Source organism: Carya illinoinensis, chromosome 10, assembly GCF_018687715.1.
Source record: "Carya illinoinensis cultivar Pawnee chromosome 10, C.illinoinensisPawnee_v1, whole genome shotgun sequence".
Classification (NCBI taxonomy): Eukaryota; Viridiplantae; Streptophyta; class Magnoliopsida; order Fagales; family Juglandaceae; genus Carya; species Carya illinoinensis.
In genome coordinates this window covers 3,858,351-3,928,212 of record NC_056761.1, presented here as the reverse complement: position 1 = coordinate 3,928,212, position 69,862 = coordinate 3,858,351, and the positions used below count along the sequence as shown (strand labels likewise).

The following is a 69,862-nucleotide window of genomic DNA, read 5'->3' as shown; positions in this document are numbered from 1 at the left end:
GCCCACACTCCTTGGAAGGAGGAAACATAATTAAGGGTCTTAAAACGACTCATTACTGATGCAGACAATTTATTACTAATGAGCAGTGGGTCTATACACTCGCACTAATTCTCAAAGAACCCTGCCTATATGCCTTTGAACGACACATAACTGATGTAAACTATTTGTAAATGGCATAGGACCCATACACTGAAGCGAACATTCAGAGTTCCTTGCCTATGTGCTAGACGAAATCTGGTCCTATATCTTCAACATGATACAAAAATTTCAAAAACTTACGCAAAAATAACTGAAATGTTCAGAAGTTCAATTTCACGTGCATAACTATAAACTCAACGGTTGAGTCATCTATGAAAAATTGCAATATCAAACACATTACAGATGGGAAAATTCTAGTACGGGGCTCCGTGACTCCGGCAAATCAACTTTAGTACCGAAACTCATTATTGCAATTCAAAGTAGTACTTTAACTCCATCGGTACTTTGTAAGAGAAAAAAAAAGTGGAATATAGAGTTTCTAATTACTTCCAGCAAGGCAGGAAATATTAACAGCTAATTCGGAAAAGAGAGGAATATTAGGAAAAATATTCATGATTAATACAAAACGAGAAAGATCCATTTCGGAAAACACTAATTACCAAATGACCAAAATGAACGGCAAATAGAGAAGAGACAAAGAAAAGGCAGAAGAGACCTGAGATGAGATCTACCCCAAGGCTGGTCATAAGCCCTTCTGTATCTGTTCAGTATCTCAGTCTCTGAGTACTTCACCCCATATTTCTCCCCGATCTTCCTATAAATCTAACAACAAGCAAAACAGAGAAAAAGATACAGAGGTCAAATCAACACGGCAAAACTCACTAATTTTACTCCAGAAAAACCACAAACTATATTCCACAACAACACCAACCAGAATTAAAAAGGAGAAACTGACAGAACCCAGAAACCCATTGATGCAATTCAGATTTACATTCACTCACAAGTTCACAACCAAGAAATCCAATTCTTGAAAACTTTCATCACAGAAATCCCGCAATGTAAAAAAACCACTCAGATACACAGAATTGCAACACGCGCAATGATGCACTGACATACCCCCGAGCCCACAATTCCTATAGATGCACCGGAACGCACATAAATATTACCTAAATATATACATGTTTCTGTGTGTGCGCGCGCGCGGGAGAGAGATACCTGAGCCATTGGCTGAGAAGGAAGAAGAAGTGTGCCAGCGGCGTCAACCAACAAGGCCTTGTGAGTGATCTCACCGTACAAAGACCTCCGATAATCCTCATAGTCTTTGAGTCCAGAAATGTCCAACCCCACGGACCTCGACTCCGCCGGAGCAACCGCGGTGGACCAACACATTGCCCCATATTTCCCAAAGTGGCCCGTAGATCGACATGACCCAGAAGAGAGAAGTCTGGGGAGCTTCGTTCTCGTTGCAATCAGAGCCATTTTCTAAGTCACATTTGAGGTTTTTCGTTCATTTCACGGCTGCTTGTGTTACTAAAAGAATTAATTGCAGTAGGAGTGGCTGGTGTTTTATGGCTCTAATTTGAGCTTCAGATCTAATTTCAGTTGACAATTATTTCATCAGTCGGACGCTGATTGGTGAGGACTGAGGAGGATGGCCGATGGCTCTGCCACAAATTATGTAGACCCTGAAAGTGGGAAGTGTCTTTAATATTTTATATTCAAATAGTTAATTCTATAAAATTATATAAAACATAGGATGAAAAAAATAAAATTTAAGAACAATATTGATCTTACTAACATCAAAACAATTAATATTATTTTCATCTTCAATTTTTCATTTTTTTTTATACATTAGTTAACCGTTTAGATACAAAAATCACTTAAAATTAGGCAAGTTAATTAATGTGAATAATATGATAAAAATCCAGAATAACTGCATTCTTCTTTAATTTATGTTTCAAATGATTATTTAATATTAGAATTAAGGTTTTTTTTTTTATTATCATTGTTACAAATATAAAAATATATTTATAAGTGATATAAGATTGCATTCGCCATTTTCTCATATGTATATGTTAGGAATTATGATTTTTGTCACTTATGACTTCATATATTATTTGAGATTTTTATTTACGGATAGTGAGATCTCATTTTTTAGTCATTACTATCTAATGAACATAGAGTTTTATATAATAAGTAATGCTACGTATTGTAGAGTGTGCTAAATGTGAATACCATAAAATCATTTTAGAAAAAGGCGAAATTTATTATTAAAAATTAATTTTTTATATAAGTTATTTATTTATTTATTTTAAAGAAATTGTATGATTCTTATATATTTCATAACTGTAAATATCATTTCTTTTATATTGTATTAGAAAAAAAATAGCATAAAATTATTGAAAAATACTTTGTATAATTAAAAAAGTACGTTGTAAATTTAAAAAAATTAAAAAACCAATTGTTATTTTTTTTTAATTTTAAGTTGTGAAAGTAATTATCAGTGAATGGATTTATTTTTTATTTTTTAAATATTTTTAAATATATAAAAAAATAATTAAAATAAAAAATAAGAAATATATATTTACACTATCGGTCAACTTTGTCAATTAGAAACCTCGATCCGAGTAGCATTGTCCTTAGAATAAAGTGAAGCGGCTGATTTGGCAACGACTCCTACAGACAGACAATAACAAGGGAAGAGAACCAACTTCAAGGGATACCGATTCACCGAATACCGGATGCGTACGAAACTGCTGATGCGGCAGACAATGAAGCCGGTTAAAACCTCGTCAGCAAAGTCCCCCTCCACAAACCATATCGAAAAGTGGGACCCTGCTCTACGAATCCAACGCTCCGTGGACCCACTATCCCTTTCTTCCCTTCAAGAATCATCGCCGGTGGACCCACACATTACATTTAATAATTATTGTTTTTTATTTTATTTTATTTATTATTTTGGCCTTATGTGTGGTTCGAATACGTTTGATGATGAAAACAAATAGACAATTTTTCTTTTGTTTATTGGTTGGAAAAATCAAATCATAAATATAATTGCATATTAATATGTGTATTAATTTAATATAATTAGTTAAAAAATAAATTTTATTAAAAATAATATTAATTTAAATTTTAAATATAAAAAAATCAATATTAATATATAAATTAATGTTCGATTTTATTTGTAAATAGTAAAATTTTCTAATTGATTATTTTCATTTATTTATACTTATATGATTTGGTCGGACGGTGACAGAAAGCTCCAATGCATAAACTCCAATTTTTGAGAATTAAAAATAAAAATACCACTTAAAACCATGGGCGAGTTTGAAGCTCACTTGGATTTAGAGAGATAAAATAATTTTAAATAAAAAATTGAATTATTTATTATATTTTTTACAAAAATTTTTAAAAAAATTATAATGAAAAAATAAGATGAAATAAATCTAAACGAACTCTTAATTAATACAGTATAGGGGCGGATAAGATAAATCATTAATGTTATTAATGAAAAGGATTTCTTTCCCAATGATTCAATCATCTTATCATTCGTTTCTTTACTTCAAGGTTTCTAAAGATGATTTAGGAAACTTGAAAGGTTTTGTAGTTTACAAAATGAACCAATAGGATTGGTATTGGCTTAATCAAATTTCAATATAATGTAAAATTTTGCTAAGATGTTTGAGAAACGTTTTATATTGACTTAGCCATAGATCAACCAAAATGAACTTTTGCTACAGTTGTCTAACAAATATGTAAGGAATTATAGCTTTAGGCAGAACAATTGTAACTGTTATTTTCTCTCTTTTTCGCAATAGTCACCTTTAATGTGGGATGAAAAAATAATTTAATCAGTCTTATACCTAATTCAATGTGGGATAAAATTAATCGAAGTTAGCTAAAGCCACTTGAATGGTTTTTTAACTCAAATTTGACTAAGATGCACAAACGGCAAACCAATGCTAATGCCCTTAGAAATGTGACAAAATCACCTAATTATAACATGTATCTTGCTTTATTGACCATATATACCACTTGAGATTTTAGTTGTTTATTTTCTTGTTTTGGCCATATAATTCTAAACATCTCTGATTGAGATATGCATTGTTTGAGAGTGAATCCCATTTAATAATTAGAAAACTCTACGATTAGTCGATCCATTAAAAGCCAATTATGTGTATGTAACCAAGGCCAGGTGGCAGGCCCTGCAACTCGGCTCGTTTGTCTAAACTACCCGTTCCGCTAGTGGATGGGTGGACAACCCACTTGCCTCGAGTGCGGGTGAGTTCCTAACTCAGAAAAAAAAGCATATACGACTAGGTTAACTCACATGCCGACCCATATACTCTTAAAAAAAACCCTAGCTATAAATAAACTCTTAAAAAAAAATTCTAACCCTAATACATGAAATTTAGATATTATTTTTTTTAATAATGGCTTTCGTAATTGCTACATGGCTAAAGGCAAAACCTTAGAAACATCCTATAATAATTTAAGATCCACATGTGTCACACATTCTTTCTGAAAAAGAGTAGTCGATTATTAAAAAAAAATTCTACTACGTATAGTCACTTATGCGTACTTTTTGTATACTTCACTGATGTGATTAGTTAAAACAATTATTTTATATTAAAAAAATGATGGAATCAATCATATTAATAGAATACATGAAAAATATGCAAAAATAATTACAAATAAAATTTTTGTAATTTACAAATATCAATTAGCTTTTAGCCTTTTGCTACATGGAACTTAATTAGAAGCTGGAACACCGATGTTGGCTATGCATGCGAATGGTATATCATTCTGTGAGTTATAATTTGTGCTGGCCTCGATCGAACATTAGTTCCTTCAAGTTGCGCGCCTCTATAGCGTTTTAATTAATTTGCAGTCAAGTTGATGAGAAGCTGGTTTACCTAGCTATTAGCCACGTGCATGCGTGGATGGAATGAATTAGGGCTGTACAGAAAACCGAGAAACCGATCGAGAACCGATCAGACCGGCCGCCGGAGCAGGGAACCGGCCGAAACCGTCAGAGAACCGGTCGGCCGGCGGTAAGAATTAAGCCAAACCGACGTCGGCCGGTTCGGTTCACGGTTCGACCCAGTGAAAAACCGCTGAACCGGCCGACCTCAGCTATCCTTATTTTTTTTCAAATATGTTTAAATGAAACGACGCCGTTTCACTTCACTTAAGTGAAACGGCGTCGTTTTGATGACGCAGATACAAAAAAAAAAAGAAACCCAAACGACATCGTTTAGTTTAGGGTTAGCCACACTCCTCCTTCTCTTTTCTTCTTCGCGCCGTCGCCGTCACCTCTCTCTCTCTCTCTCTCTCTCTCTCTCTCTCTCTCTCTCTCTCTCTCTCTCTCTCTCTCTCTCTCTCTCTCTCTCTCTCTCTCATCAAACCACAACCTCGCACGTGGCATGAGCCAGAGCCACCACCTCCTCCTCGCCGTTGAAGTCCCACTGCACTTGGAAAGTGGAAACCGACTGCGGCGTCGCTGAAAACAGCCTCCATCGCCACCGAAGACACCGACGAACCGACCGGAGTGATGCCGAGACCGATGTAGACGGTTTTCTCCCCTTTAAACGGCCGGTTTTGGTCGAGATTCATCCACTTTTGATGATGTCGGTTCGGTTTTCACCCCTAGAATGAATTACCTTTGTATTTGTTGCAGTTAAAGATAGAGTGTTATATTCTTAGACAAATAGAGATTAAAATATCTGTTTTTACATAGTCTCAAAAGGTTTTGTCATTAATTAGAGAGTTTATAGAAGTTAAAACAATATCCGTCACAAAGACATTTGTTACGGGAAAGCTCTAAATAGATGAGTAATTTGGTTTATAATCGGAATTTTTTTTCTGTATTTATTAGTCACAGATGTAACTTCGATTTTATTGAATGAAATGAAGTCTATTTCACATTTTAAAAAAAAAAAAAAAGGGATAGAGAACTATATAATATGACCTATATTATAATTATAACACATCGAACACAATTATCATCCTATATATCAACAACTCCAACTTGTTAGATCAAGATCAGTATATACGCAACTTCAGCCGAAGACTAGTACGTGTATGTGAAATTTGGCTTCTGATAATTTGGATTGGCTTTATCCTGAGTCAAAATTTGCGTGCATTGTCTCATTTCCGAAAACAAAATACGTCCAACCTCGTGGAATTTACCTCAACAAGGGCACATGAAGATAGATAACCTTTCAAGAAATCTCTCGTCAACTAATTATTATTAACAAGCTAGCTTAGAAATAAAATACAAAAAACCCAAAAACTGAAAACCGGACACCTTTCCCCTTTGAAACTGATATTACATGATATGCAGTATTATTGTCTTAACATTCAACGCGCCACTGGATAAGCAGCTCCAAAAATTAGCTAGGTTTCGTCCATCTTCTGTTAGACTAGAATTTCTCACAATTTTTCCATATCCATCAACTCCCCATGTTGTTTCCCAAGAGTTCTGTACTAGCCAATAATTCTTTTATTGTTCTTCGTCTCGACCAAATCCTATTATTAAAATCCCATGTTTGCCACGAATTAAGTCGTTCTTTGCTAAGATCTTTTGGCCCTTCGTAATTACTCTATATATACACAATAAAAGAAGAAAGTGAGAAGTCAACACATCATGCATTGGCATTGTTATAAACATTAAGTTAGTTACATGCACTTACTCCCTTGAGCCCAATAAATTCTGCATGGACGTCAATGGCAGCAGCTATTGGTTGTCTCTTTACTTCTTTAAGAAGCTCTGATTCATTTAAATGATCTATTCGTATGAAGCGAGTAAGATATACCGCATTTTCCTTATAGAGGAAGAAAAAACATACGTTAATTTTTAATACATGTAAATATCTATGAATGGAAAATGAAAATAAACAACAAAATAAATGTTATAATATTCCCATATTAATTACCTCTTTTTCAGTTTTAGGTCTACAAGGACATTTACATCCTTTCATAGGATAATCTATCTCCCTTCTGATTCCATTTTTCAGAACCCGTTTAAAAGCCTTTTTATAATGATGCATATAAGGTTGTTGTTCACATGGTAGACAACAATCCACAAGTTCTTGGACAGAAAGTTGGGGTAAATCTTCTTGTGGATACTTAATTTTAAAGGCAATGGCGATGGCATCTGCAGCTACAATTGCCCAACAAGAATCATCTGCAATAAATAAATACTATTAATCTTAAAAAACATTAATGACATGATTATAGCACTGAGTTTTGTTGTTTGTTGTAACAGATATATATTACAAGTCTTATATATAAATCTTTTTTCTTTCTCATTTTTGGGCCTAGCGTTGAATCATATTAAACCAACAAAGAAAATGCAACTTCGATCAAATAAAATGAACGAATTTTTTAATTTCTTTTATCAAAAATGTACGTTGATAATAAAGTAGTATAAATGATCTGGTATCACTTACGGATTGATTGTATCTTTACGGGATGCAACACATGATGCACCATCATGTTGACTACGCCAATCCCAGCAATATAAATTGGATTGTAAATCCTCCTAATATGTTTAATGAAGGAGCATGCAGATCATAATTACAAACTCACTCAGCTAGCTGTTAGCATTTAAAAAATAAAATAAAAGTCAAAAAGATCAAAAAGGAAAGCTTGTTACGTACCATAAATTCAGCTGAACCGAAATAAATCCAACCTGAAAAAAAAAAAAAAAAAAAAAAGGCTAAAAGAATAAATATATATATATATATATATATCTTTGTAAATCATGTCTACTATTAAAATGTAGAATGCTTGCAGGGCTCTCTCCCTCCATTCTCTATCTTATACGTTTCTCTTTCTCTGCAAATACACACCTAAAAACTTTCCAATCACAATATTAATTCTGGGAATAAAAATACACATTAACACAATATTGCATTCCATTCAGTCTGCCAAATATGCAAACATATATATCAATATTCAATTTGCATGAATGATCATGAAATAGCTCAACCAAATCTGATGGATTCCGCATCGTGATCATGCATGTCTTTCGATATATCCATTTAAGCTATTTGCGCGCAGGTGCATGGGACATATCTCAAAATCTGTCTGTGTGTGTGTGTATAAGTGTAGCTTAAGACATAAATTCAAGGCCATTTCAAAATGCATCTACCACAAACATCAAATAAAGCAGGATGCATACAGATCATATGCATTGAGAGAGAGAGAGAGAGAGAGAGAGAGAGAGAGAGAGAGAGAGAGAGAGAGAGAGAGAGAGAGAGAGAGAGAGAGAGAGAGAGCGCTACCCTATTTGTGTAGGAAACTTAGAAGAAGCTGGAGCTAGGAACCAAAAGATGGTATATAAAGCAATCGGTCAAACCAATATTCACCAACACATGAAGAAAATCCGTATGTTCAATTCAATCTTTCTGTTTTCTGTGCAATTCAACCTTTCTGTTTTCTTTACAGTGCAAATTAAGGACAATCATAAAGTTCAAGAGAAAGCTGCCATGCTGCATGCATGAGAAATGCATGCAGTCTCTGGGTGGTGATTCTCTGGCAACGGCAGGCATGCAAGGGCAGGTCATGCACGTTTTGTGCAGGTATCGGTCTAGGAGAAAATTGAGTTTATAAATACCACAGTTTTTTTTATTAAAGTTAATATGATAGTTATCTATAGATTATATCTATGTAAATTTGGGGTTATAATTCACACTGGAGAATTTGTTTTCTTCATTTTGATTTTGTTATCTTTGTAACACCGTTTAGAGTACTGTAATTTTTATTTATTTATTTAAGTAAATGATTTATGAAGTTACTTAAAATATATATAATATATATATTGATATGTAATGATAAGATTTAAAATAAAAAGGATCATTACTCTTTCCAATCCTAAAGATGCACTCACACTCGGATGAGACCTTTTTCGGAGTTCCAGCTGCCGAGTTACTGGATTAGCGTCCGTGAATTCAGAACTTTCTTTAATTATTATTTATTTTTATTGAGTGCTGATTGCTAAGTAAACCCAATATTAGCATTAAAAAAAAAAAGTAAACTCAATATTGACTTGGTTCAATATTATAAGATATGTCTATCATGATCTAATTTTATAATTTAAAGTAATCCAATTTAATACCAATTTAAAGTAATACAAATTAAATAATATCAATTTAAAAGATAAACTATATTTACAGTTTTATATTACAAATTTCACACATTTTCTTTGAAAAGAGAAGATAAACAAGAAACCCACGTGAAAAAAAATTATTTTTTAAATGTAGATTCTATTTTTTTCAAAAGAAGTGCGTGAGAATTGCAAATCCTTATATTATCCAGCATGGCTATTATAAATTTACTTGTAAGATCAATAAAACATTTTTAAAGGATAAATGATATTTGTATTCTTAGAGTGTGCAAGTTTTGTATATTTAAAAAAAATTGAATAAATATAAGATCTACATAAAAAAATTAATTTTTTAATAATAGACTCCCCTCTTCTTCCAAGAGAGTGTAGTGTGCATGCACTTGAAGGCCCTAAGACTAAAATTGTATCTAGCCTTACTCTTTATAGAAAACGAGTTTATAACCCATACAATGCGCAAATCGTTGCATATGTTGTGCATGAGGGAGAGAGATATAGAGAGATATGGGGTTTTATAGTGGAGAAATTCAAAACGGTTTATAGGGTAATTTATTTTGATGAAACAATATAAAAGTTAAATTAGTGTCTTTGGGTGTAGTCTAGAATTGGTTTATATATTTATATGTAAAAAAAGAAATGAAACTTAAAAGTTTCAATAGTTCGTAATGAAACATTGCTTTTCAAATGATTACCGCTTCATAAACATAACACTTCAAGATTCCATTTTTTATTCCAACTATTGCCAACAATAGCCTACTTTTCTTCTAGGTAGAATGCCATGTCGGAGTCATATGAAATAATATAAAGATTGATGAAACAATATAAAGGTTGAAATAGTGCCTTTGGGTGGAGTCTTGAATCGGTTTATATCTTTATATGTAAGAAAAGAAATGAAACTTAAAAGTTACAATAGTTTATAATGAAACATTGTTTTTAAAATGATTACCGCTTCATAAATATAACACTTTAAGATTCTATTTTTTATTCTAATTATTGCCAACAATAGCCTACTTTTATGGGTAAAATGCCATGTCAGAGTCATGTGACTCCGCTTCTATATGTAAGTAATAGATGTTACAATAAAGAAAAAAGAATATTATTATTGATATTCGATGAAATAGTTTGTGCTTCAAATACATTTTCATTTTTAATTTGTTTTCAAATATACAGACTGATTTACAAATACTTTTAATGATGAAAACAGAAACCACCAAGGTGGTAGCTCCGTTGATATAAGCTAGTATTTTATATCTTCAAGGTTATGAGTTCGAGTCAGGATATAGGTTGAAACTATTTGTGATGGTAAAACTTTACTTTTAGGCCATGGGCTGGGTTTTGTATCAATTGGATATTTAGGGATGTTGTGGTGATGGGCTTGCCATTGGGACAGTAGCTATGGCTCAAACCGGACATTTCACAGCGGGGATGAGCTCTTATAGTCACTCCCGGGAGAGTTGTTATGCTGGTCACCCCCGCCTCCCATTTTGCTTAAAATAAATAAATAATGAAAACAAAAACATATAGATAACAATTATTTAGTCCATTTTTTTCCTGATTCTTGGTTATTTTCAATATATTTATTTATTTGTAATAAGCTCAAACAAAAAGCTCTAGTACGTACACACCAATTTTTTTCGGCTGAGTTTGGATATTGAGATGATCTCACAAATCATTTGAATTGATATGTGAATAGTAATATTTTGTAGTTCTCATTGAGATGTATTTGAATATAAATAGATTGAAATTTGAATATATGAAATAGATTGAGATAAGTTTAACTTTTTTATGGAAAGTTGAAAATATCACTCTAATAACCAAACATAGCATAAGAATGCTAGCTAAAACTGTGGCCGAGTTTGACTTTAACACAGCATGGGGGTGATGGCAGGTGAGACAAATCATGGGTTTCATGTTATTAATGAGAAGGATTTCTTTTCCCAATGGTTTAATGCATGTTACTAATTATTTAAGAGTTTTGCTATTTACAAGCGAATTTGCGTACCGATCTGCGTATCAATTCTGCGGCTTTCATATTTAAAATTCAAATCGGTATTATTTTCATTAAAATCTGACTTTTTGACCAATCACGGTGGATAGGTGTGCGTATTAATGCGCAGAATCGCTTATAACCAGATTTTTCCATTGTTTAAAGATGATTTAGGAAACTTGAGAGGTATTGTAACTTACAAAAGAAGCCAAATTAGAATGGTGATATGCATATTGCTTTATTGACCATACAGACCACTTGAGATGGTACCTATTTCTTTTTAATCCTAAACCTCTATGATTGAGGGTGTGCATTGCTTGTAAGTGGATCCCCATTTAATAATTATAAACTTCAATAGTTAGTTGATCCATCGAAAGCAAACTATGTGCATATAACATTAGGCAACAATCCCATTTTAGTAGATTCGGGCTACAAAAATCATTATTATTTATGAATTTTCTTTCCCCTTTTATTTTTACATATATTTTTCAACTTTTTCTTTAAAAAATGATTTTTTCTCTCTCTCCCTGATAGACAGTGACTTGAAAAGAAGAAAAGGAGGGAGCTCATTAACTGACCTCATAAGAGAGAAACCATACGTAGCAGCTATCCAAGTGTAAGATTTAAAACAGTTCTGCAAACAATATTAAAGCAACTAAGCAACATCAAGGCAGTGTCACTGATACTTCATAAAGACTAGTACACTACAAGAAATATGACCTTTTGTAGCATTTTTTATTTTGTTGCAATTAAAATCGTTGCAATAGGTAGCTTTTTACAGCGAAATTAAACTTGTTGCAAAGTTTTCACATCAATATACAATTTAAAACTGGGGTATATTAATTTTGTTTTTTTGCAGCGATTTATTACTTAAAAGCAGCGAAAATATGCTTTGCAATGGAAAAGACTTTGTTACAGCGGATAATCTCGTTGCTATTGGGTGCGAGCGGCAAATCACTTGAGCACTTTAATTTTTCCCCCCGAAAATATATACCCTCTGTTACTGAGTGCCCCTTCTCCTCCATTTCAACGTTCTTACCATTTCCCCTACCTTCAATGCCTAGTCACCCACATTGAGAATCACGACTTCAGTTACCTTCCTCGTCGACTACGTCCCAAACCCTAGATTTGAATTTTGAAATGTTCATTTTCCTTCCACAGAATTTACGTTCGTAGTTTCCTCCCCATACGAGCTTTGTTTGTGGGTGATTACTATCAAAGTGAGTTTCACACCAATTTCTACCTTGAAGTTGAAGTTGATGTTGTTGAGCCCGACTCTTGGGTTACCCCATTCCGTCACCACAGGTATCTCTGCAATGAAATTTGTCTCTCTCTCTCTCTCTCTCTCTCTCTCTCTCTCTCTCTCTCTCTCTCCCTCTTCATCCGCGCTCGTTGCTTTGCAAATATGGTAGCTTTTTGTTTGTAGACTATCAATAGATGTTTGAATCTAAAAGCATCTCATTTCTTGCACGATTTATATATATATCTGCATTTTGGCTGAGTGTTGATGTGGGTATACGGATGTTCATAATTTTTGGGTGATAGTTTTAATTTGTGTGTCCTCCGATTGACTGATTTTTCATTGAAATCCCTTCTTGGTCTCTTTATCCATCGAGAATGCAACTGATATTGTATATAAAAAAACGCCCTTTACCCCCACAACAGACTGCATGTCTATCTCTGCATTGTGAAAAAAGTTATGGCCTTGTTCCATAAAATGGCGTTTAAAGAAATTAACCATCAAAATCCCTAAATTCATGTCATAAGTGCTCACCTACCTGAATTATCATACCAAATGATTTACTCTAATTTATTGGTTAGGCTACCACTAAATGGAAGGTAAATGATAATTATAATATGAAATGAAGACTACTGTCTGTAGTACTGCTAACTAAGTCGATGAACAGCTCTTGATTGATAGCAGACCAATTTCTTTAGAAATGTCAAAATGATATAGAATGAGGCAATATAATTGATAGACTAGGAAAGAGGAATAAACTCTAACACACACACACATAAACTGGTATTTAATTTTTCCTTATTTAATAACAAATTAAGAAGGTAGGAAACGGAGTTCTACCCTAGAACTTTTGAAGGAAATTTCGATGTAGCATCGTATATACTGGCTTCATTAGTCATCTGACTTTAAGGCCACAAATTTTGAAGGAATCCTTGGGATGAGGGGTTGTCATAATATACCAAGATTATTTTGTGATCTTCTCTCTCCCAACTTCTAATTAGTATTATTATTTTCCTTATTTTCAGCTTCATGACTCTCAGTATTATGGTTGTGGTCTGCAGCAATATCAAGTTTCTTTCCTAATTTCGCAGCTAACAAAAGTCACTACTACTACTACTGCAGACTCATCATGTACAACGAGACGCACAATCGTTTATAACTTCAAAAAATGAGATATTTATTTATAATTTCTAATTATAATCTCAATTTCATTTTCAAGGTCAAATATTGCCAACGTTTCAAAGCAAATGGCAATATATTAATAGTCAATGTCGGTTTCATTTTCTCAACTGTTTTTTATTTTCTTTCTAAATGTCAACCATAGAAAACAATGTATATTATATATTGTTTATCAGGAGACACAAAAGTCAAACAAATTCAGCAATAAATTACTACATTAAACCCATGGAGTACTGAAGCAATGTGAATATATATATATATATAGAAGTTAGTAGTCATGTTACTTGTTGTAATATCATATTCAACAATTTCAATGGGTTATTTTGAATTACGTATATTGCCTTAATTCTCTCCTAAATTCCCAATACCATGTTCATGAGGAACTTAATTACAAACTAATTATATTTATGATCATGCTAATTATAATATTGTGCCTTCCTTAGTTTTTTTAACTCCTCACTTTCTAACTTCATCTCTTTTTTGGTTGTAATACCTTGAGTCTTGATATTGTCATAAACATGTCCCATATAAGTTAAAAGAGTCTTACTTTTTTCAGTTATAAATTAAGGTAGATATTTTTCAAAACTTGTCCCAGGGCTTTTAAGTCTGGTAATGTATCAATTGCTGCTGTTTTTGATTGTTTAGTTGGTTACTTTGATAACTTGCATAAGCCAATAACATTGGTTAAGGGTTTAGTTGCTTCAATGTTGCTTTTGAAATATCTAACTAATGATCCCAAAAATATAGATATCTACCAAATGTTTGCTGTATGGTTGAGTGATTATTTTTTTAGGTAATTGTGGAAAAAGAAACTTATTTTGGTTGCTGCATCAATTGCAATTTATCTTGATGGCTATGTTTGCATAATGGTCCTACATCCTCCTGGTGAAGACCCGAATGGCTATGAGCTTGCAAGTGAATTCAAGACACTAGTTCATACGGAATGTCATAAACACTTCAAACTAAAGCTCTCTTGCTTTCTTTTTTTAAATCTGGTAAATCTAAGATTGGAAGTCTTTGCTTTGAGTAGTTTTGGTTCAAGGAAGGTTGTGGTACTATGTTCATATTCTAAAGCAGTTGTTGAATTGTAGATTAAATTGTAAAATGTTTTATATTATTTATTTGTAAGTGCAAAATACTATTAAGCTTTGCTTGTGGGCATCGATGAGTGTGTGAATATACTGATGGTAGGTTGGTTTGGATAGATTGAAGTATAAAAATAAAACTTTATTATGATTCAATAAACTAATGTCTTTGATAGTGGTTCAATGAACTAATATCTCTATTATAACTTACAAGCACAAAAGACTTTGAAGTAACTATTATATTAAGCTTTAGTAGATTACATGTATACATATTATGTACCTGACAGGAAAGTGGTGTGAGGCGTAGTTATATGCACGAAGAAAGCTCCATGTTTATTAATATATGAAAAAAAAATTACTTTATTGTAGAAACGAAGCCTCCTCTCTTCTTTAGTTTTGGTTTTTTCATAGGAGATAGAGAGAAGTTTTAGATAAAAAGAAAAGAAAAAAAGAGTTGGTGTTTATTCTTAAACAGTTGTTAGTTGAAATAGTGTGCAAGTGGATTTGGATGAATGTATAAATGTCAAGTAGATTATATGCAAGTGTAAAAAAATTACTACAGTTTCAACAGTAATTTTTTTTTTTAATTTTGTAATTGAGTATTTGCAACGACTAAAAATCATTAGAAATAGTCAAAAACTCGTTGCAATTGTTTTATTCCAGCGATTTTAGTCATTGGAAAAAATGTTAAATACAACAAAGGAAATAAGCGCTGCTTCTGATGGCGGGTTTTTGCAACGCTTTTCTAGCCTTTTGCATCGATTTAAGTCTTTGAAAAAAATGTTAAATACAATAAAAGAAGGAAGCGCTGCTTCTGATATGGGGTATTTACAGCACTTTTTGGATCTTTTGCAGCGATTTTAGTTCTTGCAAAAAACGTTAAATGTAACAAATGTAGCAAGCACTGCTTTTGATATGGGGTGTTTGCAGTGTTTTTTTATCTTTTGCAGCGATTTTAGTTCTTGAAAAAAATATTACATGCAACGAAGGAAGCAAGCGTTGCTTTTGATATGTGGTATTTGCAGCGCTATTAAGAACTTTTGCAAGGATTAAATCACTAGAATTGCTCAAAAGCAGCGATCGTAATGGAAATTTCATACCCCATCTCTAGCGTGCTATTTTATTATTTACAACGAAAATATATCGCTAAAATTGATATTATTTGCAACGTTTTTTCGATATCGTTGCAATTGATCAAAAAAGAAAGAATTATAGTGTCGAACGTGTAAGGAACTAAAAAATGCTGCAATTGAGGTATTGCAGCGTTTTATACTAGTATTTCCAAAGATTTTGGACGTACAACGCTTCCATTTGCCTCATAATTAACTACCTATTTCCCACAATCTCCTTGAGCTCCACAAGCATGTCACTTGTGAGAAACCTTCTCAACCTAAATAACCTGAAAATAACACTCAAACGTTATAGACTGCATGAAAATCTTATAAAGAACCGCATCCACCACCAAGTCAATGTTGAAATGAAAGAATACCAACCATCCGCAATATGACCTTCCCAAAACCACTCTTTCCCACGGTTGCCTAAGCCAGCGGGACGCAAATAAAAAGCAGCATATAAGGAATAGGCGATTTGGAAAAGCAGCAGCAGAAATGACAGGTCAAGATCAATTTTTCAATATAAGAAATACTAAATTCTCAATATCCAAACATATAAAATGAAAGCAACAGCCGATATTTTGCTAAAGAATAGGCTATAGCGTAGTTAAAAAATTGCAAACATATTTTATAATTCCTAAGCAAATAAAATTAGCTTACCAATTGTTTGTTATCACAGTATTTTTCAAAAATAAACCCACAAACAGTACATTAAACTAAAACTAAATGCATGATTTTAAAGGAAAAAAATGAAAAAGAGCAATAACTGGTTGTACAAGATCATCAAAAGGATCATAGGACGAGAAGCGCTTAAATACGAAGTTAAGGGATAAATATATTCTCCAGTAAGAATGTGAAGGACTAGCCCGGGACAAGTACCGTAAGAAGGGATGGATACAGGCATTAGAAAGAACCACAGAAGAAAATTGAGTGATACATATTAGGGATTCAAGGACGAGGAGACGCCATGTATTAGGTTGTATTCCTAGGATGAAAAAAGTACTATTGAGGGCTGAAACCATTCAAGAGGTTAAAGAGGTACTATATAGAGGATCGAGATTGCAAAAAGCAACGCTGCCGCTAACAATTTTTCTTTTATAACTTCTATTTGCTAAAAAAATAAAATGACTGTTTTACAATTACAACACCAGGTTATTTACCTCTAAAATAGGTGAAGATTTCCATGTGAAATCCTCTCTGAATTCATGTGAAATGTAAATATCCTCTTTGGAAGTGGATTAATTTTTTTTTTTATTACAGAAACTAGGGTTCCGTAAGCATCCCAACTAATCCTAAGGGTGCACAGGTTCTTGGCAAATATTTTGCCGTAAGTACATCTCGGGAAATTCAAGGGGAGAATTCCCCAGTTTGATGGTCCCGAACAATTGTTTACACCCAAGATAATTCGAGCCTTAGACTTGGAGGGAGCATAACACCAAGACCAAGGCTTTTACCACTTGAGCCAATCCCTAGGGTTTCGTTAAAAAGAAACAAAACAACAACCCCTTAATAGAGTCACAAATCCATGAAGGCTTAATTGAATTAATCTCCCTTGAAGGTAATGCATTTACCTTGTTCATCCTCAGTAGGTTTCAGCCTGAAAGACAACACCGACTCCCCAAATACATCCAAACGCACTACAGCTTGATAGGTCTTAGTCTTGCCTCCATTAGCGAGGTCCTTGGCCTCAAAGGTGATAAAAAACCTGACTATATCAAGAACCATAGACATTGTTTTTAAAACCTTCACAAGCTTCAGCTTTGCACTTGTATCCTACACAACAGTGTCATCATATATAAGAAATTACTAGTATGGGGCATAACAAATAACTGACTATATCAGCACATTGGAAGGAAACCATCCATGAACTTTAGGAATAGACTTCTATCTCCTCCATGCTCTATGCATGCGGCACATTACAGCGCAAACGCTTATTCTAAAGAAAATCCCAATATAGCTTATGCATCATAAGCAGAAAAAACCAAGACTAAAAAAAAAATGTTCGGTTCAGGCCGATGCAAATTGAATTGGTAAAAAACCGAACCAATTTTAGTGAACTTTTGAAAAATTTATTGAGCCGCTTCAATAGACTAATTTTAGCCAATTTTAGACTGATTTTAACGAATTTAAAACTAAATTTATTTTTAAACCATCTAACAACCAAGTTTTTTTTTTTAACTTCTAGTTCAAAAATATGATAGAATTAAACATATATTAACTTTTTCATCATTGTATTCAATAAGAATCGCAGAAAAACTGAAAAAAAAAAAAAAAAAAAAAAAAAAAAAAAAAAAAAAAAGATATGTAGTTCTTTATTTTCTTTAGTTGAACAAAAAAATTAGGAGATAGATGAGTATTTTGTTTTAAATTTGTGGTTGTGCATAAAACACAGCATTTGTCATGTTTCACACCCCCTAGTGAAAAATTAGCAATTTAACTAGTTTTGTATAGAAAAACTTCCGAGGATGCGGTGCAAAGGACCGGGGTTTATTTTGCAGGGATGGGTCCAAAGGACCCTGCCTTGGAGAGGTTCCCGACATTAAAAAAATAAAAAATAAAAAAAACTTCATGGTCTTTATCTTCTTTGAATATGAGGTAAAAAAAGGTCGACAATTAAGGCTAAATACATAAATTACATATTTATTAAAATTATTTAGATTGATTTCATATTTTTATTGAAAGTAGTCCACGAATTTAAGTTTTATACACGATATGAAATGCTTGAATTACATTATATATAATTTTTAATACTTTTTATCAGTATTGAAAAACTCTATTCAAAATTTTCGTTAATCGCCTGATTCAAACTCAATTTCTGGAATCGCTCGATTGATTTGAATCGGTCCTATCCCCATTTCGATTTTTCGAGCCTTTGAAAAAACCGAAATATGGAAGAGCCTTAATCGTATATAATCTTCTTATAGACTTATTTTCAAATGAGTTTTGGGTCACCGCTGTGGTTTTTATTTAATTATCTCCATCTAATGAATAAAACAAAGAGGAAAGAGCGAAACAATGAAGAAATACGGTATACCAATGCAGCATCTCAGAAATATAGAATAAAAAAATTGAACCTCGAATCGACGGTGGTATTCATCAATTGCAAGCTGCGAATATTTTTGGAACAAGATGTATTCGTCCTCGAGGTTTAAGTTGCATGGTTGGATCATGTGAAAAGCGCAGACGTCAGGCATGGAAGGAACATCAAATCCCTAAAATAACGAACGTGAAGGAATTAACTGAGTTAAAGCAGACAAGGTCATGGAAGAACTGAATGAATTCTACTTACGTCGCTCTTCACAACTTCATTCTTGTAGAAGACGAATTCCTCGTCAGTGATTTCATGCTGTTCATCAAATCTGCCACACCTTCCTGCCGAACCCATTGATCTATTGGTGAAGAGAGATCAGAGAAACCGTAGCCGGCCGCCGGACTCACGCAACGAACAAACCTCTTTTATTTGTTGAAGACGTCCTTGCGTTCTCAGGAAAATATATAATTCGAAAAAATTTCATACTAATACGTGCACTCCTTCGATTTAATTTTAATTGGTTAGTTAGAAAATAGATTTATTAAAATTAATTTCAATTTAAATTTTGAATTTACTTATAGTAACAAAACTCAATTCACTTTTACACGTAACAAAACTTATTTCTCACACTGGGAAGATGCTTTTCGGCCCAAGTAGTCATCGTCCTTCTCCTAAAAATATTTAAAATAGAATAATACTACATACGGTCATTTATTCATATTTTTTATACAATCTACTGATATAATTGATTAGATTAATTTTTTTAATACAAAACTAATCATATCATTAGAGTGTACAAAAAAGTACGTAAAATTGACTACACATAAAATTTTTATTTAAGATAATATTTGATCATGCATTCTCTCCAACTTTTAACACTTTTTTTTTTTAAATGTTTCATAGTGTTTGTAAAAACAGAACACCTTACCAGTGATTCCAAAGCAATAATGGTTTTTTTTTTTAAATTGACTTCAATTCAATTAATCATAAATTAAAGAAGTTACAGCTGTGATCAATAAATTCAGGTACAAGTCCCGATTACAAGCCAATTACTCATCGGTTATAAGCTCCCCCGCACACATTTTTCATTATGCCGGACAATATCTAAAAATTTCAAAAACTCTCTAATTATACAGCCATTTTGATTTTCGAGATTCTGTAAAAATTGAGGTGTCCATATCGACTTGTTTATGAGAAAACAACTCATTTCTCCCCCACTCTTCAAAGGAGAAGAGGGATTTTCTACCCTCATCCTCCAAAGAAGGATAAGGACTCACTACCCTCCTCTTCTAAATGAGAAAAGTGAATTGCCTATTTCAATTTATTCTCATTTAAATCTAACAGACATAACAAAAAGTAAAACAACCCTGATAAACCCTAATTGAAAAAGAAAAAAGAAAAAAGCATTGTGCTCGCCACAGGCACATCCACTGATTGCGTGCCGGACTCACTACCAACGTCGTATGCCCAGCCACCATCTGCACATTTCATGCAAATCCTAAGAGCCCACCAAGGGACCATGTTTCAGCCCACATGTCATGCGGGCAGCTCCGCACACAGCAATAATGGGTTTTGGAGATGAGTAGTGATAGGGTTATACTATTCACACAATATATGTACAATTTTAAATATAATAATATTTTTTATTAAATTTAAATTCATCAAATCAAAAGTAAAAGTTAAAATAATATTATTTTATTACACAGTTATAAACAAATTGTCACCCAGTAACAAGTCTATCATTTCTCTTACAGGTAGACATGCCCCCATATAAATGGGAATCCATACTATAAGAATCTAGAATTTAGTGTAATTACTAAAAAATAATAAGTCCTGCTTTCCACCCACAAAATTGAGTTCCCCAAAATATTATTAGGAAAAAAGAGATAAGAGAGAAGAGCACAATATTCTGATTGGTTTACCTAACGTAAAGGTAGATATGTGCATTTGTGCAAGCTCTCTATTAATTAAAAAAAAAAGTGAGTTGAATGGTTGATATTTAAAATGTGAGTTGTTTTATTTGAGTCTTATACCTGTTCAATTTTTTCTTTTTTTGTAAATAAGTTCGTAGAACTTATACACCCAAAAACTATACAAATTATTTTAGAGGAATTTTTCTAAATACACTCTTAGAGTGTGCAAGTATCGAGCACTCGCTTTTAAAAAAAAGATCCACTATTTAAAAACTGATTTTTCTATATAGATTTCATATTTATACACTTATTTCAAAAAAATTGCGCGAGGCTTCCATTGCCAAATATTACAAATAGAGTTTTGCTACTCATCATTAGGGGTGTAACCGGTCCGGTTCGGTCCGGTTTTATACAAAATCTAGGACCGAACCGGTAGGCACCGGTTTTGCATTTTTCAAAACCGATTACGCACCGATTTTTCTCCTAAACCGGTATTCCGGTTTTACAGGTTTCCGGTCCAGTTTGATCCGGTTTTCCGGTTTTAATAAAATACAAATTTTTTATAAAAATTCTGTTTAAAAGAAAAAACTGATTTAAAAAATTCTGTTTACCATTTACAAAAATTTGCTTTGCAAAAAAAAATCTGTTATGTAAAAAAATTCTGCTATCAAAAATCTGGTTTATAAAAAAAAAAATCTGCTATGTAAAAAATTCTGATATAAAAAATCTGCTTTATAAAAAAAATCTGTTATATAAACAAAATTCGCTATATAAAAAACTGCTATGAAACAAAAACTAAAATAAGAAATCTAGTGTAAAAAAAAAAATCTGCTATAATCCTATATTAGACTATTAGTATTAGTATATATATTAGTATTAGTTATAGCTATATAATATATTAGACAATATAATAGTATTAATATTAGACTATTAGTATAGCTATATGTTAGTGTTAGTTTTGATGATTTAGTATAACTATTAGTATGAGTATAACTATAATCTATATTAGAATATTAGTATTAGTATATATGTGATTATTTTTTATGTGATTAAAAATTATATATAATATAAAATATATTATATATAATATTAATATATAAATAGTACCGGTCCGGTCCGGTCCAAAACTAACCGAAACCGAAACCGGCCCGGTTCCGACCGGTTTTTCATTTATGAAAACCGGTTCCGGACCGAACCGTTCCAAAACCAGCACAACTGGTCCGGGCCGGTTTTCCGGTTTGCCCGTTTTTTTTTACACCCCTACTCATCATCTTCACATACCACGCTTATTTAATAGAATATTTCTACTCATCATCCAGACATTACATATTTGATAAAATAAAATAATAAAAAATTATATTTAGTGTGAGGATGATGATATAATTTTTCTTATTGATATAATTTCTCATTAAAAAAAATTTAGATAAAACGTTTAAGGTCAAGTCTATACAACAAATTAGGGAAGCATAATGTCTATTATTTACTTTGAGAGAGATGCTTAGAGACACACAACATTTTTAACAAATTTTTATAAAACTATTTATTATTTGGAGCTATTCAAAATTCAAATAAACGAAGAGGTGAACAGCAATCAGAAAAACCCAAGCCGGTCCTAGACTCGCGCACAAATAAGCCCTCCTTTTTTTTAATGTATTTTTGCTCGAATAAACCCTCTTTTATTTGATTTGTTGGAGATGTCCTTGCGTCCTCCAAAAAGTATATAATAAGAAAAAGAAAAATGCTAACTACAAGCGAGAGGGGTAGTCGCCGCGTAGTTGGGTCGTATGTGTACTTAATGAAACGGTGCGTATCGTGTTTCACTATCAATACGGCTATGCAATCAACGATTAACACAACTCCATTGAAAGCATTTCGCCCAAACACTTCGCCCTTTCATCTCCCCTCCCATTTTCTCCATCTACCTTGCAAATTCTTTGATCTTCTCAATCAACCTAACCTTTACTTCCTTTATCTTCTTCCTCCTCTTTTATTCTATGGTGGTTCTCCTTTCCTGCGTGTAAAATCTGTTTCCCCTCCTCAGTTTAAGCTAACATTACCACTTTGTTCCCCCTCCGAATTTTGGGTTGATGGTTTTGGATTTGATGGTGGGGGTGTAGATGAAGGTCTCTGGATAGGAAAGGCGGAGGGAGAGGAGGCCATGTGCTGTGATTGGATCCATTACAGCTTTGTTACCCTCAAACCCTAGTTAATTAGCTCAAGCTTACAAAACTCAAGCAAATAGAGAGAGCAACAGGGTTGTGTTGCTGGTTTTCACTCTACGTCTAGCTTGGTGATATCTAGATTTTTTTTTTTTTGGAGTTTCCAAGAATCAAATAATACTAACCTTCAACCAGAAAAGAGAACAAGAAATAAAGGCTTTTACCCACCAAATTTTCAGCTGAATCAGCCATCTTCCCTCTCTTTACCCACTCTTTGAAGCTTTGTTTCTCATTTCAAGGGGCTGTTCTATGATGCTTAAAGTAGTTGGGTAAGAGTTTGGGAGAGAAAATGAAGAATCAGAAAAAGGGTAAAGAAGACCGTGAAATGGCTTTTTTTTTTTTTTTAAATAAATAGTAGCTGCCACGTCAACCCCGACTACACGGCGTTTATCATCGACGACTGTGTATAGAATTGCTGAAGAAGAAAAAAATGTGTTTGCATTTGCTCTTGAGGTGGCTTGCTGGAGGCCACGTCAGCTATTATTCAAAAATAAAAATAAAAACATAAAATTATTCAAGAAGATGAATATTGGAAGAAATAAAAAACTCTATGAAAAATCTATCATTTTCTTTTCTTTTAATATTTGCTATTCATCATTATATATATCACACAGTACACACACTACATTTATTTTTATTTTTTTAATATTTTTTTATTTTATTCATATTAAATAGAGGGCTGTACAAAATATCGAAAAACCGACCGAGATCGACTCAGACCGGCCGTCGAAGATCGGAACCAGCGTAGAACTGATCGAGACACGGTAGAATTTCTTCAAAATCAATGTCCAGCGGTTCGGATGGTTTTACTGTATTTTTTTTAATTATACATATATAAAACAACATTGTTTCACTTAAACTTAAGTTAAACGGTGTCATTTTAAGACTCAGTATTTGAAAAAAATATAAAAGGAATGGTGCCGTTTTAACTCTATGGTTCGCACGACGCATGCTCCTTTTCTTCCTCCTCATTTCTTTTTTCACTTTCAGTTTCACAGTTCTCAAGTTTTGCCGCCCCCCCCCTCTCTCTCTCTCTCTCTCTCTCTCTCTCTCTCTCTCTCTCTCTCTCTCTCTCTCTCTCTCTCTCTCTCTCTCTCTCTCATGGTGCACGCGGCCACCAAAGACGCCGACGAACCGACCGGAGTTACGCTGAGATTGATGACGACGGTTTCCACCCCTTTCACCAACCGATTTTGGTCGAGATTTACATCATTTCAGGATATCGATACGTTTCGATTGGACAAAAACTGAATCAATACGTCGGTTTTCACTTCTAAAATTTAAACTAATTAAATTCTTCTATTCATCAGCTATATATCACATATTTATAAAGAGAAAAAAATAAAAAAAAAATTATATATGATATATAGAGTAGAGATGATAAGTAAAATTTTTTCAACCATAATATATGAAATTCAGATATTATTATTTTTTAATAATAGCCAATAATGGCTTTCGTAATTGCCACATGGCTAAGGGCAAAACCTTAGAAACGTCCTATAATAATTTACGATTCACACACGTCAAGCTCTCTCTTTTTTTAAAAAGTAGAATTTATTATTAATTTAAAATGAAAAATCTTCTAATAAAAATAATTTTAAAAAAAATTAATAAAAATAATTACACATAAAATTTTTATAATTTACCAATATCAATTGTCTTTCAAGTTTCAGCTACCGAGTTTCCCGGCATTAGCGACCGTGAATTGAGAATTTCGTCAACTATTTCGTGCTTCAGCAGGTGCATACATATAGACCACTCCCTCAACAATTTTTTAACAATTCAACCATATCTTTTTAAGAGAATTTTTTAATCTTTAGATTAATTACTAAATTCCTAAAGTACTAAAATTAATTATTTTTAAGATGAAATCCAGGCATCACTTTAGCGATCACTTGGGGTGGCACTGGCAGTCCTTGAAAAAGGTTATAATAATCACATAAACAATTAATGTATGTGATCGATTTTATGTGATTACGCTGTGTATTATTACTTTTTTGTTTTTTTAAAAGGATAATATTACTCATCATTTTAATTTTTATTATCTTTTTATCATCTTATGATGTGATATTAGATAATTAAAAACTATTTATTATATTTTACTTGTGAATTTATTATCTAATATCATGTCATGAGATAATGAGATAGTGATGAAAATTAAGATGATGAAAAGATTTTTTCTTTTTAAAATATTAACTATAGCATGACCGCTAGAAATTTTGGATATTATTATTATTATTATTATTTTCTTTGAATATTGATTATTACATATTTTATTATGAAATGACTTATTTACATAATTATCATTATATTACGTTGAAATTATGTTATGTTAAAATAGATATATGGTAGACTCAACGAAAAATTCTATCCACCATCCAAGTAATCACCCTTCCCCATTTTCTCCTTATGCGGCATCCAATAATTGGATGTGATATTAAGTAATCAAGGATAAATAGTTTTCTAATCATTTTATGCCACATTAGAAGAGGTGAGAGATTGATGAAAAAAATTATGATATATAGCACTTCTCTTTTATGAAAATGGTTGCGTTCAGGTTAAACAAAATCGAGTTAATCATTAACAGATTTCGACGATCGTGTTGTATCATTTATTATTTATATGAGTCATGTTAAAATTTTAAAATTCAACACACTTAAAACTGATTCCATATAATTGAATACTTATAACTTAACACAATCACCATTCACAAACAAGTGATGCAGATCCTAGATTTGGAACTAGGTTTCCAAGTTTATTTCAGGTATGTGGGTTGCGACATGTGGGCCTTTTTCCTGTCCACCAACCTCTATAACACCTAAGAGCATTTACATTCGATGTCTCAAAAGTACCAGATTTTTCATAATTTAAGATTTATTATGAAGTTTTGATCAAAATACCCCCACATCCAGATCCCTATTTTAGGAAAAAGGTTTAGGGAATAAACAGTAACTATTCATTCTTTAAATCATTTTTATCAATATTTTATTTTAATATACAAAATAAATAATTTTTCAGTCATCTACACTTTCTCTCATACTCATATTTATTATAGTTTTAAATAATAATTTTAAAAATGATTTAATTAATTATGAAAAATATAAAAAAATTGATTTTAAAAATATTATCATATACACAAAAAAATAATTTAAATTTTTGTTTAAAATATTCACTAGAGTAATAGTTCAAAACATAAGAAAAAATATTGAGTAATTAAATTTGTAAATGGAAGTGAGAGAAAAAAGTGATAAAGAAATAATAGATAAATATTGTTTTAATAGAATAGAGAAAGGATAGGGAATGAGATGTAGGAGGTTTTTGAAAGATGAGTAAAATTTAGGAAAAAATTTTAAGAAATGTAATTTTTAGCTAAATTATAAGAAATTTTATGGAGAATGGGATGTGAATGCTCTAAGTTCCATCCCTTTTATGCCTTCTGGCCGCTCAATCTATTAGACATTAACGAGTCATTAATTATCCCACAACGTACAGGCCTGCCTTACTTTGTGAAAGTAACAATTTTCCAAGGAAAATAACATCCATAAGTCAAATATTTATTAATAATAGTGAGTTGAGATGATAGAGTAAGTTTTGTAAAGCCCACTTAAGATGAGTTTAGATATATTTAGATGTTAAGATGAATTTATATATATTTTTAAGAAGTTGAAAAGGATTGTGAGTCACGCGTCTATAGATGCATTGAGTTGAAAAATATTGTTAGTCCCACTTCCCTAATTGAATTAATCTCCTTTCAAGGTAATGCATTTACCTTGTTCATCCTCAGTAGGCTTCAGCCTGAAAGACAACACCGACTCCCCCAAATACATCCAAACGCACTACAGCTTGATAGGTCTTAATCTTGCCTCCATCAGCGAGGTCCTTGGCCTCAAAGGTGATAAAATACCTGACTATATCAAGAACCATAGACATTGTTTTTAAAACCTTCACAAGCTCCAGCTTTGCACTTGTATCCTACACAACAGTGTCATCATATAAGAAATTACTAGTATAGGGCATAACAAATAACTGACTAAGCACATTGGAAGGAAACCATCCATGAACTTTAGGAATAGGCTTCTATCTCCTCCATGCTCTATGCATGCACATCACAGTGCAAAGGCTTATTCTAAAGAAAATCCCAATAGAGCTTATGCATCATAAGCAGAAAATACCAAGACTAAAAAAAATGTTCGGTTCAGGCCGAATCGTTAAAAATCCGAACCAATTTTAGTTAACTTTTAAAAAATTTGCTAAACCGCTTCAATAGCTAGACCAATTTTAGACTGATTTTAACGGATTTAAAACTAAATTTATTTTTAAACTACCTAACAACCAAGTTTTTTTTAACTTCTTGTACAGAAATATGATAGAATTAAACTTATATTATCTTTTTCATCATTATATTCAATAAGAATAGCATAAAAACTGAAAAAAAAAAAAAAAAAAAAAAAAAACTTGTAGTTCGTTATTTTCTTTAGTTGAACAAAAACATTGATGGTCTTTTAAATGTGTTTGTGCATAAAATACAGCATTTTTCATGTTCTAATAACTTAACGGTCTTTATCTTCTTCATATATGAGGTAAAAAAAATGAGAATACATAAATTAAGGTTAAATACATAAATTAGATATTTATTGAAACTATTTAGATTGATTTCATATTTTTATTGAAAATAGTCCATGAATTTAAGTTTTATACACGATATAAAATGCTTGAATTACATTATATATAATTTTTAATACTTTTTATCAGTATTGAAAAAATCTATTCAAAATTGTCGTTAATCGCCTGATTCAAACTCAATTTGTGGAATCGCTCGATTGATTTGAATCGGTCCTATCCCCATTTCGGTTTTTCGAGCCTTTGTAAAAACCGAAACATGGAAGAGCCTTAATCCTATATAATATTCTTATAGACTTATTTTCAAATGAGTTTTGGGTCACCGCTGTGGTTTTTATTTAATTATCTCCATATAATAAATAAAACAAAGAGGAAAGAGCGAAACAATGAAGAAATACGGTATACCCAATGCAATCATCTCAGAAATATAGAATAAAAAATTGAACCTCGAATCGACGGTGGTATTTATCAATTGCAAGCTGCGAATATTTTTGGAACAAGATGTACTCGCTCTCGCGGTTTAAGTTGCATGGTTGGATCATGTGAAAAGCGGAGACGTCAGGCATGGAAGGAACATCAAATCCCTAAAATAACGAACGTGACGAGGAGATGAAGGAATTAACTGAGTTAAAGCAGACAACTAGGTCATAGAAGAACTGAATGAATTCTACTTACGTCGCTCTTCACAACTTCATTCTTGTAGAAGACGAATTCCTCGTCAGTGACTACATGCTCTTCATTAAATCTGCCACACTTTTCTACCGAACCCATTGATCTATTGGTGAAGAGCGATCAGAGAAACACTAGCCGGCCGCTGGAGTCGCGCAACGAACAAGCCTCTTTTATTTGTTGAAGACGTTCTTGCGTTCTCAGGAAAAATATATGGTTCACACTCGGAAGTTACCTTTTCGGGAGCCCCTAGCCCAAGTAGTCATCGTCCTCCCTAAAAATAATATCTGATCATATATTGGGCTTTTTGGACTTTATTTTAGTTTGCACCCTACATTGAGCCCAATTAGGGAATTTCTATTTTGGGCTTCACATAGCCTACCCCTTGATGGGTCGAGCCCAATGTTTGGGCTTGCTTATTTTTAGTGTAGGCTCTAATAGTTATTTGATCATAAGCCGTTATGCATTCTCTCCAACTTCAACATTTTTTTTTATTTTTTAAATGTTTCATAGTGTTTGTAAAAACACAACACGTTACCAGTGATTCCAAAGCAATAATGGGTTTTGGAGACGAGTAGTGATAGGGTTATACTATTTACACAATTTATGTACAATTTTAAATATAATAATATTTTTTATTAAATTTAAAATCATCAAATCAAAAGTAAAAGTTAAAATAATATTATTTTATTACACAGTTGTAAACAAATTATTATACAGTAACAAGTCTATCATTTCTCTTGCAGGTAGACATGTCCCCCCCCCCGCCCCCCCCCCCCCCCCCCAAATATTATATAAATGGAACAAGTCTATCATTTCTCTTGCAGGTAGACATGTCCCCCCCCCGCCCCCCCCCCCCCCCCCAAATATTATATAAATGGGAATCCATTATATATATACATGTGATATAAGGAAACAAATAGAAATCTTGTTATTGTTATAATTTATCATTAAAAAAAGACTTAGATGAAAGGGTTACAGGTCAAGTCTATAAAGATTAGGGTAATGTCTATTATTTTACTATGAGAGAGACGCGTAAAGAAAACATTTTTTACAATTTTTTATAAAACTATCTGTTATTTCGAGCTATTCAAAATTCAAATAAACGAACAGGTGAATCCCACAAGAGTCAAAGACCTTTTTTTTTTTTTTTTGAACTGTTATTTTGTTGGAAGAAAGGAGCAGGCCAGGGCGCGACCCACAATACACGGCAAGAATCATGATGATCTTGAAAAACTCCAAACGTGTGAAGATATCCATTCCTTGCTTTTTGAAGTGAATAGGATTACCAATCTTTCCTTCAAGTACTGGGGACTGGGGAGGGACCATTTCTGATTTCTCCCCTTAAATCACCCAAAATTACCTTCAAATCAAACAACATCATTCATTTTCTCCCGAGTTATTATATATATATATATAATCATTTTATATATATATTTTTTATATATTTAATTAATATAATTAATTAAAATAATTATTTTATATTAAAAAATAACACAGTAAATCGCATTGCTGAAATATATAAAAAAATACAAATATAATTGTATATAGAGTTTTTATTCTCTTCCACAGTACATCATAACAATATTTCTTCTTCAATTTCTGCCAACATTTTATTTGTTTTTTTTCCCTTTTTTTTATTTATTTATATAAAGTTCATATATTTTATTTTTAAAATATAATGGTTATAAATTTCATATTCAAATAAATATATTTGACTCTTAGAGAACATACTTTTGCGTTTGTCAAAGTATAATTGTGGATTATACAAATTGGTCACACTCCACGTATAAATGTTTTTTTGGAGTACTCAATAATTTTTTAAAATTTATTTATACACAAGAATTTACTTTGAAACTTTCGTAGCTCATAATATAAAAGAATAATTAAATTAGATTAGCAAGTCAACTAAATTAAATATGGACTTGAATTAAAATACCCACTTGTACTCATTATTTAATATAAGAAATTGTTTAATAAATATAATTTAATCGGGGGTTGACCTACTGATCACGATGATGATTCTTTTTAGGTCCAACGATGATAGGACGATTAATTAATTCTGAGATTGGTAAGAAATTATGATATGCTATCAATTGGTTCATCCAAATCCCAACAAATTTGTCTGTAATCATGAATAACGTGGTTCCCAACTAGGTCTGAGCAAGCAACCTGGAAAAGCTTACTCCTGTTATAAAACTTGATTTTCCCATGAACGCACATATTTTATTGCTGATTTTTCCTCTTTGGTAATACATATTTTATCTCCACTTTCAGTGTGCATAATTTCTCCATGATAAATTATAATAACCACTTAAGATCTAATTTTATTTTATTAATTATAGTAATTAATGAGTTCTGTCACTTTTTTATATATTTTATACATTTTAGTCACTTTTGTATATATTTTATATATTTTACTAATGTGATTAATCAAAATAATTATTTTATATTAATCACATGAGTGAAATATGTAATGAATACGTAAAAGTAACTATACATAAAATTTTAAATTAAATATATATATTAAGAATTATTCTATTCGATGGCCTTACATTGCATACATGCTGAGTAAAAAAAACTTTTTATTTTTTATTTTTTATTTTATTTTTCTCTCAACAGGTACGTGATATAAATCTGCTGAATAGAATTTTTCATATATTAAAACTTGACCTAATCTTCTAAATTAATCATGTAGATTCCAAAAGCGTATCTGAAAGTAGAGCCAAATCTTATCTATATATATTAAAAGTAATAACGGATCTGGTGGGTTCATTGCATGAAGCAAATTAGCTGACTCATTCCTCATTTAAATAGGCTGATATAATTGGTTGGACCTGCTCACTGACATTATTTATCAGCCCTAACTTTTGTTTTTCCTCCCTTTCTTTTCTATTGAAGTTTGCTTTCATTTTTTTACTTGTAGCTGATATATAATTTAAGAGTAATGTTATATGCAATTATTTTTATATTTTTTTTATATATTTTATTAATATAATTAGTTGAATTAATTTTTTTTAATACATAATTAATCCTATTAGTAAAATATATAAATAAAAAATATATAAAAGTGACTGTAAATAAAATTTTTAATATTCAAGATTCTAACAATTCAGTTAATATTTTTTAGAGTTTTGTTACGTATAGTCATTTTTATATATTTTTTATATATTCTATTAATGTAATTAGTTAAAGTAATTTTTTATATTTAAAAAAAATGACGCAAACAATCACATTAATAGAGTGTGCAAAAGTGACTGCATGTAAAATTTTTATGTTTTGTATGTAGAACAAATTTATGGATTGTGTTGTTTAAAAATTTGAAAAAGTTGTAATAATTAGATGAGATGAGGAGAGATGATTTGTAAAAATAAACCAGGCCTAAGAGTTATTCTATTATCAAATTTGTGTATAGAGCGTACCGATTACATAACTTAAATGATAAGATTTGATCAGATTTAAATTTTAAGGTTTATCTTCTAAATTAAATTATGCTATGTAAATATTTTATTAGATATGTTCTATACATCAATTTGAAAATTTTAAAAATAGAATTTCTTTTTATATTGATAATGATATAACAAGCACGAGTTATCTTCTAAAATCATTATAAAAGAAGCAAATGATCATCAAGGCAGACAAATGTGTATTACTCTTTGTTTGATGAGTATATTTAAGAGTTTTTTTTCAATAAATGGGATCAATTCGGTTCGACTTTCACATCTTATTGGCATTGTTTGCTTGATCACTCGAGAATTAATAGGCCCACCATATCTATTATGTAGTCACATGTTAAATATTCTTGAGCACGTCAGTTTTGTCATCATCTTCTTGGTTTCGATTTAATAATACTATATGTCATTAAAAGTCAAATACTAAACATATCGATTTATTGAAATATTTAATTATTTTGTAGGTCAGGAATAAGTTCGGTAAATCTCTGGGTCAAATCGTTAATCGAAACGTAGAATGTTCGTGGTATGAACTTTCAAGCCCAAAGTCGTAAAAGAAAAGAATAATGTTACTTTATATCTTCATTTTGTTTTTTTATTTTGATTATTTATGTATTTAAATTTTTTATTTTTTTATTTTTACTTACTGATTAAGAAAGTGATTATTAATTTATTAATTTTTTTAAAATATTTAAAAGTATTAAAAAATATGAATAAAAAATTTAAAAGAAATTAAAAATGTGAATTTTACCTGAAAAACACACCGAGCTGTCAGCACTTATAAGAAAAATAATTTTTTGTATTTCTTAAATTTAAAGCCGATATGAATGAAAAAAAAAAAAGGAGAAGATTTGAAATTATAAATAACTATAGAAGATAATGACCAAAATAAAAATAATAATTATTATACATGATCATGGTGAGTGCCCACTTTGGAAGATAATGATGTACCTCAAATGAAATCAGGGGTTTTCTTTTTTCGAAAAAAGAATTGAGAAAGAAGAAGAGGGGGACCATGAATTGATAAAAAGCCCCAAGACAGGGAGGGGATCAGGAGAGGGACCATTACCATATATGCATGCGAAAGAGCCAATGCTAATCATGATTAAATATCAGTGTATTTCGACATGTCAAAAATATAAATGTGACAAGCCATGTGCATATGGTGACCAAAGTTGCATCATGCAACTTTTGTATAACCTTGTTCATCTTTCATTATATCAAACCCCCACAATCCATCCATTCACGTACGCTTTCGGTACTCCTATTTTGTTTTTATTTTTCTAGTGACTTCTGTTATTGGAATCTCTAAGAAATATTACTCGATGGGACATATATTATACATTTAAGAACAATCGAAAATAGCAAAGATGTAGCTCTCATATTCTATCTCCCCCGACTTCTCTATTCTCTATTTCCTTTTTTCAATTTTTTGGAATTTCTACAGACCTCACCATCGTTTAACAATCCAGAGATCATTAAGGGGCAAGGCAATATAGAGAGAGGGGTCTTGTTTGCTATTTTATAACTTTGTGCATGCATGAGAATGGGACGATCTCAAGTACTACAGCTAGCTCGCTCGCTCTCGAGTCTTATGGGCATATATAATTATGAGATGATTAGACTAGCAAGCTGAAGTTTAGCTTATTAAACCCCACTTTTACATATCTCGTTTCTTTTCTTTTCTTTTTTTTCTTTTTTTAAAGGAAAGGAACAATTATAATAAAACGACAGGATCCCGGGAATGAAATATGGGATGGGTCCAAGAGAAGCCAAATGTTAAAGAGACAATGGTAGGCTCAAGTGATCATGGAATTGTTGAGAAGGGGGAACATGTAAGGTTCCTATACAGTGGACAAACTCTGTTGAAAAATCTAAGTATTGCAGGCTGCTATGCTACTCTTGTTGGAACAATTGCCTATGCTTGCTCTATACCTCTTACATCCTTCCCAATCTATCCATCCATTTTAACTACTATTTACTCTCTTGGTCCATCATCTGTTTGCTTTTGGATGTGTCACCTTCAGTAAAAGAGTTTTTGTCTTGACCTATAATTAACATTTCGTTTGCAATTATACAACTTAGGATTCTCAAGTTAAAATTCAAGCTCTCGACTTTGATATTATCTCGACCAAATAGTCTTTTGAATACTGTATTTTTTTTATTACATAAAACATCATAGGTATGATAAAAGTCCTATACACGCTTGAATTAAAGCTTTCACAAGATTACCCATGAACAATTTTGAAACACCCAAATACTGGATACAAGTTACAACATCAAATTTCAAATGCTTACCTTTCAAACACGTGACCCCCACAACTTTCCCAAGCTGCCAATGGCATTAAGATCATCTCAAGAGCTCAACCCTTCATATCATAACTAGAATCAGTCATGTGAATTGTTGTGCATAATTTACTTCATTTACAAAACATTACATTCAACCATACACGACTTGTGACATGCAAGAAGAATTACATAACTTGTGACCAAATTAATCAGTGCACTCCATATTAAATCCATCAAGTGGGACATGTGATCAGTCGATAAAACATGAAATTAATAATATGGTCATAGACAGGGCTGTACAGCCAAAGATTTGATGTGAAAATAATATATCCCAAACACAAGAAAGCTGATGGAGGTGAGCAGCAGGGCATCTTCCATCACAGCTATCAATATATGTATAATAGTGGGTTTATATGGCCCCCACAAAATAAGCTTCTATGATCTAGCAAGTGTGAATTATGTGTGACAGGTTGTACAATATATTAAAGTGTGTCAGGGAATCTTTGCTATGAAATAAAAACAACGGGACCAGTTTTCATGTAATAATGGTACACATTGTGGTGATACACTCCTAGCAACTGGCCCTCCTCTTTTTCTCTTTTATCATTCAATATATACACACGTACGTGTGTATATATATATACACACATATACATTTATGAATTTGGGATTTTAGATTTGTGGCCACTTCAAATTAGGTTTGGATACTTATGAGGTTTATCTCATATATTCTATGAATTGTAAAAAAAAATTAATGAAAAAATAATAATAAATATTGAATAGTAGTACAAAATAGTAAAATATTCAATATATACATACATATATATATACACATACATTTATGAATTTGAAATTTTAGATTTATGGCTAATATAGATTGCATTTGGATACTAAAATGATTTCAAATATTCTATAAATAGTACGAAAAAAATAATAATAAAATATTAAATAATAGTACAAAATAGTAAAATATTCAATATATACATACACACATACATTTGTGAACTTGGGATTTTAGATTTGTGGCCAATTTAATAGTTCTTGAAATTTGAATTAATTGGGTGATGGCCAACCAATCAAGAAAAGAGGGAAAAAAAAAAAATGAAAGATTTAAGGAATGCGATATTGGATTTGGCCCACTAATATCTGCTTCTCCACCTTTATCCACCCCTTGCATGTGCTGTATCTTCTTCATTTCTGGGTCTAAAAGTCTTTATCTTTTATCCATTAGTAGAAAGAAGGGTACAAGATATCAGAGGATTATGAAGATCAGATCAAAGTGATATTTGAAATGGGGGACGCATGCATGCAGGAAACATTGGTATGGAATTCTACTTCTAGAGGGAGGTCAATCTCAGCTGTTTCCTAAGTTTTCACTCTAGGGATTCTTCAACCTCTTTGATGGACTTTTTGAAGAAACATCACAGCATTAAAGACAACGAGAATCAATTCAGATCAACATCTTTTAACTTTGTCGATCAATCTCGAGTTTGAAAACTTTGAACAGCTAGTCAAGTTGAGGAAATTTCCAAAGTTTTGTCCAATTTTATTTTATGTAACTTTCATGCATGAGCCAAGAGAGAGAGAAAGAGAAAGGAAAAGGAAAAGGAAAAGAGAAACAGCTTTCATGCATGAATGGTGCTTAATTGGTAAAAGAGTAGGAAGGTCATGCACTTTTGTAACGAGCGACAATGTGTCAAAAGTTGATGGCGAAACTTTCCAGCACTGGTGAAACATGGGGGCAAAGTTGAGGATAAAATATTTAAGAATTATCTTTTTCTTATCATGCAGTAGAAAAATCAGAAAAAATATATAGTTTTTTCTAGCATGACAAGTCAAATCGTAATAATTCAAATCTAGGAGAAGTTTGCTTTAGATTGAAGTTTTACCAGTCTCTGTCATCATCAACTACTGTAGCCATATGGTGTCTCTTAATTACAATATTATTATTTATTAGAAGGGAAATATTTAGAAATGAGAAGATTGTAAATAGGGTTGTAACGATCTGAGGTGACAACGAGCCGATCATTAGCTTGTTGAATTCGACTTGATTAAAAAAATTTGAGTTTGAACTCAAAGGTTATTATTTAATCTTTGTTCAAGGTTGATTCGACAAGTTAGATTTTCAACTCGAGTACATCTAAAAAAAGGAGTCACTCGAATTGTTTATTTTTTTTATTTAAATAAGATTTAATAATTAATAAATTAGATAAATAAAAAATAAAAAATTTAATATTAAATTTGTACAACTAACAAATAGAACATTTATTGAATTATAAGATTTTAAAAATTTATAAATAATTAATATCTAAATAGTTGATATTTATCCATTATAACGATACATTATATGTCTAAATAAATTATTAATACATACACATAATATGATAATATATATCTATTTTACATATGATTTCCATATACTAGTATATGAAATTATTAAATTTTATCGATTAATTATTGTACAAATTATAAAATATAGTGATTAAGTATATTCAATATATAAATATAAGTAATTAGGTTACATATTATATATTTAATTATAAAAGTGCTATACTTGTATTATTAACTAATATATATATATATATGTATATATACATAGATGTGTATATCTTTATATTTATATATATTTATATCAATATATAAATGAGTTTTAATTGAGTGGAGCTACAAAGTTGACTTGGACATAACTGAGCAGGCCTTAATAAATTTTAGCCGAGTGGAGTCTAGTCGAGTTTTGTTTAGTATTTGTCATTTACTAATTGAGCGAGTATCTACTTTTATGGGTAAGCTTTTTTTCTTACGAATCAATTTTGATTCGAGTTTAATCGGATAAGTACCAAGTAGACTATCAAATAAATTAGTTCATTTACGATCCTAATTGTAAAGACTCAATTTCCATCCAATTACTCCTACAGATTAGAGGCTTCGGAGGAGCTTGGGGAAATCAGATATGGAAAATCCTAATCTAATGCTTTGCTCCTCCTATCATAGGTGTGTGCTCGTGCATTTAAGTTTCTCATGACACGTGTTTCCAAGTGAAATGGCGCTATGATGGACAGGACCAAGTAAAGAGTTTTTGCCCTTATTGAAGCACAATTGAAGGAAGTACTGGAATGGAAGAAAATTATGATATCATGTTGGATTTGAACGGACAGAAATTCTGGGTTTTGGCAGGTATGGGATTAATGAATCAATGGGAGGGAGCTGGTTTGTGTAGCTCTGCAGAACTTGGTTCAGATGCATGAATGTATGTTATGGTATGGATGAATGGGACAATGGTTACATTAAAGAAAGAAGAAGATGGATGGATGGATGGATGGGCACGGGAAGCAAATCTTAAAAAGAGAATCGAAAGAAATTGGCCTTCCCTTAGGCAATAGTTTGCCAGCACCGGTAGTTTCCCCTCCACACCTGCTCCAGATATGGACCATAAGGTAAGCGCCACATGATTTCTTTCACGCCCCCAAACAGAGAAAAAAGATAAAAGATTAAAAAAAAAAAAGAAGGCACCTCTGCTGATTGCTGACCTCACCTGTATCTCTTGTTGGGGATTTTCCTGGGTCCCCTACCTCTGCCCTTACCCACACCCCTCTCAAATCTCACCTCCCCAACTCCTTCCCCTTTAGCTTTTGTCCAAAAACTCTTTTTTTTTTTTTTTCCTTCTCTATTTCTCTTCTCATCCATCTCTCTCTCTCTCTTCTCGGTATAAAAGACGCCCACCTCCCGTCAACTTAAAAATATTCACAGGGATTGTTTTTGGGTTTATTTTATTCTTTCATTATTTGTTTTCTAGGTGGCTTATTCCGCCTTGTAATTCAAAATCAACTTGGGAAATTTTGGAAGATTTGGGATGAAATCTGGTCGGATCTTGCTTCGTTGGACGTGGATTTTGGTGGGTCTTATTTCAACGCAAAACTCTTCTTCATTTATCCTCCTCTTATAGCTTTCACAAATCAACGTACCAAGGAAGAAGTGACAGAGAGAAAAACGAATCCTCTAAATCTCCTCCTGCTTAACATCATCTTCTGCAATATTCCCCCTTTCTGCTTCTGTGATTTTGGCTTTGATCTTTTGGTCTTTATTTGGTGCAATGGGCATCTCTACGGAGTCGCAGTTTCATGTTTTGGCTGTTGATGACAACCTCATAGATAGAAAGCTGATCGAAAGGCTCCTCAAGACCTCATCATATCAAGGTACTTTCTTGGTTGCCAAACATAGAAAAACAGTTACACAAGAATTCCTCGAAGAAATTGCAATCATGGGTTATTGTTTTTAACTTTTTTGTTTCCAGCTTTGCTTTCATTGTTTGGTTTCGATTGCTAAACCGCTCATTTTTCGTGTCCTTTCAATGGCAGTTACTACGGTTGATTCTGGTATAAAGGCTCTAGAATTTCTGGGTGTGCATGAAGATGACCAAAGCAACCCAGATATACCATCGGTTTTCCCGAACACTCATCAGGTGCGATTCATTAATTTAGTCCTCTCTGTGTCTGAGATTGTCTACTTGTCCTGTTATTTTTCCCTTACTTGCTGGACTTGCTGGGCTCCTGGGTTTCTGAATTTCTTTGGTTTTTACGTTATTTCAGGAAGTGGAAGTGAATCTTATCATTACAGACTACTGTATGCCTGGCATGACAGGCTATGATTTGCTCAGGAAAATCAAGGTAGGCTTTTGGTTTCTATGGCTCTGTCTTCTTTCTCATCCACCCAATATTCGCTCGCTAATCTCGATCTTTCCCATTAAGATGATTTTTTTTTTTCTGTGTCTTGAGACACTAGTCATTGTCCAGCTTTTTCCAAATTGAAATTCTGCATTCCAAATTGATATGCTTTTGAAGATTTGCCATCTGGGTCCTTGTGTCAGCACTTGCTCAAATAAAAATCTCTTTGGCATATTTTCCCACCTACTTTTCACCCAAACAAATGAGGAAATGAGGTTCATGATATTCCCTAAGATTTGTTTGCTTTATCATAGGTCTTTCTCATGTCATCTGTTTTAGAAACATCCATGACAATGTACCTGTGCATGCTTTTACCCATAAGGACAAACCGACCTAAGAAATTTATGGGGATTTTCTCTGATTTTGCAGGAGTCTTCATCCCTGAGAAACATACCAGTGGTGATTATGTCATCCGAGAATGTGCCTTCAAGGATCAGCAGGTAAATATTATGTTTTGTTTTATTTTATTTATTCCTTGGGAATTTGATTTCTTGTAGGCAAAAATACTAATGTGTATAATTGGCAACAGATGCTTGGAGGAAGGAGCAGAAGAATTTTTCTTGAAACCAGTTCAACTAGCAGATGTTAATCGACTTAGGCCCCATATAATGAAAACTAAGCCGAAGGATCAACATGAAGACAAACAAGAAAACAAAGAAGAAGAATTAGGAAAACCAGAGTTTCAATCACGAGAAGAAAAAGAACAGCAGCAGCAGCAACAACACCACCATCTCCAACAACAACATTCCAATAGCAACAAGAGAAAAGCCTTGGAAGAAGGGCTTTCTCCTGACAGAACAAGACCCAGATACAACAACGGCCTCACCACCGTGGTCTGATGACAAAAATCAAGGAAATAGATTTTCTCCTTCACTCAACAATTGTAGTTTTTTTTTTTTTTTGGTTTTTATCAAATCTAAAATACGCTGGGTCAATACAGGCCCAATAGAAGTGTAGAGAGGGTTTATGTATACACTTCACATGGAAATATTTTGACAATTTTGTTTCTCTAATTATAAAAAAAAAAAAAAAGGAAAAAAAAAGTAATTTGATTGAAAAAAAAACTTCGTATCTCAAATGGTGAGATTACTGGAGCATGTTGAGCGATAGACTTGATTTATTTTGTTGGGTACGACACGAACAAAGGCATTGCAATTATAAACTTAATCACAAACTTTATTATAAACTTAAACTTAATTAACTACATATTTAATTATAAACTTAAAATAATGGTTTGAGGATAAATAGTAGATTTTCATATTTGGATATCCTCATCCATTCACCACAAAATAGGAAATGGGATGGATAGCAGTATGGATGAAATCTCCAAACTTTTTCTCAAAATTTGGAGAATTATGGGAATGCTCTTATATTGCATTATTTCGCGCTCTCTCTCTCTCTCTCTCTCTCTCATAAATTTCAGAAGACAGAGAGACAAGCTGTCAATTGATGTGAAATTTGGGAACATTTTGCCCCCGTGAAGCTCTCTCCACCTCGCAAATGAGAAGGGCACGAGTTTGCTCATTACTATTTTGGATCAAGAATTCCATTACTTATCTCAAAATTCTAGGATGTGAACAGAGGTTAAGTTTAGTATATAAAATTAGTTGATACTTGATAGGGTAATATTTTGTACATGTGACCCACTCATGGCTTATCAAGTAACAACACATGTCGAATTCCCTAATGGTTCACTTATGAAAATTGATGGTGGAATCAACTGATATTGATAAATACACAACAATTTAAAAAAAAAAAAAATCCAATTTTGTATTTTAATCTTGAAAAATAATCGAAGCAATCGTTGGGCCTATTCTCATGAATATGAAACTCCAGCCCAAACTCATAAAAAAATCGTCGATCTGTTGCTTCTTTCACTGCATAGGCCCTATAACTCAACCCCCACCCACCCCCCCCCCCCCGGGGGGGGGGATGTGAACCCATTCTGAATGTGGATTTCACTGGACACTTTTTCTGGAGTTCTGCCTCTCTCTCTCTCTCTCTCTCTCTCTCTCTCTCTCTCCAGTTCGGCTCGATTGCTTTTCTAGACTCTAGTAGTCAACGAAGCAGACGGATCTCAGATTCTCAGCCAGTTGACTAATAAAGTCATCAGGTACCTTTGCGAAGAAAATAAAAACATTAAACACACTCAAAACAGTTGATCCAAAACAAAAGTTGCAAACCGGGGTCTTGTTTAGTCTTGTAACATGTTTGTATGTATGCGTATTCATAGTTTATACATTACTAGTAATGTCAGACATACTGGGGAGTTACCCTCAATCACCCTTCCGAGGAACAGATCCTGAAAACTTTGTCGACTCTTGCGAAAGAGGAGAACGTCAAGATTGGATCGTTGCCGCATTTTTCATGTTTATATCGTTTTAAATGTGGAGACTTGATCTGGGTGGGTTCGCCTTCAGTAGACAATAAAAAGGTTGGAGGCAGTTGCTTTGATGTTTTCAGTTCAATGCAATTACTATCTATCTTCAGGTCTAACAGCAGCCCAATGACAAGTGTTTGTACGTTGCATTTTAGAACTAGAACAATCAGATTTAAAACTCCTTGAAAGCATTCATTGGTGTGTTGAAGTTCATGTACTTTTTATGAATTAGACTTTTTTGTTGCAAAAATGATCACAATAAAGTAAAAGTAAATAATAAATAATCAAACAATCAATCACACAATACAAATTTACATAGTTCAGCAACGTGACTATGTTCATAGAGTTGCAAAATATTTTATTATGTTGAAAAATCACAAGATATACTTTGGGGCAATTTTTTATTGTTCAAAACATTTATATTGTACAAAATAAACATATTTATAGGATTACATGACGGAAATCTTAATTTTCACTTATATGTGATATTCACCAGAGCAAAGTCTTGAGAGCTCGTCGAGCTAACTCTCTATATGGTTTTTACTCGAGCGTCGAGTCTAGTAAATGTCGAGTAAACTCTCTGACTGGGCTTCACTCAAGACTACTGCAGAGCAGAATTTAAGTGAACTTTCTTCTTGATTTTCGTTTGAACTAAAAGTTGAGTGAATGTCAAGCGAACTTTTTGTCTTAGCGCTTCTTGAGTAAAAAAACAAGAAGCAAAAAACAGTGCCATAAAATTTTGCCCCCAGACCTATCGGCTCAAGCCTATGTTCCACGGTACAAGCCTCATTGAGAATTCACTAAAAACCCATAACAAATCATTATCGAGTTGGACTGCCACAACAATAAACTAGGCTCCACAAACCTAACATTTTTAGTATCCCATCATCTACCAAATGATAACTTCCTTTCCTGCCCTGTTTATAACCTTTGACTTCGAGCTACTTCAGCAGCTTTCTGCTATCCACTTCAAGGTAAGTATAGCTGGAAAAAAAACAATCTTCCTTCAACCATTGCAGAGAAGTGCCAAAACGCTTGGGAGTTTCTGCTTTCTGAAAGCTCTGATTTGCATGAGGTGACAAGATTTGGAATGAAAGAGAAATGGAAAAGAAGAAGGATGGAAATTTCACAAGAAAGTAGCATCTATCATGTAATGATGTGAATGAGCAGTCGGTAAGGAGCATAGATTTGCTAGAACATAAAAAAGGGCAGCATGTGTAAAATAGCGGTCAATCTGTGGGTGATTCGTTACTCTGCTACTCCATTGCGAGAGAATTGTGGTTTTGGTTCATTTAAGGTTCAAATCTTGATGCCAAAAGAGGGTCTTTGATATGTACTTCGGTTAGAAAGGGTTGTTTGGAAGGCATGAAAACAGCTTTGGAATGCAGCTCTTTGCTTAATGTGGACAGACAGACTGCAAAAAAAAATAAAATTTGTTGCCATCTTTGTGTGAGTTCTCTCGACTGTAACTGGCAGAATTTCTGTCCCCCGTTTCTTTTGTGCATTTTGCAGATCGTTCAAACCTAACATGGTAATTCTCTTTGGAAATTCTCTTGTACACTCTCCATGTACTACAGCACTAGAGTTTCTTCTCTTTCCAATAAAATTTCCTAATCTAAATAAAGTGCAGCATATTAGCAAACGGCACGCCTAGGCAATGGAGGATTCGAGGAAGCTTGTTTCTAACATTCTGTGCTGTGATAAGATTGCTTACTGACCCTGAGGATTGGTTATCCTCCTAACCACATGGCTACTTGGTCTACGTGAGAAGCGACTTATAAAAAAAAATTAAACAAATTATTGTGACTTGATATGGTACAATAGATTTAAAAAATATTTTTTGTTGTAAAGTAGACATGACTATCACATTAAGTTGCGAATAGTTTTGAAACCACTGCTTATCCTGTAACTGTAAAAATGCAAGAAACTAATATCATTAAAGCTTGGGCAAAAATTTTGGGTCGGGTACAGAGTGTTAATAGACAAACCAAAGTAACAAAGTCTACTCTACGTTTCATAATTAGTCATGTCTGCAATCCATTTACACGATTCTATAAAGGTGGTTCAGAAGTTTGGTTTCTGCAATTTCAGAATTCAACCCAGAATCATTCATTGAATCACCCAACAAACCTTGCTACTTGTGCATGGAAGGGAACAAATCTTAGCCATTTTCAAAATTCAAAGCAGCATGGCAGTAGAGTGGATGCGATAAAGACCTCTTGGTACCTAAGCACCACATGGAAACTGGCGTGGGTGGCATTAGGCTTAGACTAGGGCATGGTGGTCCTGAACCCCTATCATTCGTCCATTTCGATCTGTTAATGTCGATGCATACGATAGCAACCTTTTTATATCTTTTTACTTGGATTTCATTTTGTCTTCCTCCTTTTTACCTATCTTGCCAGATACCCTGAAAGGGATATACCCTTCTGTATTTCCTCTTACTTTCAGAACTCTCTCTGTTTTGTTTCTCTGCTGAGAAATCGAATAAGAATAAACAATACAGAATTCAGGTGTGCAAATTTAAAGATGAGAGAACTCCCGTTTCCATAAGAATAAATTCTTATAAATAAATGATTTAGGTGAAGAAAAATAAAAGGTAAATTACGAAAATTGGTAGTATGATGATCTGTTGTTTTTTTGTCTTTCATAGCACATTTTGATAATAATGTAGATATTTATACCTTTACCCTCCAAAAACTGAACTGATGCTTTCATCCTTGACTTTTTTTTTAAATAATAAGGCCAAGAGAAACTTTCATGTGCAAGCCAGCAACTAGATGTAATTTGGAATATAAGCCTAATTAATGGCTTGAAGGGAACATGGGGCACAAACAGTACCATTAAATGTCATTTGCTTTTGTTGACAAGTTAGGCATAACATATCAATCATTTGGCCAATATACAAACATTGCAAGAAGGATGAAAATTATTAAAGTTAATCTCAATTAGTTCAAATGATAACGTTTATTAAGCCGAACTTCTGTATAATATCATTAAAGCGTGACGCTAATTAATATATGCGTCACATTAATTATGATTTAATTACACCTCATACTATGTTTTAGTGTCTACATTGTTGTCATTATTTCTATTGTTATTTTGGGATTGCTTGTTGGGGGCAATTGGCTAATGGTCGGCAGAGTGGGGTGAAATTAGAAAAGCAAGTCCAAGTGCATGTTTTGGATAGATTAAAATTGCTGTTAACAGATTTGTGCTTATTGCTTGTACCGGCATTGCTTCCATTGTAATTTGTGGAGAACTTCTCAACAGTTCTCTTTACTTTGTTGTTTTGGTTGGAGACAAATTTAGGTTTTGTTTGGTTATACAGTTTAGATAAGATGAGATGTTTTGTTGAAAGTTAAATAAAATATTGTTATAATATAATTTTTTAATATTAATTTTGTTTTAAAATTTGAAAAAATTAAATTATTTATTATATTTTATGTGAAAATTTTTTAAAAATAAAATAATTTAATTTTGTATAATTAAACCAGTATTAATTCTTTCCAAATAGCATAAAGGCAATTATTTATGTTTAAGAATTGTGATTAATTTAGATTGTTTTAAATTAATTGGAAGAAAACAAAGCTTAGAGAACTGTCAAATGTCAGTATTTTATCATTTATATTCTTTTGTCCTTTTCAAAAGCTTACAATTATATATTATATATTATTATCATTTATATAAGCTTACAATTATATATTATATATATATTTTTTATTAAATATTTAAAATAGAGATAATGTATAGAAGAATTTAATTAAATTAAAAAGAATAAATTCAATTTTTTTTAGAATAAAAAAATAGAAGTATATAATATTTTGTAAGTGGACTTATGTGGAGCAAAGCTATTCTGAGAATGTGAAAATTAGCGAAGGACATCATGTTTAAAATTTTAAAACCTTCCTAATCTGATGCCCCCAATGCCTCAAGAAAATGACAAACGATCTTTTTATGTCTGTCATTAACTAATCAATTTCAAAGAGACCCCCGCCCTGACCATCTTCTTCAGTGCTCCTGATAACTGCATTGATTTCATCATCTTCCCCATCCCCACCGCCAACCCCGCTGAGAGCTCCTCTTCACCTATTCAATTTCCTTCCTTCTCCAAATCTCTCTCTACCTACTCTAAGCTTCCCAAAGCACCCAATCCATCTCTAGAAATCTTTTCTTCCTAACTGCAACCAAAATCTAACAAATGACCTTCTCCATTAGAGCGCAATCCTAAGCCAAACCAAACCAAGAACCCTCAAGAAGCCACTCGGAGAAGACATGAACTGAAACCCAAGCAAAAAGTTTGATTAAGAGAGACAGAGAATAAAAGGAGACACTTTTGAAAGCTTTCTGCATTTCCTCTCGATTCCTCGTTCATGGGCTGCACTTCTTCAAAACCCAACACCTTTTTCCTGGAACACCCGTCTCATCCTTCTTCTTCTTCATCTTCTGCTTCACACTCTTCAAATTCTTCCCCATGGGTCCCCAGAGCTCTCTCCCTCCCAACCCCACTTGTCCACCACCCACCTCTTAGAAAGGGTGATACCCATCACCTTGTATCTCTCACCTCCACTACCTATGGTTCACTCCTCCTCATAGACCGCCCTAAACCCCCAAAAAACCCTAAATTGAATGGTCACGATCTCCCTGGTCACCACTACACTACCCAGATAAGCCCTATTACGCCAGCACCAGCACCAGCACCAGACCCAAACCCAGACCCAGAGCAATCGTTATCCCCTGACTCTGTAATCAACACCTGGGAACTCATGGACGGCCTCGATGACTTCGCCGCCGATTCTGATAAGCCAGTTTCTTCGATTTTTGACCGCCCTGTCGCCATCCCGAACAAACCCAGTTCGTACCAGTTCACGGGCTGTGATGGTTCACAGAAAAAGCTGCTCGATTTATTTGAATCAGTGAAAAGCTCGGATGTTGTCTCTGGGAATTCACCGCATGCGACGAAACCGCTGTGGCAACACTTATCTGAGGAAGCTTTGCTTGCTAAAATGGATCACAATGTGGTTTCTAGCTATAGGCGCGCATTGTCATCAAGGCAATTGCATATTCAGTCCAGAAGAATGCAATCCCTGGAGTCTAGTCCTACGAACTATTCATTTTCCAATAGTTGGTACCGTTCGCCAGGCAATGAAGAGAGAATTGTGATCTATTTTACAAGTTTGAGAGGAATTCGAAAGACTTACGAAGATTGTTGTTCCGTCAGGATGATATTTAGGGGCTTTAGAGTGCCCGTAGACGAGAGGGACATTTCGATGGATTCAGAGTATCGAAAGGAATTGCAAAGAGCGCTTGGAGGGAAGGCAGTGAGCTTGCCGCAAGTGTTTATTAGGGGAAACCATGTTGGGGGTGCAGAGGAGGTTAAGCAACTCAATGAGGTCGGAGAATTGGCCAAACTTTTAGAGGGGTTTCCGATACTGGATCCTGGGTATGTATGCAAGGGGTGTGGAGATGCGAGGTTTGTGCCGTGCCCAAATTGCAGCGGCAGTCGGAAGGTGTTTGAAGAGGAGGAAGGAGAGTCGAGGAGGTGCCCGGATTGCAACGAGAACGGCTTGTTACGGTGCCCGGGTTGCTGCTCATGAATGTGGATGGATGCCAATAAGTGATGCTAACATCCTGAAAAAATTATTAAAAAGTCTTGGTCTTTGTTCGGATAAATTCCTAAAAATGTTAGTGTCGCCACCAAGAATGCCATGAACTTAAATATGTTTAAGACTTTCTTTGAATTTTGTTTCTTTTCGTCTGTCTATGTTTGTTAGGCTTGTGGTTTCTACTGTTCATTCTCTCCCTGAACAACATGAGGTAAAACTTTATTTTTCTCTGTTCTGAAATCTACTTGTCCATTTCATGGAGTAGGTGCCTTTGGAAAAGTTTAATTTCAATTACCTATACCTTTTTCTGTAGATTGACAGAAAGTCGTCAGGAAACAAGGCTGAAAAAGAAAAAATTCTCTGAATTTCGTGATAAATAAACTCAATCATGCACTGAGTGGAACATATGAAATTGTGCATACTGGTACAAATCAAGGCATAATCCATTCTGCGTATGTGGGTGGGGTGCATGTTTGCTCTTTCGTCAGTCTTTTTAAAGCAAAAGAGTTGTAAACACCAAGTTAAATGTCATCTTTTTCATCACTCATCAACCATGAAATGCCCCATACCCATACCCAAACCTTCACATTGCTTCTTCTCATGCAGATTTGGTTTGCCAAATTCACAGGGAGTTCAAGCTGGGAACTTGTATTCTTATTCAGAAACTCCAGAATTTAATAAATGAAAAGGGAACCCAACTGGCAATAGCTAGGAGACGGGGCCATTTTTGGTGGAGTGAGTGAATGGCACGTGTGGTATAGGTGGGGCTGTTAATTGAAAGTGGAGACAAGAAAATTAAAGTCTTAAAAACTTGAAAAAGGTCCAGTACCCAACAAGGTTAAACGCACTCTTCACGAGCACTTTCTTGTTTCTATCACTGAACAATCAAAGGCCATAAAACATCGCTCTGCTATCGAGTATAGACTCTGTTCGGCCCAATACCTTTTCCGGTTGAAACAGTGATTTATTCGGAACTGTTTTTTTTTTAAATGAAAAATCAAATAAAAATGTTATGATAGAGTTTTTTTAAAATTTTTTTATTACATATAAATAAAATCATATATTAATCTGTATATTAATATTAATTTATTTATATTTAAAATTTAAATTAATATTATTTTTAATAAAATTTATTTTTTAACTAATTATATTAAATCAATCTATATATTAATATATAATTATATTAATAATTAAATTTTCTCTTTAAAAAGAGTGAGTTTATTGAAATTCTGATAATATTAGATAATTTAATTATTAAAAGGGATAAATATTTTTTATGTGTTTAATAATATTTAATATTATTTGCATAGGTTCTATTTTTCATACTTAATTTATACGATTTGATCAATAAAATTTAATTTTAATTTTTTTAAACCAAATTAGATAATTAAATATTTTGTTAATTGTGTTATGTGATATATAAATAATTTCTTTTATAAATTTATTTATTTAAATATTTAAAAACTAATATTATATTTTTTTGAAGGAAAAATCTATTTGTCATCCTCACACTTCACACACCACACTTATTTTAATTTTTTTTTATTTTTTCTATAATAAATATGTAGTGTGTGGATGATAAATAAAATAATTTAATTAGTTTAATAAAAATAAAATAAAATAAAAAATAAAAAAAATAAAAAATAATATTTTAATATATAAAATGTGTGGTGTAAGATGATGTGTAGCATTCCCCTTTTTCGAAATGATATTCTTTCTGCTCTCAGTTTCCGTTAGGATCTACTGGTAACTTTTTTTTTTTTTTTTTTTTTTAATTTTTAATTTTTTATTTTGTGATTCCAAAAATATGTTTTTAATAATTTTGTGAACTTTTCTTTAAAAAAATATTTAAAAATATTAAAAAATACATATAAAAAAAATTAAAAAAAATAAAACACTACATGTAACTAACGCTGGAGCGGTGGACGTACCTCTCTTTATTACATTTTTAGTTTGATTGCTTGATCGAGACCGAGATGGAGGAGCAGGATGGGTTGGAAGGGGAAGGGGAGGGGGAGGGGAATGGTGGGATACTGGGGCCGTGCCTGACTAGCTACGTGGATCCTGGAACCTCTGAGAGCCACAGATACTACCTCGCACGCAGAACCGTCATGGAGATGCTCAGGGACAGAGGCTATGTTGTCCCCAACTCCGAAGTCGAGCTCTCTCTCCAAGACTTCCGGGACATTCATGGCCAGAACCCCGACCTCGAACGCCTCCGAATCTCCACCACTCTTCGCTCTGACCCTTTGAAAAGGGTAAGGATTTCTGGTTTTTGTCTTTGTTTTTTCTTGGAAGTGTCCTCCGTTTGGTTACTGAGAAATTATTGAAAGAAATTACTGAAAAGAAAGTAGGGCAAGAATTGATATCATTGTTTCTTGTCTTGGTTTTGAGATGTGCTTGGGCTGTTCATAATATGCTACTAATTCTGGGTTTAGTTCAGTTAAAGTGCTCTTTTTTTTCTTGGATGTTTGCTGAACATTAAAACCCATCCGTGGTAGCCAAAAGGGTAAGGGCGAATTTGTGTGTCTGAGCCCATGTCACAGGTTCGGTTCCATTTCCCCCAGGATCCAACTGCGATTTAAGCGGAGGCCATGGAGGTGTATTGCTGTGCTAGTCTCCCCGGGAGTTTAGGTTCCATGGGTGAGTCCCAAGGGCCCTGCCGTGGGGTGGTTTCCGTCATAAAAGCAAATACTGAACATTAAAGAATTGATATCTTTTAGCATAAGCTTTAGCATTATGTGTGTGTATTTCTGATTGTTCAATTGCTTTATGGGCATTTTGTTCTTCAATAGGTGAACTTAAAACTGCATGTACATTAGGTTTTAATTGTGAGTGGTTTATGGGTGAACTTAAAACTGCATGTACATTAGGTTTGGTTCCATTTCCCCTGGGATCAAAATGTGACTTAAGCGGAGGCCATGGAGGTGTATTGCTGTGCTAGTCTCCCCGGGAGTTTAGGTTCCATGGGTGAGTCCCAAGGGCTCTGCCGTGGGGTGGTTTCCGTCATGAAAGCAAATACTGAACATTAAAGAATTGATGTATTTTAGCATAAGGTTTAGCATTATGTGTGTGCATTTCTGATTGTTCAATTGCTTTATGGGCATTTTGTTCTTCAATAGGTGAACTTATTGTGGTCAGGTACAATCATTCAACAGTATTGCCTTTACGATTTGAGGTAGCCCTTTCCATTCCCTTAGACCCTTTCTCAATTGTTGGTGGGATTCAATCGCAAATCTCTTGTTTGAAAGCGACAGACTAACGGTTGAGTTACGGGTATTCAGTTGACCGCAAGAAATTTAAAGTCATCCCGTTTCAGTCAGCATTCATCCTTTTTGTTTCTTATTAATGCTACAGTGAATATTACATAGCTACGATCACAACTTAGATTGATAAAAAGGTGTTGTTAAGTTTGCATCTCTTTTACTGCTTACTATTTCTCCTGCTTAATTTAAATATTTCCAAAACCATTAAAAGTGATAAATAATACTGAGTGTTCTGTTGTTAGAATGGGTGGAGTTCTGTTATCTATTTGTTGGCACTTTATGTGTTTTTTATATGTAGTGTTATACAGTAAGCAATCCTTAATGTTAAATACAATTATCTTTTATTCTTATCTGCAGATTTTGGTAATTTTTTGTGGACCCAGTGTGGTAAAAGTTCACATGATTCGTAGCATTGCATATCAGATCGTTAACAAAGACACCTTGGGTGGGTTGATACTAATAGTGCAAAACCATATAACAGCCCAAGCATTGAAAGCAGTGGATCTTTTCCCATTTAAAGCTGAAATATTCCAGGTTATTTATCTCTTTGCTTTTTATGTGGGCATTTTCCCCATTTTATTCTATCTGATTGTCTCATTCTTTTTATGTTTTTACCTCGGTTGGGTTGCAAAAAACTTAAGCGTTAAATGGGTTATATGTATCATGTGCATAGAATAGAGATCAACTTCAATTGTCTCCATCTCATGCCCCAAGAATCTCACCATTGCTCCTTTTTCCCAGATCACCGACATGCTTGTTAACATTACAAAGCATGTGTTGAAGCCAAAGCATCGCATACTAACCGACCGAGAGAAACAGAGGCTCTTAGAAAAGTACAATATAGAAGAAAAGCAGGTCTGTTACTTTTTCTTTTCTTAATTTCTTGATAAAAAAAACTTAGGAAAGCTGTGAAGGAAATAACTCAGTATACAGATCTTGACTGATTTTTTTGGTAATGGTTCAAATGTGACGTTGGATTATGGGGTTTTCATGAAAGAAAAAAATCTTTTTTGACAATGGATGTGCTAATAGGACAATGACAATGAAGAAGTGTACTTTGAGAAGTTTGGCCATTGTGATTTTATTGAGTTTTTTAAGTTCTAGAAGTTATTATTTGCAAGGGCAGATTTGCAAGGGCAGATTTGTTAGGAAATTCTTGGAGATTATGAGATGGTATATCATGAAATATCATGAAGCAAGCTACAAGAACAACATGTAGAAAAGGACATAGTAATCATAATAGTTCGCAGATGTTGTCTCTTTATTAGTAACAATTGGACAGATCGGTTAGTTGTCTGATATGGAGTTGCAAAAGTCCTGTGAGATCAGTTAGTTGTGTCATATGGTCAGTCTATATTTTAAATTAATGTTCCACGAGACAATTTTCAGGAATTAATGCAGTGTACCATAACCAAACTTTCAGACCCGGAAGCTCTATCTGGGTCAGTCTAAAGGATGAGACATTTTCTCAATGCTTCTTCCCTTTGTGGTTTGGCCATAGTTATTACTTTTATGTTAGTTCTATTTTTTGATCAGTAACTTTTATGTTAATTCTAAGAGTGGCATAAAGTGTTATTTCCTCAATTTCTTCTTTATATGCTTTGTGGGAAGCTTGATTCAGATCTGTATTTCCCTCCACTAAAATGGCTGAAGGCCTTTTGGGGGGTGTTTCTGTCTCAAGCTACACTTTGTAGGAAGTGTGGTATCATTACCTAAGGAAGCAGTATGCTATCTTAATCTACTCTTTGTACTAGCGAAAACCATGATGGAAGAAAAAGGAAGAGCAGGATTCATTGTACTCCTCAATTAATTGAGACTTTTGCATGCATTCTGGAAATAAATAAATTGATTCAATTTCCGTCCTTTGTTTGTTAAGGGTCTGGATACTTTCATATGGGAGGGAGGAACTCGCAGATGACTGGTTACATAGTTGCATTGAGGTTGGATCTAGATCTGAGGATTTGAGCTCAACAGATTGATAAACAATTGTTAACATAATCTTTTTTTATTATTAAAATGGATTTGATCTATTAAGGTTTTGCTCCACCATAATTACTTGTGTTATGAATCCAAACCAACATCTGACACCTGATCATTTCAAACCTGTGTTGAAATCCAGCCTCGAATTCTCAGCATAAATAAATTGTCCTTAATCTGGTCATGTTTCCTCCAACTCAAGGTTAATATAGGTGCTAATTCAGCCAGTGTATCTTTTGAATTTGTTGCCATAAATGCTTTGCTAGAGAACGGCTGGTCTTTGTAGCCAAGGCTGCCATGTGACATAGTGGTGTTTTCACTTCCCATTCAAGGCATATGCATATATATGTATATATATAAATTGCTCAAATTCAAGTCTTTTACTTGGGGTTTGATTTTCTTTCTCCAGCTTCCTCGAATGTTACGAAAAGATGCGATTGCAAGATACTATGGGCTTGAGAAGGGGCAGGTGGTGAAGGTAAGCTATGGTGGTGAAAATGAAATCACCGAGTCGCATGTAACTTACCGTTGCGTCTGGTGATTCTCTGCCTTTGTGCTATGTCTCTCTTTTTTATCTTCCTCCTGAAGTTTTGGGATGTTTTTGTTGTATGCATTGTGCGTCGTTATGCCTCATAAACACTCTTTGGGTTTGCTAGCTACGAACCTTGGTGGTGATGTGTGCTTCCCGTACACACAGTGTAATTAGTCCGTATGGGGTAGCTACGGTTGCTGTTTTATGAACATCTTGCTTGGCTAGTTGTTTTTGGTGTATACATGCCTCTTTGAATCGTTACATTTTCGACTACTATGATCCTTACTACCCATTTTAGGGGAAAAGACACGGACTCGGCGCACTCATTGATCTATAAAAAATTAAAGAGAAACAACTGACTATCATACACATATTGCGCTCACATAAATATGAAGTTACACATAAATATTGCTCACAAAGAGATTTTACACGTTGATGTTGCTTATGAGTTATTATACATGATTTCCATTGCCACCCAAGTCCAAGAGCTTTTCAAAACCTAATCCGATCACCTTTACACTCAATAACTTCAATTATAAAAAATGTTGCTCGATTTATAAAAAAAAAAAAAAAAAAAAAAAAAAAAAAAAAAAAAAGTCCCTTGCATAATATTCATCTTTAAATATTTGTTTAATATATATAAAAGATCTTTTGAATCTTGATATAAAATATATTTTAAGGTTAATTTAAATTTTTACATTTTTGCAATTCAAGATCCCGATGCAAAATTGATTTTTTCTTTTTCATAATTGCAAAATTGATATATGAGCATTAAGATATTTACAATTAGATTTTTTGTTAATTTTTTTGACAAGTTGGACACGTGTTATATTGATATTAGAGAAATGATATTTGCAGTCGTGGTTGTGCAAGCGGCGTGCAGTCGCTTTGAAAAAAATGAATTAATATGGAACTCACATGAAAAAAAAAACTAATTTTTTAATCGTGGACCTCACTTTTTTTCAAAGCGATTGCGCGGCGTTTGCAATTTCACGACTGTATATATCATTGCTCTTGATATTATGTATCAATTTTTTGATTGGCTATCACGTGACTGACTCATCAGTCAATAACCAATTAAAGATTTATATATGACGTCTAATTAATTTTTTAACAAAAGATTTCCGAGATATCTAATTATAAATTTTTTAAAATTTAGTTATTAATTTTATAAAAATTAAAAATTTAGGTCTCAAAATTGTAAAATTTAAAAGCTCTAGTATGGAATTGCTATTAAAATTTAAATTTCTTATTTAAATGATTTAGGTGTTGTAGTGACGCCAAAATAAAATTCTATATTTTAATTGAATCTCGCTAACTTTTTCAAATATTTCAAAATTTATCAAAATATTACCGAGAAGAGGAGATATTATTCAGTGAGTCAACCCAGCCGGCACCTTGGTTAGTTGCCTTCCGTAAAAGGTACTCCTTTCTTCTCTCATACTCAACTTCGTCTGGTTTTCTCTCCATTTTAGGGTTCTTAAATTGGTTTGTATAATTTATTATCGTAATTGTCCGTCGGATACCACATTTTCTTTTTTCTTCGTAAGCCCGATAACTCATTGAAAAAAGTATAAAGGAAAACAAGTAACTAAAGCAAGAAAAAGAGGATGAGCGATCCTCCGGTGACTGAAGCGAAGAGCGGTTCCGATGCGTCTCGAATTTCGGAACTTCAGAAATGGTTGGCGGCCAGATTTGGCGATGCCGGCAAAGAAGTTCCCGATTTCGAATACACCCCAAGAAGCGTCGGTTATTTGCACACTCTTCTCAACATCTCCGAAGCCAAGGAAAAATCTGCCGACATTGTGGCCAAGGATTTCCGGCGAAAAGCCGCCGAATACCGCTCTCAAGGTCCCTCCCACTCTTTCATGAGTCCCTCTATTGTGCGATTGTTATTAATGTGCTTTCATTTCGTCGTATTTTATGGAATTTTCCACATATTATGTTGTGAAAATGTGTACGATAACTCTGTTACAATCGTGATGTCAAATATAACTTTTGGCGTAATGATGAAATTTTACAGCCATGACAATTTGTAGTAGAAAACTTGCAATACTTAACTGGATGTATAGTCTCATCAAGCTATGATTTGTTAATATGGTTGCTGTAGCTGCAAGGATTAGGGAGATATTGGAGAGCGTGGGGCTGGCACAGGATAGTTTGCCATCAAATGTGGTTGGGTCAGCGCAGGTTCTAGCAAATGTGGCAAATTTGTTGAATATAAGAGACACCGAGCTAAGTAGGTGGGTTTTTCCCATTGATCTGTAAGTTTTATTTTTCTTTAGTGTTTTGCATTCAGTTCGTGGAGACTAAGTTGGACAGACGCATTTTCTAGTTTTCTAGTAGCAATGGGGGATATATCTTTGAGGAAGAGTGGTGTGGAGGAGAAGAGGGCTAAAGTACAAAAGGAATCCAAAATTCTTCTTGATTACACTCGAAAGGCGATAGCCAGGCTTACCTATTTGAAAAGGTAAAATTTTAAATGGATATGGAAAATTAGATGTTTTTTTTAATGCATTGATTCTAATGTTTTTACACGGATTGCCGCTTATGTGCCTTTTAATGAAGTTTTGTTACTCAAAAAGTAATGTTCTTAAATTGTGATACGCGGCTTTTAGAGAATATATTCAATTTGTTAGTGATTTTGGTTTTTGTTTCAATTTTGAAAACCATCTTGATAGAACGCTGGCACAACTAGAAGATGATCTACCTCCATGTGAGGCTCAAATGGAAAATTGGAAGACAAACTTGCAAGTTATGGCTGCCAAGGAGCGGCAATACATGCAACAGTGTGCCAACTACAAGGTATTTCATCTCTGGTTCTGTGTATCATCGCTGTCTAGGTAACAAAGGTTTCATTGATGGTGATAAAAATGTGAATCTCTGACTTGTAGCACAAACATTTGATGTTGATCACTTGGTTCCAGCTTTTGCTTTGTTGAAACTTGGTCCCTAACAAGATGCATGTACTTTTGGAGATAATGTGGTTCTCTAAGTTAGTAGTCTGTCAAATTATGCATTATAGCTCAATACAGAACCATCAAGGAAGAAGGTTATCTCTATTGCCTTTTCAAATAGCTTTGTTCGCAAGTATGGGTTGAAATTTTGGTGGAATGTGAATGTTAGGGAGTGGTGCCTCTATGTGAGCTCTTTGGGATGTGGGAAAGCACATATACTTCTTTTATGTTGAAAATGATCAGATTTGTTGGGAATAATTGTAATGGACCTTTTTCATTTTACTTTGTTTTTTAAATGGGATTGTTCTACATGTTGTGAGGATTCTATTATCTGGTCTAACCTGCATTTTCTTATTCATTTAAAGTTATTCTATGGTTGTCTCAAGTTAGAATTCTTTTGGGACAGGCAGTACTGAATCGTGTGGGCTACAGCCCAGAGATTAGCCATGGAGTGTTGGTTGATATGGCTGAGCACAGGAAGGAGTTAGAGAAGAAAACAAAGCCAATACTCGACACTTTGAGGAGCTACCAAGACTTGCCTCCGGTAAAAAGACAAAATTTTTAATTGTGTAACAATGGATCCCTGTCACGTGTTGGTTTCTATATTTTTGCAAAGATAGAGAACTCTAAATTTTTGATTATTTTGCTTCATGCAGGATAAAGCTTTGGCTGCTTTGGCAATTGAGGACAAGAAAAGACAGTATGCAGCTGCTGAGAAGTATCTTGAAGATGTCTTGCATTCAGCTCTTGCCACATCGGAATAACTCATGGAGGGATTGCTTTAATTCATGAGTAATTGCTGCCATATATATATATATATATGGACACTGGGTGAGTACGAATTGTTGATCAGATTATTTCTGCTGAGGATGCTTCTCTTTGAATTTACCTGCTTGTCGTTGGTCTGTGACAACAAAATCTTCAGTATTATTGAATATTGGAACAGTAAGACCGATGGAGACTCTAATGTATGTAACAAATAGTCGATATGTTTTGAAAAGTTCGGAACTATTTTAGGCTTAGTAACTTCCTAGCCATCTAGGCCTCCATGAATATAGGAGTAATGCAATATACTATACTTTTATCTCACTTTCCATCTAACTTGATAAATATGACATTTTTTCCCCAAATTCAAAAATTGACGAACGATATGGTAACATTTTGAATTTTCCATTCACAATGGTTCCAATACAGTTACAATGGTACCGTAATAATACTGTATACATCTATACGCCAGCCTACAGGGCACATGAAAGATAGTATGGTTTCTATATGCCATACCCAGAAACCAGTTATTATTCAAAAAAGCCTTCCTCCATAACATGCATGGAGTCCTAATTTGGTAATCGTTCTGAATATAGAGCCATTTATACATTCCTTATGTCGAAAACTCAAAACATTCAACTTAAGATGTGGATCAATTCTTAAGATACGAGTTGTCTGACATCTCGGCTTTCTCAAAACAATCAAAATGCTATTGAAGAACTATATTCAAAATCACATTATTTTAATTGGATCGTTTCTCAGTTCTTGCGAGCTAATGCTGCAGCAATTCCACCAACAATAAGCCCAACAGCGGTGGCTGTGATGCCTATTCCAATAACACCATCTGCATTCCAAAACCATGTTTCAAATTGCTTTAGTACAATGCCACTGTGTGACAAAAAAATCTTAACTAAATTTCATCATTACCTTTAGCAATTTTATCTTCGATTGTCTTCTTAAGAGTCTGAGCCTGCCTCCAATCAGGTGCAATCTACAAAATCAATTGTTTCAGACAATCGTCGTACAATAGAAAAAATGTTTAGAAGTGCATTAGCAAGCAGTTGCAAATTTGCTAAAGATAATGACTGGAGCAAGAAAATTCATGCATGCAGGTTGCAAATTTGTAAATAAGGGGTACAAGAAAAACGGATAGTTATTCAAACAAAATCGCATTATGAGCTTATAAATGATTAGTGTGTCAAAGATTCACACTTAGTATAGACATATTTCCACTCGAGATCTTCCCATACGAAATATTCTCACATTTCAGCACTGACTTACCCTTCAGAAAGAGTTATTGCTGTAGAACAGTAATGAGTTTGTTCACCTTCGAAAATTATAGTCGCACGTAAAGAACTGATTAACATGAAATGTTGATGATCACGACAGAATACAAATCCTAAGTTAAGCTTGCTTATAAAATAAACCAATCACACTGTGATAACTAATTGAAGCTTCTAATAGAGGAAAATAATGGCCAAAAAAAAAAAAAATACAAGAATATAAAAGACCCACTCTAAATACTACTCTAGAACAGACGCTGTTGCTATCATTATAAATATTTCAACCTTGAACATTTACAACTATCAAACAGTATATGAACCAGAGAAAAATTCAAAGCTCAACCAGGTTGAAAAGGATATGACCTTTTATAAGGAAAAATTTCTGCTACCTTCAAAATTTTTTCTCTCTTTGTACATTCAACTTCTGACTTATAGTTCCAAGCACTCGTAAAAGTTTTCATATAAATAAAAACGAACCATAACCACTGAATTCCCAGTGTTGCAACCCAAAAGTACAAAACACTAAAACAACCTCTAAGCATTGCTCCACAAGCTGCCGACTCCTCGAACAATCACCACTTCTGTAATAACCAACAGCCAAGAGATAGAGCTTCTCCCTCTGCTGCAAAGGGCTGCTAGTGTTGGCCAAGGAAGCTGCAATTGACAGTTTTTTATAATTCAAAAAATCATTTTAGGATTAGTAAACTCCAGCATTTCCTAACATCTGACATCTGAAGCTCGTGCATCAAAGACAAACTAAACAGAAAATTGCATCACAGGAGAAAAGTTGGCCAAAAGATTAATATTTCTTCGTTGTCTTTATTGAACACAGAATAATTCAATTGAGGAAAGAGGAAGGGAAGTGAGTCCCCCTCATATTTCTTTTTAGCACTTTCCGGAGGATTGGGTTCCAACTGTGCATCTCAGGATAGTGTTATGAGAAACCGCATTCACAAGGATTTCCTTGGTTGAATTATTACCTTCGAGCATTGCCATCCCACGCTGCACATCTTCTGGTTGTCTTGAATGGACAAGAGCCCATGACAACCTCATAATGCTTTCACTCTTACGTTCATCCGAGTCTCCAGCCTCTGCAACTTCTCTCTCACAGCCCTACCAAGACATAATAAGGCTTGTGTGAAGACAATATTAAACAATGAATAAACATGGCAGTGTGCAAACCAGCATGGATCAATTGATAGATTGATATATCAGTAAAGAGGGGGAAAGTGACTTAAAATGGTACCACTTACATAATTGCTAAATATTAAAACAATTGCCAAAATGTCCAATGTGCAAAGTTCTTCCCCAAATGCACATGAAATTTGGTAATGCAATCGAGACAAACATAGAATTTCTTGGTACCAAAATAAGGATCATAAAAAATGAGAGATAGGGACGGCAGATAAAATAAGATTGAAAGTTCAACTGAACATGTAAATGAGAAGGGGGAAAGATAGAGAAGAGCATCTATGCCATGATATAACTGTGGTTCATGGTAACGACACATAAGGAAGACAAACATGGATTTACTCACACGCACGCCCACCCCACACCCAAACTTATATCTATTAGCATACACTTATATGTGTATGTATGTTGAGAGTGAGAGCGATCCACACCTGCCTAGACCTCATGAACTTTGGAAAGGACACTACACCATATAAGCTTCTATTGCTAACATTTTGATATTTTAGGCTACATGTGTATCCATTCATGCTCCCATCTACCCTATATCTTTAACCATTCTTGAATTGCATACAGACTTGTTATAGACTCTCGTTCTGGGGGTCCTAACGAGCTTAAAAATCCAATTTGGAAACTATAATACATTCAATAGAACCTAGGTCCAGATCAGTAGTTAAGCCAACAAGGGCTGCACCACCTATGTGATTCTCCTTAGACGAAGTAATGCACCAATACCCAGCTAAACCAATTTCAATGGAGCAATCACTAATGAACTAACAGTTTGATATTTTCTAGTAGTAACAGGTTTCTCGCAGGGAAGTCAACAAATAAAATTTTAGCAAATTGCAGAATAACCAACAACTCTAGCATCTCATCACTAATGAACTCACAGTTTGAAAACACTTTCCCATAGCAAGAAGCTTATCGCAGGGAAATCGAAAACATTGTGATCAACGTAACAGTGCAGAGTAGACAACTAAAGTCGAGGGCTCTAGCCCCTTCGACCCGCCTTCTCCGGTCATGAAAAGCTTAAACACCCACAAGGTTAATTATCCCTAAATAATCCCAAAAATACGAGGGAACTCTCTTTACCTACACAGAATGCGCTACTAGACACCTCTAAGAACAAAACATAGGGGGAAAAAAAAAAAAAAGAGCAACGTGGTTGAATTTGAAACAAGAAAATATGAATTCACACATAATTGCGACTCAAGAACCCCCCCACCCCCCGGCGGGCCCCCAAAAGGGGGAAAAAAAAAGAGAAAAAGAAATAAGAAGAATCAATTATATAAATTAAATTAATTTTTTTTTATAAATTCCAATTTATGCTTGCTTACAAGGATGATGTCGCGGTCGCACCAAGGGATCTGATCGCCGCCGGAGAAGAATGAACCGATGGAGTCGAAGAACTGGCTGATCTTGGCGTCCATGGCGTTACGGAAATTCAAGATGCAGTGCTTTGTTTCGGGAGTAAAAAACTAAAAAAAAACTCGAAACTTCTTTAAAAATAATAAAAAAAAGGAATAAAAAGAAAAACAATAGTAGATATGGACACTTGGCAATAATATAAAGAATCCGCGTGGTACTAGTGCCACGTGGCATGCCCCGTCTCTTATTAGTGAAGTGTGTGTGGTTCCTGAATTGGAATACAGCCTGAATGGGGTCCTGAATTTTTATTTATTTATTTAATGATTAATGAAATATTTTTAAATAATATTGTGATTTTTTTAGTTTTTTAAAAATATTTATAATGATTAAAAAATGTATAAAAAAAAGAAAAAAAATATACCGTTTAGAACACTTTTTCGAGTGAGATCTTCGATACCTGTAGCATCACTCTTCTGTCTGTTTGGATGTCTTTGTTTTAGTCTAAACTCTATTCCCCCCATCAATTTATGAAAGATATGAAAGTTCTCCACCATATTTAGGTGGTCTCAGTTCCACCATGCACGGTGTTCATAACTTCAAAGGATAAGAGAAGTCCCAAATTTATATTTCCTTCTGTTTTCTCACACTTCTATGACTAGACAACATACCGAGTGAAGACATCTCTTGCATACCTCCCATTTCTTCTTCACTGCGAATTGCTGTAGCATTCAAAAGCAGAATTTTGTTGCATAAAATGGGAGAGTGACAAGAAACAATTGGTTATTGCCAGGGGAGATGAATTCATCATTCCTATAAATGTGTCACTATAATCTATTGATCCATGATAGTCATTCGACTAACTTTTTCCCTACTCTTCCGATTCTCAGATAAATAGGAAATTTCACAACCTTTTGGTCCTGTCCATCTTCGGTCAAAAACATTCTTATAATCCTCGATCATATCATTGCTCAAAAGCTCCATAACATTCTCCCTGGCTGTTTTATAAGCTGACCAGGATCTTATGAATGCAAAAAAATGATCTATATCCATCAAGCTCGCGGTTACAAATTGAAATGTCCCTGTGTGATGAGCTCCATCCACCGGCTCAAATGGAAAATCAATGGTCCTAATGTCCTATACTTATCATCCCACAGTTTGCGCGCAGGCTCCCAATAGGGGCCTGCAACATTGTCGTAGAAGTGTTGGAAGACTACGTCAACCTTGTCATTAACTTCTGGCATCGTGTAGCTCCATGCAGCCATGACACCATGAGGTTTTTTGAGTACCCATTTCACTTGTTGGTAGAATCTAGGGAGGTCAAACCAGTGCAAGAACGTCGCCACAGTTACAATATCGATGCTTGATTGCGGTGCAATATTGCATTCTAGCTTGGCTGCAGACGTGGTGGGAGGGGCGTGTTGGTATCTTACATTGGGTAGCCTGGGTTCCAATGCCAACTGTTTGGAGCTTGTGTCTGGCTATAACATTCTTGTAGATCCCAGCCAGCTAAAAGGGGAAACAAAGTGTTACAACAATGGTTGACAAAATGCAAATGTTTAATGTCTCCCAAGTTGATACGAATAGGCAAACAAAAATTTTTAATTTTTTTTTTTTTTTTAATCTTTTAAGGTTTGAAGGGAGGCCTTCACAATGTAGTGGCACGCTTTCCCTACATAACTTCTTTTGTGGGTACGCATTACAGTCAAACTTCATATTCATGTGGTCCAATACCATTTGGGACTTCAGGTTCCACAACCCAGGGGCCGGATCTATATTTTCCTATCCGCTGTTTTTTGAACCTATATTATCCAATTAGTTTATGCATTTTATCATACAAAAGTTGATCATAACTTTCTCCGGGCAATTTGGGCTGGTGCAAAACTGGAATCTGCAGAAAATGCAAAGTGGATTATGTAAAACCTATGCCTTGAATTTTTGGGGATGTTAATCAAATATCTGTTGCTCCAACTGTGGCATAAACGAGACAGCCCATCGGCAACAAGATGTTGCAATTTCTGAAGGGAGGAAAGGGGAAAAGGGAAACTAAAAGATCGAGCAGCCTGACCGCTTCCGGTGCCCACGTCCCATGCAAGTTCTTGACAGGGTGTCTTAGAAGCAATGAATTCAAATAATTCTGGACGGTAGCTGGGCCGAGCCTCATTGTACAGCTCTGCCTGCTTGATCAACAATTCCGCCATCTCTCTCTCTCTCTCTCTCTCTCTCTCTCAACAACTTTTCTGGGTTGGATCTATCTCCAATTAATATCTCAAAAACTTGGGAACGGCTCTTCTCGCATTTCCTCCCTTAAAAGTAGGGGTGAGTTCGGTCCGGTCCGGTCCGGGGAGGTTTTGTGGACCGGACCGGACCTATTCGGTCCAGGGTTTTCCCACCCTGGACCGGACCGAACTCCATCAGGACCGGTCTGGTCCGGTCGGTCCATTCGGTTCAAGGTTGACTTTTTTTTTTTTTTTTTTAATATTTATGTAATTATATTGTAATATATTTAATATATATACATATAGTATTATATATATATTAGTAATATGCTAATACTATTAGTCTATTAGTAATAATAGTATAACTAATAAATATATGTAATAATAACTATACTATAACTAATAACTATATGTAATAATAGTAATAGTGATAACTATATATTTATATAATATGCTAATATTTAATGACATTTTTTTAATATTTATGTAATTATATTGTAATATATTTAATATATATACATATAGTATACTATTGTATATATTAGTAATATGCTAATACTATTATATAAATAATATTTATTTTTTTTTATTTCTATTCGATCCGGTCCGGTCCGGTCCGGGGTGAAAAACTCCCAGACCGGGACTGGACCGAATCTTTTCGGTCTCTTAAAAATGGGACCGGACCGGACCGGACCCAATTCGGTCCAGTCCGGTCCGGTCCAAACAGTGCCGGTCCGGTCGGTTTTGCCGGTCCGGACCGGCCGATGCTCAGCCCTACTTAAAAGACGCATGTGCCATTGCCAAAATAACTCCAATGACAAGCACTTATCATTGCTCACCACTCCAACGGAAGGACTGACAGTTTTGCCAAAAGTTTTTGACATACTTGCATATTGTTATCATTAACTGTTTTTTGTTTTTGTTTTTATACTCTGTAAGTAGGATTTCATTGAAAAAAAGTTTAGATAGAAAATAAGAGTAAGTGAGAGACCCCAAACAAATACCTCATATTTATATTTATAGAAATGAATAATCTCATTTGATTATTTAAAACTTACAAACTCAAATGATTCTTTTGACATGACAGTATTATGTGAAGCCATGTGATTTATTTTAAAAATTAAAAACATAAATATAAAAGGGATAGAGAGAATTAGAATTTCAATCTTCATTTTTTTATATTTTGCCCTTTTAGACTTTTGGTTTGAATATATATTTTTGTGTTTTTATTTTAATAAACCACATAAAACTATACGATGGTGCCACGTCAAAAGGGTTATCTAAGCAATAAGTTTAAGATGACCCAACAAGAATACTTTAGTAATTATGGTGCATGAAAAGAAAAACAATTGAGCTCGGTACAAATTAGTTAATCCGATCTCATATTTTCTTGACCGACAAATCAAGGAATTAGGACTCGCTATAAATGCGAGTTTTGAAGCAGTACGACAGACGAACTATATGTAGTGAGCCCTCTGTCGTGGCTGAAAGCCACAATTATTGACATGGGAAACGGATTCATAATTCCTCCGAAACAAAATGGTTTAGCCATTTGATTTTTAAATATTCCCCACTCTTCCAATCCTCAGATAAATTGGAAACTTCACAACCTTCTGGTCTTGTCCATCTTTAGTCCAAGCACGCGTAAACTCCTCAATCACATCATCGCTCAAAAGCTCCACACCCTTCTCCCTCGCTGTTTGATGCGCCGACCACGATCTTAAGTATGTAAAATAGTTATCTAAATCCATCAACCTCTCGATTACAAACTGATCAAATGGCCCTGTGTCATCAGCTCCATCCACAGGCTCAAATGGAAAATCAATGGTCTTGTACTTTTCATCCACCAATGTACGTGGTGGCTCCCAATAAGGGCCTGCAGCGATGGTATAAAATGGTTGGAAGACTGCATCAACTGAGTCATTGACTTCTGGGGTGGTATAGCACCATGCAGCTATGACACCATGAGGTTTTTTGAGTACCCATTTCACTTGTTGGTAGAAAATGGGGAGATCAAACCAGTGGATGGCCTGTGCAATAGTCACAACATCGATACTTGATTGAGGTGCAATATCGCGTTCAAGCTCGGCAGCAGACATGGTTGGAGGAGTCTGTTGGTATCTTATATTGGGTAGCCTTGGTCCGAATGCCAACTGTTTTGGGCTTGTGTCTGTGGCTATGACATTCTTGAATATCCCAGCTAGCTGGAAAACAAAGAGATGTGGTTGCATGAGATCAAAAGTCCCCAAAATGCAAATCATTAAAATGGAATTCAATGTCTCTAGAGTCTAGTTGCTAGCTTCTGCGTTTCTCTCAAATGACTAATTTTACATTTGCTACTCAATTACTCGGAAAACTTAATTCAAAATAATAATCTAGTTTATTTTCTGACACGATCATACAAAGGATCATCACAACTTTCTCGGGGCAACAAGATGTTGCAACTACTAGAGGGAGGAAAGGGAAAAGGCCGCAAACTTACATGTCGAGCAGCCTGGCCGCTGCCGGTGCCCACGTCCCATGCCTGGTCTTGACACGGTGTCTTGGAAGCAATGAATTCAAACAATTCTGAAGGGTAGCTAGGCCGACCTTCCGCATACTGTGCCGCCTGTTTAATGAACAATTCTGCCATCTCTGTGTGTATGCGTGTGTTTCTCCAAGTTTTCAGGTCAGATCATGTATTCAGCCTTAACAATCTTTATATATATATATATATATATGGTTGGAAAGGAATGGATAATAATATTAATAATATTATGCCCGCGTGAAGAGGACCCACTTGCCATATATTACGCGTTTATGTGGGGGCAGGGCTATCTGGGGTGGGGAAGCATCGTGGTAATTTCGTTCACGGCAATACTGCGGACATTATTGACCAAAAATTTCACGAGCCGAGGCTAATTATTCTAAGGCTGCATTTGGATATTTTGACCAGCTATTTTCAATATTTATTATTATTATTTATTATTTTATTATTATTATTTATTTATTTATATTATTATTTATTATTTACTTTTTTAATACTATTTATTATTTTATTATTATTTTTTTTATCTACTTTTTATCACTATTTATAACTCTTCTCAACACTCAAATCCATCCCAAATAAATGCTATTTAAGTGTTTGTGCACAAATATTTTTCAAACTCTTGTTTCCATCTTTTCGTCCAATGCTATTTTTACATTTGCTAATCAATTAAGTATATGTAATCCTTTAAAAAAAAAAAAAAGATTATCATGAAAAAATAATTTTTTTTTATCGTATGAATCTCACTACACGAAACTTGTACAGTCGGCTACTTGAACTTAAATTAAGGATTTCGATATATATTTGAAGAGGCACGCGGATCATCTAATTTCTCTGTTCGTAGTCTGTCCTCGATATATAATTACTGCAGAAGACGCAGACGCATATATGGCTGATAAAGCAAGAGGCCTCACATATTGAAGTTTTACCACTTCGACTTGATATTTGATAACAACTTAAATTTATAAAAGTGCTAGAAGACATTATTTTATATTTAAAAAAAAAACATCGAAATAGAGGGGATTTGGACCATTGAATGGGTTTGACTTGGCTAGTGGAAAAAGAAGATAAATGCATGAACGTGGGGTTCACAGATGGCTGTAAGCGGCTTTTCTTCTGCTTCTTTTTGGTTGGCTCTGAACTCTGAACGATGAGTGGGGCTGGGAACAAAAAGGATAAAATAAAATTTTCATGATGAGACGTTTTATCTACAGCTAAGACGAAAAGAAGAATTCAAGTGAATTTTGTCTTTGTTTGGAGGATGGTGGGGGAGCTGGGACATTTTTTTATGCTCTGCCATCTGCTTATTCCGGTTTTTCTTCGCTTCTTGCAGAAAATTTACAAGACTACAATTTAGATAGACAAAGGCGGAACGTCTACTCATTCTGATTCTTTTTTCCACGATAAGGACAAAACTTAGGGGTGCTACCCGCACCATACGGTGCGGGGTAGACCCCCCCCGCTCCCGCATGGGGCGGATGGGGTAAATAACCCCCGTCCCCCGCCCCCGGTGTGCGGGGGCGGGATACTCCGTCCCGCATGATGGGGTACGGGGTGAGGGGGCAATCCGTCCGGCCCCCCGCACCCCCCTTCTGGGCCTTGGGCCCAGGTGCATCTTCTGGGCCGAAAATGGCCTAGAAATTGCTATTTTTGGCCCAAAAAAGTAAAAAGGAAAAGAAAAGTTAAAAAACCAGATTAAAAAAAAAGTGTTATGAATGGTAAAATAATAATAACTAAGCTATTACAAAATTGAAAGGCTAAACAATTACAAAATTACAAACATAAAAGTGTCCAAGGGACATTGTATCAACATTACAAATTATTGAATACAAAATTCGAACAAATAATTAAGAAATAAATATTCTAAAGAGGCTTGTCAGCTGTGGCTTGTCTTTGAGTGAAGGAGTGTGACAGTTGGGGCGGCCCGGGCTTCAGCACATTTTTATGTTGCAGAGGTGCTAGACGTCTCATGTGTTACTACAAAAATTAATATTAAAATTAATAACGATGAAATTTAAATGAATATAAATAAATTAAAATAATAGAATAAAAAACATTTACCAGGTGGTCCAAATCCAGACTGATCACCACCCTCATCGGTCTCCTTAAAATCTAAAATATCCGGAACATGAATATCCTTTCCTATCGTCCAACTCTGTGTGCATATCAATGCCTCTACAGTTGTAGGAGACAATGAACTACGGAAAGGATCCAATATACGACCTCCGGTACTAAAGGCTGACTCTGAGGCAACGGTGCTAATAGGGATGACCAAAATACAGCGGGCAATCTCAGAAATGATGGGATATTTCTTTGAGGCATTCTTCCACCATCCTAATATATCGAAATGATCATTATCATCTTGGACCATATCCGCTGACAAATAGTTTTCTAACTCAGAAACGACCTCCGTAGATTGATGGACTAGTGTGGGATTCTGTGCGAGGGTCTTAGTCCACGGCATTCTGCGCTTCTTTGTAGGAGGCCCGGTGACGGTGTCTGTAGAAGGCGTTGGGGTCGGTGCATGTGTCTTCGATGTAGTACCACCCTTAATTGCCATAAACTCGTCATACAATTTTTTCAGGGTCTCTCGGGCCAATTCACCAATAATTTCAGTCCATACCTGATCGTGAACAAGTCCCAACCCATATAACAAGCCTGAAACTTTCAGACGGGGATCAAGAATAACAGCCACATATAAGAAAATATTCATTCTAGTCAAATCTCCCCAATACTTGTCATATTTTAGCATCATGCTCACTGCCATCCCCCTCATCCTTTCATTGGAACCCCTACGCATATCTTCTAATTCTTCTTTTACCCTACATATTTGTTGACAAAACCCATGGGATGTAGGGTACAAAGAACCAGATATATTCAATGTGACATCATAAAATAATCAAAGAAAATCAACGAAAGTAGAAACTACCACCTAGTCATCATCATTAGGCTTTCGTGATCCATCGTGCTCATCAAAGTATTTGACATATTAGATGTCTTCATCACCCAATAATTGAAAGGCTGCCTTATATTCTTGGGCCGCCTCCAACATCAAGAAGGTTGAGTTCCATCTGGTAGGCACATCAGTACAAAGACCCTTCTTCGATGTTATGCCCGCAGCCTTTGCAGCAACTTTGAATTTCTCCAATCTAGAAGGAGAAGACCTCACCCATTTCACAGCCATTCTAACTCGTGCCACCGAGTCATCAACATCTTTCAACCCCTCAGTCACAATTAAATTCAAAATATGTGCAGCACATCTAACATGCAAGTATTCACCACCCAAGAATGTCTTATTTGAATCTTTAAGATAATTCTTTAGATACCCCAATGCGACATCATTAGACGACGCATTATTAACTGACACAGACAAAACTTTTTCCAACCCCCACTCCTTTATTGCGGCCTCCAATGCCTTCCCAATCGTCTCACCCTTATGATCAGTTATTTGACAAAATTTAATAATTTTTTTGTGCAGAACCCAATCATTATCAACAAAATGCACAGTCAACGACATGTAATTCATATTTTGGATTGAAGTCCAAGTATCGGTAGTGAGGCAAACTACCAAACCCGCCAATTGGCCCCTCAAAACATCTTTGTCACGGAGGTACATCTTCTTAATATCCTTTGCCACAGTGTGACGAGAAGGAAGTACAAATCTCGGTTCCAACTCTTGGACAAACTCTTGGAACCCTTTACCCTCCACAAACTGAAAAGGCAGCTCGTCCATGACAATCATACGAGCTAACCTTCTTCTACACTCATCGGGGTTATATTTCGTATACCCCTTCAATGTTGGCCCCCCGGCCCCACTACTCCCATCCGCCATTTTAAAATCTAGTCTAGATTGACCATTCTCTACTAAGGATTTTAAAATTGGACTCTTCTTGCATTGTTCCTCTAGATGGACCTTCAGCTGGGATGTACCATGTTTCCTATAGTGACATCCATACATTTTCCCACAGTGATTACATTTAGCTTGTGGGTTGTTGGGGTCACCACCCTCTAGTTTGGTAAAGTGTTGCCAAACTATGGATACAGGTTTCTTGCCCTGTGTGGGCTTCGGAGCAGGGCAAGGTGTACTCGTTATAGGGGTAGGAGTAGGGTTAGTTTCTGGGGTAGGGGTGTTGGCTGGGGAAGGCGAGCTATCACTGAAATCCGAAGACATTCCTGGTTCTCCAACAAAAAAGGATAAAAATAAAATTCAAAGTGCAATCCAACACAATCAGGACAAAAATGCATACAAACAGAACAAGTCAAACAGAATATTATAAAAGGAATCAGACTAGAAGGAATAAATCCAACACAAGATAGTCTTGTTAAGAAATGGCATGGCAGTTATGCTGATTTTGCAAGTTTGTGGTCTGATTTAAATTAAGGAATCAGACTAGAAGGAATAAATTCAGTTTTGATAACCAGTAGTGACAGTTTGGAAAACTTTTGCTACTAATTAATGAAGTTCTATCTGCATAAAATTGTATGAAGAAGTTTGCATATATATTTTCCAAACATAAGACTTGGCTCTTAGCTAGAGCCAATCACCTTAAATAATTTTGTAGCATTAATTACTAGGAATGTTTACACTTATGTCATTCCATTTATATATTATGTAATGCTTGTAAGAAGGCTGTAAGAATATATAATATTCTCCCACTTGACATTGGCCTCCAATGACCACATGTTTAGTCGATTTATTTGCTCATTGTTTGTATGTTGGCCTTGCACATTCTTGTTGATATTTGCTGAAACAGTTTCAGTAGTATTTTTTTTTTTTTAATTTTGAAATTAGTTAATAGGAATGTATACACTCATGTTACTTCCATTAATAGAGTATCGCATTCTTAAGATTAATTACATCAAGGATGGACAAATCCAATCATAAATTGATTTATGATGTAGGGGCTAGGGTTTCAATGAAACCCCTAAATCAAATTAGGGGCTAGGGTCCCAATCCGAAACCCTAACCCCTAAATTGATTTAGGGGTTTCATGATTGAAACCCCTAAATCAATTTTGGGGTTAGGGTTTCAATGAAACCCCTAAATCAATTTAGGGTTTCGGATTGGAACCCTAATTTAATTTAGGGTCCCAATCCGAAACCCCCTAAATCAATTTAGGGGTTAGGGTTTCAATGAAACCCCTAAATCAAATTAGGGTTTCGGATTGGAA

General features: G+C 34.2%; 9 protein-coding genes and 1 pseudogene across 13 annotated transcripts in view; 4 read left to right on the top strand and 6 right to left on the bottom strand.

Annotated features, from left to right (window-relative positions):
* Positions 1-1,645, bottom strand: part of LOC122278048 (haloacid dehalogenase-like hydrolase domain-containing protein 3) — a 4,279-nt gene extending 2,634 nt beyond the window's left edge. Inside the window, exons 1-2 of the mRNA XM_043088116.1 lie at positions 1,195-1,645; positions 695-801 (exon numbers count right to left, since the gene is read on the bottom strand). Of these exons, the coding sequence (XP_042944050.1) occupies positions 695-801; positions 1,195-1,458 (371 nt within the window). The 5' untranslated portion in view covers positions 1,459-1,645. The remainder of the gene's footprint in view (positions 1-694; positions 802-1,194) is intronic.
* Positions 1,646-15,697: 14,052 nt separating this feature from the next.
* On the bottom strand, positions 15,698-19,196 carry LOC122279893. 2 transcript variants are annotated; one of them, XM_043090788.1, is made up of 5 exons: positions 19,002-19,196; positions 18,787-18,924; positions 17,284-17,485; positions 16,094-16,138; positions 15,698-15,999 (listed from the first exon to the last, which is right to left on the bottom strand). In XM_043090788.1, exons 1-5 carry the CDS (start codon positions 19,095-19,097, stop codon positions 15,986-15,988), a joined length of 495 nt encoding a protein of 164 aa, XP_042946722.1. In that variant the 5' UTR covers positions 19,098-19,196; the 3' UTR covers positions 15,698-15,985. The 2 variants fall into 2 exon arrangements, with proteins under 2 accessions (XP_042946722.1, XP_042946723.1); XM_043090789.1 differs by lacking the exon at positions 16,094-16,138.
* A 7,303-nt stretch (positions 19,197-26,499) lies between these two features.
* LOC122279859 lies at positions 26,500-28,401 on the bottom strand. The gene is made up of 3 exons (XM_043090740.1): positions 28,171-28,401; positions 27,942-28,079; positions 26,500-26,847 (listed from the first exon to the last, which is right to left on the bottom strand). Exons 1-3 carry the CDS (start codon positions 28,264-28,266, stop codon positions 26,656-26,658), a joined length of 426 nt encoding a protein of 141 aa, XP_042946674.1. The 5' UTR covers positions 28,267-28,401; the 3' UTR covers positions 26,500-26,655.
* An 8,976-nt stretch (positions 28,402-37,377) lies between these two features.
* LOC122279723 (two-component response regulator ARR8-like) lies at positions 37,378-39,641 on the top strand. Its single transcript, XM_043090512.1, has 5 exons — positions 37,378-38,098; positions 38,261-38,364; positions 38,492-38,569; positions 38,996-39,066; positions 39,156-39,641. The coding sequence occupies exons 1-5, from the start codon at positions 37,996-37,998 to the stop codon at positions 39,463-39,465; spliced, it is 666 nt and encodes a 221-aa protein (XP_042946446.1). The 5' UTR covers positions 37,378-37,995; the 3' UTR covers positions 39,466-39,641.
* A 5,331-nt stretch (positions 39,642-44,972) lies between these two features.
* Positions 44,973-46,852, top strand: LOC122279722 (uncharacterized protein At5g39865-like). The gene has a single exon (XM_043090511.1). The coding sequence runs from the start codon at positions 45,380-45,382 to the stop codon at positions 46,601-46,603; it is 1,224 nt and encodes a 407-aa protein (XP_042946445.1). The 5' UTR covers positions 44,973-45,379; the 3' UTR covers positions 46,604-46,852.
* A 1,721-nt stretch (positions 46,853-48,573) lies between these two features.
* On the top strand, positions 48,574-52,648 carry LOC122279721 (DNA-directed RNA polymerase V subunit 5A-like). Of its 2 annotated transcripts, XM_043090509.1 has the most exons (4): positions 48,574-48,870; positions 50,236-50,412; positions 50,620-50,733; positions 52,265-52,648. In XM_043090509.1, exons 1-4 carry the CDS (start codon positions 48,589-48,591, stop codon positions 52,394-52,396), a joined length of 705 nt encoding a protein of 234 aa, XP_042946443.1. In that variant the 5' UTR covers positions 48,574-48,588; the 3' UTR covers positions 52,397-52,648. The 2 variants fall into 2 exon arrangements, with proteins under 2 accessions (XP_042946443.1, XP_042946444.1); XM_043090510.1 differs by lacking the exon at positions 50,620-50,733.
* A 1,037-nt stretch (positions 52,649-53,685) lies between these two features.
* Positions 53,686-56,366, top strand: LOC122279718 (AUGMIN subunit 1). 2 transcript variants are annotated; one of them, XM_043090506.1, is made up of 7 exons: positions 53,686-53,809; positions 53,967-54,238; positions 54,498-54,630; positions 54,723-54,857; positions 55,069-55,192; positions 55,751-55,888; positions 56,001-56,366. In XM_043090506.1, the coding sequence occupies exons 2-7, from the start codon at positions 53,998-54,000 to the stop codon at positions 56,106-56,108; spliced, it is 879 nt and encodes a 292-aa protein (XP_042946440.1). In that variant the 5' UTR covers positions 53,686-53,809; positions 53,967-53,997; the 3' UTR covers positions 56,109-56,366. The 2 variants fall into 2 exon arrangements, with proteins under 2 accessions (XP_042946440.1, XP_042946438.1); XM_043090504.1 differs by having other exon boundaries at positions 53,766-54,238.
* A 129-nt stretch (positions 56,367-56,495) lies between these two features.
* On the bottom strand, positions 56,496-60,076 carry LOC122279719 (mitochondrial fission 1 protein A). Of its 2 annotated transcripts, none has more exons than XM_043090507.1 (5): positions 59,918-60,076; positions 58,373-58,505; positions 57,925-58,046; positions 57,037-57,100; positions 56,496-56,953 (listed from the first exon to the last, which is right to left on the bottom strand). In XM_043090507.1, exons 1-5 carry the CDS (start codon positions 60,008-60,010, stop codon positions 56,868-56,870), a joined length of 498 nt encoding a protein of 165 aa, XP_042946441.1. In that variant the 5' UTR covers positions 60,011-60,076; the 3' UTR covers positions 56,496-56,867. The 2 variants fall into 2 exon arrangements, with proteins under 2 accessions (XP_042946441.1, XP_042946442.1); XM_043090508.1 differs by lacking the exon at positions 59,918-60,076 and adding an exon at positions 59,471-59,675.
* A 231-nt stretch (positions 60,077-60,307) lies between these two features.
* Positions 60,308-62,253, bottom strand: LOC122279720 (annotated as a pseudogene).
* A 1,210-nt stretch (positions 62,254-63,463) lies between these two features.
* On the bottom strand, positions 63,464-64,856 carry LOC122278159 (putative methyltransferase DDB_G0268948). Its single transcript, XM_043088265.1, has 2 exons — positions 64,647-64,856; positions 63,464-64,368 (listed from the first exon to the last, which is right to left on the bottom strand). The coding sequence occupies exons 1-2, from the start codon at positions 64,794-64,796 to the stop codon at positions 63,724-63,726; spliced, it is 795 nt and encodes a 264-aa protein (XP_042944199.1). The 5' UTR covers positions 64,797-64,856; the 3' UTR covers positions 63,464-63,723.
* Between the last annotated feature and the right edge of the window lie 5,006 nt (positions 64,857-69,862).

Bases quoted from the DNA above. Each gene is read 5' to 3' on its own strand.
- LOC122279893 (XM_043090788.1), bottom strand. From the start codon at position 19,097: ATGGGTTCGGCAGGAAGGTGTGGCAGATTTGATGAACAGCATGAAATC. The intron at 17,486-18,786 runs GTTCAATTTTTT...ACTGTTGTGTAG, and splicing joins AATACCACCGTCGATTCGAG to GATACAAGTGCAAAGCTGAA. The intron at 16,139-17,283 runs GTAAATGCATTA...CCGCTGGCTTAG, and splicing joins ACCTACTGAGGATGAACAAG to GCAACCGTGGGAAAGAGTGG.
- LOC122278159 (XM_043088265.1), bottom strand. From the start codon at position 64,796: ATGGCAGAATTGTTCATTAAACAGGCGGCACAGTATGCGGAAGGTCGG. The intron at 64,369-64,646 runs GTAAGTTTGCGG...TTTGTTTTCCAG, and splicing joins GCGGCCAGGCTGCTCGACAT to CTAGCTGGGATATTCAAGAA.
- LOC122279719 (XM_043090507.1), bottom strand. From the start codon at position 60,010: ATGGACGCCAAGATCAGCCAGTTCTTCGACTCCATCGGTTCATTCTTC. The intron at 58,047-58,372 runs GTAATAATTCAA...TGTCAATTGCAG, and splicing joins TGGGATGGCAATGCTCGAAG to CTTCCTTGGCCAACACTAGC. The intron at 57,101-57,924 runs GTTGTTTTAGTG...TTGATTTTGTAG, and splicing joins TTGTGGAGCAATGCTTAGAG to ATTGCACCTGATTGGAGGCA.
- LOC122279859 (XM_043090740.1), bottom strand. From the start codon at position 28,266: ATGGGTTCGGTAGAAAAGTGTGGCAGATTTAATGAAGAGCATGTAGTC. The intron at 28,080-28,170 runs GTAAGTAGAATT...TCGTTATTTTAG, and splicing joins ATGAAGTTGTGAAGAGCGAC to GGATTTGATGTTCCTTCCAT. The intron at 26,848-27,941 runs GTTCAATTTTTT...ACTGTTGTGTAG, and splicing joins AATACCACCGTCGATTCGAG to GATACAAGTGCAAAGCTGGA.
- LOC122279718 (XM_043090506.1), top strand. From the start codon at position 53,998: ATGAGCGATCCTCCGGTGACTGAAGCGAAGAGCGGTTCCGATGCGTCT. The intron at 54,631-54,722 runs GTGGGTTTTTCC...CGCATTTTCTAG, and splicing joins AGAGACACCGAGCTAAGTAG to TTTTCTAGTAGCAATGGGGG. The intron at 55,193-55,750 runs GTATTTCATCTC...CTTTTGGGACAG, and splicing joins AACAGTGTGCCAACTACAAG to GCAGTACTGAATCGTGTGGG.
- LOC122279722 (XM_043090511.1), top strand. From the start codon at position 45,380: ATGGGCTGCACTTCTTCAAAACCCAACACCTTTTTCCTGGAACACCCG.
- LOC122279723 (XM_043090512.1), top strand. From the start codon at position 37,996: ATGGGCATCTCTACGGAGTCGCAGTTTCATGTTTTGGCTGTTGATGAC. The intron at 38,365-38,491 runs GTGCGATTCATT...ACGTTATTTCAG, and splicing joins TTTTCCCGAACACTCATCAG to GAAGTGGAAGTGAATCTTAT. The intron at 38,570-38,995 runs GTAGGCTTTTGG...CTGATTTTGCAG, and splicing joins ATTTGCTCAGGAAAATCAAG to GAGTCTTCATCCCTGAGAAA.
- LOC122279721 (XM_043090509.1), top strand. From the start codon at position 48,589: ATGGAGGAGCAGGATGGGTTGGAAGGGGAAGGGGAGGGGGAGGGGAAT. The intron at 48,871-50,235 runs GTAAGGATTTCT...TCTTATCTGCAG, and splicing joins GCTCTGACCCTTTGAAAAGG to ATTTTGGTAATTTTTTGTGG. The intron at 50,413-50,619 runs GTTATTTATCTC...CCTTTTTCCCAG, and splicing joins TTAAAGCTGAAATATTCCAG to ATCACCGACATGCTTGTTAA.